The sequence below is a fragment of the Salmo salar genome, chromosome 17 (genome assembly GCF_965601325.2).
Source record: "Salmo salar chromosome 17, fSalSal1, whole genome shotgun sequence".
NCBI classification, from domain to species: Eukaryota; Metazoa; Chordata; class Actinopteri; order Salmoniformes; family Salmonidae; genus Salmo; species Salmo salar.
In genome coordinates, this window is record NC_138307.1 from 73,941,805 (window position 1) to 74,013,893 (window position 72,089).

At 41.4% G+C, this 72,089-nt stretch overlaps 1 pseudogene across 1 annotated transcript; it reads right to left on the reverse strand.

The window, feature by feature from the left end:
* Positions 1-9,853: 9,853 nt before the first annotated feature.
* On the reverse strand, positions 9,854-29,299 carry LOC123728264 (N-acylneuraminate cytidylyltransferase-like; annotated as a pseudogene). Its single transcript, XR_014381227.1, has 8 exons — positions 28,716-29,299; positions 23,412-23,554; positions 20,945-21,099; positions 18,449-18,579; positions 16,230-16,324; positions 15,196-15,367; positions 13,522-13,687; positions 9,854-11,579 (listed from the first exon to the last, which is right to left on the reverse strand). The product of XR_014381227.1 is annotated as an N-acylneuraminate cytidylyltransferase-like (transcript).
* Between the last annotated feature and the right edge of the window lie 42,790 nt (positions 29,300-72,089).

Consider the following 72,089-nt stretch of genomic DNA (forward strand, 5'->3'; position numbering starts at 1 on the left):
CCATCAGATATGAAGGTGCTTAAGGTTTGACTCCCAAGTTTACCACCATGGGTAAAGAGCACAATCATGAACTTGAAGACCTCTGGTCCAAAGAGCCTCTCCAGATCGTCCACAGTATTCTGATCCTCCTCTCTACATATCGTTGCCTCCACCACCAGCACGAAGACATGAGGACCAGGGGCTGAGTCTTGAAGACACCTCACTATCTTGCTTTCGATATGTTCTGGAGTCTTCCCAGTGTCTAACAGTCCTGGTGTGTCCACCACATATATCCATCTGTTATCATGAACTCTTTCTTTAACACAACTCTCAGTCACCGATTTAGTGTCTTCCATAGATGTAAACATTTTTTTCCCAGAATGGCGTTTCCAGTGGCACTTTTTTTTCACTCCAATCAACACAATTCTAATGTCACGGACTGCAAAAAATAGTACATTGTTAATGATCAAATCACTCAAAACCAGTAAACACATTTTCAGTTTTGAAAAACATCCTCAACTTATAAGTAACAGAAATCAGTCAACTCTCACCTGCAGGCATAGAATTACCCATATTGTCTTGATAATGTTAAAAAGTAAATGTGGAGAAACAGTGCTGTCTTACTATTTATTCAGCTCTCTTAGAACCTCCCACTTGCTTCTTTTCTCTACAATAGAGTATATATAAGGAAGATGCAAAACGGTTCCTTTCAGATTTGCACAGACCATATGTTGGAGACCTTCCTGTGGATCACCATGATTGTTTGAAATCCTGGCAAGCGTCGTAGGAAATGGATGTGCTGGATGTAAGACTAAAGAAAAAGTGCTGAAACTTTCAATGAACAGACACCGTTATTAATAAAACTACCAAGGGAAAAAGCCAGACTACTTGTAGTTACATGTTTAAAATAAAAATCTAATCAAATGTATTTATATAGCCCTTCTTACATCAGCTGATATCTCAAAGTGCTGTACAGAAACCCAGCCTAAAACCCCAAACAGCAAGCAATGCAGGTGTAGAAGCACTGCTAACTGAAACCTCAGTCAGCCCTTTCTTATTTACAGGCTTTCTGCAAAGGTGAACGAAGAGGAGGAACATGTCACAATGCAAGTATAACTTTTTGTATGATTAAACCCTATACAATGTAATCTCAGTTTATTTCCATATTTATCTAAAAAAAATACATGGCAGGTTAATGCCTTTTACAGATATCACATAAAGTTACTAAGTACTGTCTTCAAATGCCCATTTCTATCCAAGTGCATTGAACCTCTTACTGTTTTCTCAGGTCAAAGTCAACAGGATAGTGAGGTGCCAGGTATTGGAGCAGTAGGAGAACCAGGATCAGAGAACTGTAAAAGCAGCCCGGCAACATTTTGAACATTGTCTTACTTGGACAGGCAGGCACTGGAAAGAGCGCTAGTGGCAACACAATCCTGGGGAAAGACACGTTTAAATCAATTCGAAGCTCTATACCAGTCACCAAAGAGTTCCAGGAAGAAAGAATGCAGTTTTCAAGAACAGAGGTTCGGGTCATTGATACCCCTGACTTCTTTGATGAAAATGTTCAAAAAGATGAACAGCTTACGTGTTGCAGTAATTACTGTGAGACTGGGATTTGTGTGTACTTGTTGGTGATTAAAATTGGCCGAATCACAGAGGGCAAGAGAGGAATATTCAATGAATTGGAAGAAGCCTTTAAGATTAAAGGCAACAATAAAACTATTGTCCTCTTTACTCATGGAGAGGACCTGAAAAACATGAACATAGAGATGTTTATCCAGTCAGACCGTCACCTTAAAGAGATAGTTGAGCTTTGTGGGAACAGGTACCATGTGTTCAGAAACACTGACCCAGACCGTCATCAGGTGATGGGGCTGATGGAGAAGATCTCAGAAACAGAGAAAAAGGCCATCAGCAGGTTGTGAAACTGATGGAGAAGATCTCCAAATTGCCGGGCATTGATCAAATATTCCCTGATTTAAAAGCTCCATGACAGTGCGCACTCACTTAAGTTTGAGGAAAAATATGAAAGTGCCAGTAATGAATGTTTTAGGTTACTGGATTATTATCCTAAAAAGATTGTATGAACAATCAATCTAAAATGTTATAAATTGATTTATTGTGTAAAATGATTGTAAATTGATTTATCTTCTTTCATAAAACTTGTGCTTTTGGATGCTAACGTTCATGGTAAATATGGAGTTTAATGGTAGTGAGCCTGAGGAAGCAGTGACACTGTCCAGAAATCTCTTATGTCCCTTAAATAAAAAACATAATTTAACTTTTTTTCCAACAATTTTTGGAACACTTCACGTGATCATGTTTTCACATGGGTAGTTTCATGTTATCACATGTTGCTTTACATGTTGTTACATGTTATCAAATTAACTTCAAACAAGATCACATGAAAACATGTTTTATTTTTTTACTTCATGTATTTTTTACATTAAGGGGTGTGAAGCAGACATGCAAATAATGTGCATGACACTTGATCATATTAAAGTCTTTGATAGCAATGTATTCAGTCAGTGGAGTCTTTGTTTCAATATTGAACATTGATACAAATAAAATGTTGTTTAAAAAATACTTTTGAAATGGATGTCCTGACGATTTATGACATGAGAATGTATAGCAGCATCAAATAAAGCTAATAGGCAATATTTCCACTATGAAAATGAAGTGCACATTGGTAACTTTACAGGGCAGGGAAAGCAAACATGAAGAATGTAAACTCAGCAAAGAAAAATGTAAACTCTGTTTATTTAAAGCAAATTTAACGTGTAAATATTTGTATTAACATAAGATTCTACAACTGAGACATAAACTGAACAAGTTCCACAGACATGTGACTAACAGAAATGGAATAATGTGTCCCTGAACAAATGGGGGGTCAAAATTAAAAGTAACAGTCAGTATCTGGTGTGGCCACCAGCTGCATTAAGTACTGCAGTGCATCTCCTCCTCATGGACTGCACCAGATTTGCCAGTTCTTGCTGTGAGATGTTACCCCACTCTTCCACCAAGGCACCTGCAAGTTCCCGGACATTTCTGGGGGGAATGGCCCTAGCCCTCACCCTCCGATCCAACAGGTCCCAGACGTGCTCAATGGGATTGAGATCCGGGCTCTTCGCTGGCCATGGCAGAACACTGACATTCCTGTCTTGCAGGAAATCATGCACAGAACAAGCAGTATGGCTGGTGGCATTGTCATGCTGGAGGGTCATGTCAGGATGAGCCTGCAGGAAGGGTACCACACGAGGGAGGAGGATGTCTTCCCTGTAACGCACAGCGTTGAGATTGCCTGCAATGACAACAAGCTCAGTGCGATGATGCTGTGACACACCACCCCAGACCAGGCCGGCCCTTCCACCGCCAAATCAATCCCGCTCCAGAGTACAGGCCTTGGTTTAATGCTCATTCCTTCGACGATAAACGCGAATCCGACCATCACCCCTGGTGAGACAAAACCGTGACTCATCAGTGAAGAGCACTTTTTTGCCAGTCCTGGCTGGTCCAGCGACGGTGGGTTTGTGCCCATAGGCGACGTTGTTGCCGGTGATGACTGGTGAGGACCTGCCTTACAACAGGCCTACAAGCCCTCAGTCCAGCCTCTCTCAGCCTATTGCGGACAGTCTGAGCACTGATGGAGGGATTGTGCGTTCCTGGTGTAACTCGGGCAGTTGTTGTTGCCACCCTGTACCTGTCCCACAGGTGTGATGTTCAGATGTACCGATCCTGTGCAGGTGTTGTTACACGTGGTCTGCCACTGCGAGGACGATCAGCTGTCCGTCCTGTCTCCCTGTGGCACTGTCTTAGGCGTCTCACAGTACGGACATTGCACCTCTTTAGTGTCCTAAGTTTTCATAACTGTGACTTAAATTGCCTACCGTCTGTAAGCTGTTAACGACTGTTCCACGGGAGCATGTTCATTAATTGTTTATGGTTCATTGAACAAGCATTGGAAACAACCCTTTACAATGAAGCTCTGTGAAGTTATTTGGATTTTTACAAATTATCTTTGAAAGACAGGGTCCTGAAAAAGGGACGTTTCTTTTTTTGCTGAGTTTATATTCCAGGCGATGTCAGAGAAAGGCCCAAAAATTTGTCAAGGACTCCAGCCACCCAAGTCATAGACTGTTCTCTCTGCTACCGCATGACAAGCGGTACCGGAGCTCCAAGTCTAGGTCCAAAAGGCTCCTTAACAGCTTCTACCCCCAAGCCATAAGCCTGCTGAACAATTAATCAAATGGACACCTGGACTGTTTACATTGACACCCCCCCCCCTTTGTTTTTACACTGCTGAAACTCACTGTTTATCATCTATGCATAGTCACTTTACCCCTACCTACATGTACAAATTACCTCGACTAACCTGTACCCCCGCACATTTACTCGGTACCTGGCCCCCTGTATATAGCATCGTTATTGTTATGTAATTCTACTTTTTAATTTTTACTTTATTTTATTTAGTAAATATTTTCTTAACTCCATTTCTTGAACTGCACTGTTGGTTAAGGGCTTGTAGGTAAGCATTTCACGGTAAGGTCTACACCTGTGTCACAAAAAGAGCCGTGTTGAATAGACCAAACTGCAGCGGGAATATGGATGCTCATGTTTTAATTCAAAAAAGGAGTAACGCATCCACTGGAAAACAATATACACGACAGGAACAGTTTTGCAGGCACACAACACGCAGTGCAAAAACAACTACCCACGAAAACCAAACAAACACCTACTTATGGGACTCCCAATCAGAGGCAACTAGAAACACCTGCCTCCAATTGAGAGTCCAGCACCCAAAACTACACATAGAAAAACAAACCTAGAACCTATACCAAACTAATACACCCCACTACACCACACACAAAACCCCATAATACAAAACAAATATACCTCTGCCACGTCCTGACCAAATATAATAGAAATAATACCTAAATATTGGTCAGGACGTGACAACCTGTTTAAATCGTCACATGTGACACATTACATTTGATTTGAGATTATCTTAGAATTCCATGGTATTACTTTATAATATGAAGAATACAATTGAACATAGCGGGAAAAAATTGAAAGGGGGGAATGCGCACATGCGGCTATTCATTGTTGAGCGGTTAACAAAAAAACAGGTCCTCCTATGCTTACAGTTATGTAACTTTAGTTGTGATACAAATGTTGGCCTAATATGTTTTGATTTTTAATACATCCTAAGGCTTCATGATTTGACTCTAATGATGATTTGAAAAAAGTCGCTTGAAAGGCATGAGCTCTGCTTTGTTTTTTGGGCAGGCTGTACACACTTTATCAGTCTCTCATTCACAATTTGATATGCACTTGATAATGCCTCAAATTTCCCGGCTTCATCCCCTTTGTGTGGCCGTAAAGCCAATAATAAATCCAAATAAATCCATGCCTTTTGCGGCCAGTGGCAATTGTGCCCTTGGGCTGAATATAATAATTATAATTCCCTCCTCCCGGCTGTGTGCCTCAGCACACAGCCGGGAGGTCTAACGCAAAAGCACTAGCCTATGTCAATCTACTATCCCCCATTGTACAAAAATTGACCTATTCTGTGCGAGAAATAAATATTTAAACATAGTCCAGGACAGTTGTAGGATGTGATAGATCCCAAATTATTACAACCACTAGCATACAAAAAAACTGTTTTAAGCAATGAGCCTGACACAACAGAGGAGAACGTTTAGCTTAAATTGTTAACTATTAGGCGATTTCTTCATTATAAGCGCAGTAATGCACACACGTCAGTTGGCTATAAGCGCGAATGTTCCATTAGCACGAAAACACCATTATCAAAAGTGACCACAAATGCGATTATGCATGTAATGCTTTTATTATAAAGGTGCATTTTTATGGTGAAAATTATCTTCCCCAAACTTGAAAGTCATGCGCTGCGTATGAATGCCAGTTAAGCTCTACACCCGTTGTAAACTGGATTAATGTGTCAAGTTATTTGGCCACTTTAGTTGTGATACAAACCTTATCAAAACATATAGGCCTATGGGCTAGGCTACATGTGACTTGAAATGGTCACAAGAAAAGCATGCGCTGTTTGCCTGAAGCTGGGCATCAATCCCAAGTGATCAGTGGTGGATAAAGTACCCAATTATCATACTTGAGTAAAATGAAATATACCTTAATAGAAAATTACTCAAGTAAAAGTGAAAGTCATACAGTAAAATACTACTAGAGTAAAAGTCTAAAAGTATTTGGTTTTAAATTTACTTAAGTATCAAAAGTAAATGTAATTGCTAAAATATACCTATATCAAATTTCTTACATAAAGCAAACCAAACTGCACAATTTTCTTGTTTTTCAGCCAGGGGCACACTCCAACAAACAAAGCATGTGTGTTTAGTGTGTCCACCAGATCAGAGGCAGTAGGGATGACCAGGGATGTTCTCTTGATAAGTGCGTGAATTGAACCATTTAACTGTCCTGTTAAGCATTCAAAATGTAACAAGTACTTTTGGGTGTCAGTGAAAATTGTCATGTGCCAGTGTGCAGCGGATAGGACGGAGTCAGGCGCAGGACACAGAACTGAGTAAAAACGTACTTTCCTCGAATCAATCACAAAATAACTCCACGCAGGGAAAATACTCCAGCTCACAGAAAATAGCGAACACTTAACAACGAACAAACACGCACAAAACCATGTGGGAACCAGCGGGTTAAATAGGGAATAAATAATAATGTAATAGAAACCAGGTGTGTACAATCAAGACAAAACAAATGGACAATGAAACAGATCGGTGGTGGCTAGAAAGCCGGTGATGTCGACCTCCGAACGCCGCCCGAACAAGGAGAGGCACCAACTTCGGCGGAAGTCGTGACAAAAATGTATGGAGTAAAAAGTACATTATTTTCTTTAGGAATGTAGTGAAGTAAAAGTTAAATATAAATAGTAATGTAAATACAGATCCTCCAAAAAATGACTTAGGTAGTACTTTAAAGTATTTTTACTTAAATACCTTACACCACTGCAAGTGATAATATATCATTCACAAGTGATATTCTAATACCCATCACACTATTCTTGATTTAATCTTGTCTTTACATATTGTAACGTAGGGAGTCAGGATGCAGGTAGTGAGTTTAATGACATCGAACATGGCCCGATACAAAACAAGAGCAGCTTCTGACATGGAAACATAAACGACTACCTGACAACTGACAACAAAACAGTGGTATATAAAGGGTAGGTAATCAAGGGAATAATGAAGTCCAGGTGTGACTGAAGATGAGACACAGGTGTGCGTAATGATGATTGGCAGGTGTGGGTAAAGATGGGTGGGCAGGACCGGTGGTTAGTAGACCGGTGACATCGAGCGCTGGAGCGGGGAGTGGATGTGATACATATGCTAAATAATATGTGTGATTTAGAATGGAACCATTATCATACACCTTTATCGAAACAGGGACAGCGGAAAAATATACTATTCACTTAGTTCAGTCACCAGTTTAAGTTGAGAGTGGGGGTATCCATGGCATTTTCCAATTATGTCCCTATTTTACAAGTCAAAAAAATTGAGAACCTTTCATTTGACTGCAGTCATGACTGTGTGGCGGTAATACGGTCACCCTAACAGCCCAAAGCATACTTATCATTCCTGGTCTTCTGTGTTGGGGTTGTGTGCTGGTGAATATTAAATTCGGGGTTGGGTGGAGTAAAAGGGGGTTCACACTAAACTGTGACATACTGTACATGCATAAAATATATATTCTACTATGAACTTGAAGTATGACTGTTAGTAAGTTAAGTAAGGTCTTGTACAAATTAACACAATTTTTCTTTAGGCATGACAAATTGTTTATCTACCCCTGTTCCTTTCTCTGATGTTTATTTTATTAACTTTGATTTAATCAGGGGAGCCCAATTGAGACCAGGACCTCATTTCCAATGGTGCCCTGAGGACATGAAATACCAAATAAAACTACAAGATACAATAACAGGTACATTACATTAGAACATCACAGCCATCATAAACAAGTTATTAAAGTCAATCAAAACAATTGCACACCTCAGTGAACTCATTCATCATCAGGGTTTTAAAATGCCCTAGTGGCACCAGGAAATCCAAATGTAATGAATTTTGTAAGCGATTCCAAAAATGTGGAGCTTGATAACTAAAAGCGTAATTATCTAATTCCGTTCAGAACTGAGGAATTTGAAGAACGGGTTTGGTATCTCATTTATTTTATACGTTTGCAAAAAATGTAAGTAAGTTGGAAGCTTGTGTAGTATGGCTTTGTAAACAAAGGGAGTAATGAATAAAACATATTATGGGTATTAACTTAATAGGCCTTGTATGTAATATTAGCTTGAGATGGTCTTCATAGAACATCAAATATAAAGCGACTTCAGGGGGATTCCTGGTGAATTTGGCCTTAAAATTATTATATAGGTGTATTTTTTGGAGAGGGTTTTCCTGAAATAAAATCCATAGAAAGGATCTTTGGGAGAAGGATTTCTGGAATATATGCTATTTGAAATCTGTTTACGAGATAATTATATGCTGTTACAACTGATTCTACAATAACATTCCTTCAACAAAACATGTCATAAACGTTTCACACACAGTGCTTTGCTATGATGGTGTGGTTGATGGACCCCATCGTGAACTGGCAGCACTTATTTAAAACCCCTATATGGCTTATCAGTGCAACATCTACAGCTAGTAGTTTGTTGTATTGTATCGTAATGTGGTGTGCACATGTTATATTCAGGGTAAACATACCTTGTTTAAGGATTTTGTTTTGAGTAACCAATCATCACTGACATATAGGCTATTGTCAAAAAATGCATGTAGACTGAAATACATGAATATTAGTGATGTGCAGGTTGACTCATATTCTGCAGTCACTGCGGTTATATCCACGGGGCATTCGGGTTTAGAGTCAATAAATGCGGTGTAGATGAAGGGCGGATGGGTTAACTAAAGAGAGAAGAATGCATCAAAACATACATGTATATACATATACAATAATTTTTGTGCAATTTATATCTATAGACATAATAGGGTGCTGAGGGTGTTGCAGCTACTTTTATCCATAGCCCCATGGGCCCATACTGTGGATATTTAATTATAACAGTTCTGACTTAAACTCACTAATGACCAGGGGCATTTTGTCATCCCTGAGAAGATCTCAACTGCATACTCCTTCTCAAAACCCATTGGAGGAGAAGGTTAGAGGGGGTGGAACTTCTGTCTTTCTCATCCAATGGGTTTTGGCAAGAAGAGAGGAAGCGAGGAGTATGCAATTGAAATCCCTGTCTGTCCTTCAACTGAGGTGTTAGGCTGTCCAATGGGTTTCCTTCAACTGAGACATTAGGCTGTCCAATGGGTTTCCTTCAACTGAGGCGTTAGGCTGTCCAATGGGTTTCCTTCAACTGAGACATTAGGCTGTCCAATGGGTTTCCTTCAACTGAGGCGTTAGGCTGTCCAATGGGTTTCCTTCAACTGAGACGTTAGGCTGTCCAATGGTTTCCTTCAACTGAGGCGTTAGGCTGTCCAATGGGTTTCCTTCAACTGAGGCGTTAGGCTGTCCAATGGGTTTCCTTCAACTGAGACATTAGGCTGTCCAATGGGTTTCCTTCAACTGAGGCGTTAGGCTGTCCAATGGGTTTCCTTCAACTGAGACATTAGGCTGTCCAATGGGTTTCCTTCAACTGAGAAGTTAGGCTGTCCAATGGGTTTCCTTCAACTGAGACGTTAGGCTGTCCAATGGGTTTCCTTCAACTGAGACATTAGGCTGTCCAATGGGTTTCCTTCAACTGAGGCTTTAGGCTACCCTCTGATGGTGAAAAGGTGTATGTCAACTGTCCCATCAGATAATGACTCCATGACACAATATATTTATCTAGTTTTGTTTTCATTTATGAGAACATCATATAACATTTAACAAATAAACTGCAGGAAAATACAGTACAATAGTAAACCATAAAACAAGAATGTCAAAGCAACTCAAACCAATGTCCTACTACATTCTAACACATATAAAGAACATACATTAAAAAACAATCAATCTGATTAAAGGCCTCATATATATATATACACATTCACTGAGTGTATAAAACATTAATAACACCTTCCTAATATAGAGATATTACCACCCCCCACCCCCAATTCATCAGGACATGGACTCTACACGGAGTCAAAGGCGTTCTACAGGGATTCTGGCCCATTTTGACTCCAATGCTTCCCACAGTTGTGTTCATGGACCATTCTTGATACACACAGGAAACGGTTCAGTGTGAAAAACCCAGCAGCGTTGCAGTTCTCAGTACAAACCGGTCCTCCTGGCACCTACTACCAGAGCCTGTTCAAGGGCACTTAAATATTTTATCTTACCCATTCACCCTCTGAAAGGCACACACACACACAATCCATGTCTCAAGGCTTAAAAACGTTTTTACCTGTTTCCTCCCCTTCATCTACACTGATGGATTTATCAAGTGACATCAATAAGGGATCATAGCTTTCACCTGGTCAGTCTGTCAAAAAGAGAGCAGGTGTTCATAATGTTTTATACACTCAGTGTATATGCTTCATTTCATTAAAACAAAGACAATTAAAGTACATACTGTATTTGTCAACACAACATGTAGTGATTATAAAACCCAAACTACACTGACCTGACAACCTGGAAAAAACATTTCAGCCTGAGCTAAGAACATGAAAGTGAGTAAATATACTTATTTCTAGAACTCCAGAGAAAGTAGAGAGATGACAATAAGCTTTGTCACTTTGTCTGATTGATAGAATGTAGTTTAGAATACAATATCCTGAGTGTTAGCCTGTTACTGCTTTCTTGTCAACTCCTTTTTTACATGACAATGAATGACAAGGGGATGTTCTCAATTGCATTTTCCCCGAGTCCTCTCTCCTCATCTCCTTCTCAAAAATCATTGGAGAATGTCAGAGGGAAGAGAAGGAGACAGGGAGAGTGGGTGCGAGGAGTATGCAATTGAGAATGCAACTCTTCCAGTTTACATGTGAAGTTTAGAATAAGAATGTTTTTTTGCCGGGAAATTATTATTCTGGGTAAAAAAAACACTTCTCGTCATGAAGGTCTAAAACGAGATAGAAAGTATCTAGAAATTATAATGGACCTATATATTTTAAAATAACTGCCCCTTTTCTGGCCCAGAAATTGATTTCGACAAACAAATCGGTCCCCAAAAAATCTGTTTGGCCCTCAAGCCAAAAAGTTTGCCCATGACCGCTTTATATCACATTCTAGAGTTTAGAAAGTATTTCTGTGACTTTAGAACACATTCTAGAGTTTAGAATGGATCTCTGTGACTTTAGAACACAGTCTAGAGTTTAGAATGGATCTCTGTGACTTTAGAACACATTCTAGCATTTAGAATGTATTTCTGTGGATGCGGTCCTGTTCCATCTGAGACTTGGCCTTCTTCTTGAGCAGCAGGATGTGTTCAGAAAACTCCCTCACAGCCCCCAGGCCTGCAGCACTGTGGCAGGAGTATTTAGCAGCGTTGATCGCCACCACTGGGGCGTCCCGGGGTACTGCACTCAGCCCAGCCAGGTTCAGACAGTCAACATCTGGTGCATCATTACCTGTAGGAAGGAGAGATGGAGGGATGAAATGGAGGTGTGAGATATGTTTTAATTTTATTTTAAATCTATTTAAGTGTCCATAAGGTGGTTATGGAAGTATTCTAAGAATGAGCTGCTCGTGGACTACAGGAAAAGGCGGCCAAACAGGCCCCCATTAACATCGACGGGGCTGTAATAGAGCGGGTCGAGAGTATCAAGTTCCTTGGTGTCCACATCACCAACTAACTATCATGGTCCAAACACACCAAGACAGTCGTGAAGAGGGCACGACAACACCTTTACCCCCTCAGCAGACTGAAAAGATTTGGCATGGGTCCCCAGATCCTCAAAAAGTTCTACAGCTGCACCATCGAGAGCACCATGACCGGTTGCATCACCGCCTGGTATGGCAACTGCTCGGCATCTGAACTTAAAGTGCTACAGAGGGTAGTGCGAACGGCCCAGTACATCACTGGAGCCAAGCTTCCTGCCATCCAGGACCTATATAATAGAGGAAAGAGGAAAGGCCAAAAAATTGTCAATGACTCCAGTCACCCAAGTTATAGACTGTTCTCTCTGCTACCACACGGCAAGCGGTACCGGAGCACCAAATCTAGGACCAAAAGGATCCTTAACAGCTTCCACCTCCAAGCCATAAGACTGCTGAACAATTAATAAAATGGCAACCAGATTATTTACGTTGACACCCCCCTCCATTTGTTTTGTACACTGCTGTTACTCGCTGTTTATCATCTATGCATAGTCACTTCACCCCTACCTACATGTACAAATTACTTCGACTAACCTGTACCCCTGCACATTGACTCCTGTACCCCCTGTATATAGCCTCGTTATTGTTATTTTGTTAATTTTAAACTTTAGTTTATTTGGTAAATATTTTCTTAACTCTTTCTTGAACTGCATTGTTGAGTAGGGGACATCCACCGCTTACAGGATAAGGTGTATAAAGTTGTTGCTTCGACTAGTGGAGCCTCTAAGTCCAAAGACGCGGTTATTTTGATTAAAAAGAATATAACTTTAGTTATCGAAAAGACTAGCAAGGATACTTCAGGCTACTTAGCTTACATTTACACGTCTATATATGGAAAGAAATTAGCATTTGTGTCTATCTATGCACCCGCTGTTTTTGAGGACAGCTTTTTCGCTGGGCTTACCAAAGAATTGATATCACTTTCAGAGTACGAATTGGTCATAGGGGCAGATATGAATGCAGCTTTCGATCTCAACCTTGATAGATCAACACAAATGTTTTCACATGCCCAACAATCCGCATCATTAGTGTTGAATGGAATGGCGGGAACATCTCAATCTCTGTGTGGCGAGTTCAGAATCCGGGCATCAAAGATTACCACCAGTCTTTCCAGTTACGCCCACTCATCCATATATTTATATGTACATATTCATCCCTTTACATTTGTGTGTATAAGGTAGTCTTATTCATTAGGTATTTTAATTTTTTTTAACCTGCATTGTTGGTTAGGGCTTGTAAGTAATCATTGTGAGTAAACACTGTGAGGTTACACCTGTTGTATTCGGCGCATGTGACAAATAACATTTTATTTGATTTCCATCTCAGAAGGGCTCCAAATAAAACGATCTTCAAACGTTTTGATTGACATGAATGCACAAGTATTACTCAGAATAGAAGGTTAAGAACCTTGAGATTCCACTATATTTCAAACTGTGCTATATAACTAACTAGTAGTAGAAGTAGTAGCAGTAGTCGCAGTAGTAGCAGTAGTAGTAGTAGTAGTAGTAGCAGTAGTAGTAGCAGTAGTAGTTGTAGTAGTAGCAGTAGTAGTCGTAGCAGTAATAGTAGTAGTAGTAGTCGTCGTAGTAGCAGTAGTAGTAGCAGTAGTAGCAGTAGTAGTAGCAGTAGTAGTCGTAGCAGTAATAGTAGTAGTAGTAGTAAATTGTTTATTGAAAAGAACAGTGAGTTTACCCATATAGGCAACCTCCTTCCAGTCCAGATCCTTGTCGTCCATCATGGCTTTGAACTCACACTGGATGTCCTTGCCCAGCTGCCTGACCTCGCAGCCTGTCCTCTGGGACAGCTTGTCAGCCAGGGCCTTGGTCACAGGGTCCTCACTGGATGAGATCAAGATCACCTGGAGGAGACAGAATAAAACAAATGTTTATGCTCTGTGTTTTGTATGGGAGCTCTGTTTTGTATGGGAGCTCTGTTTTCTATGTGAGCTCTGTTTTCTATGTGAGCTCTGTTTTATATGGGAGCTCTGTTTTCTATGTGAGCTCTGTTTTGTATGGGAGCTCTGTTTTCTATGTGAGCTCTGTTTTGTATGGGAGCTCTGTTTTGTATGGGAGCTCTGTTTTCTATGTGAGCTCTGTTTTCTATGTGAGCTCTGTTTTGTATGGGAGCTCTGTTTTCTATGTGAGCTCTGTTTTGTATGGGAGCTCTGTTTTCTATGTGAGCTCTGTTTTGTAGTGTATTTTCTATGTATTGTACAGACTGAGTGTAATGGGGAAATATAAGTTCATATTCAGTTCAGAGGGATTAACACAATGTTTAACATACAGTATTTAGAGTTCTGTAATACAAATCATTCCCAGTGTTCTGTTTGTAACATTCAAGGTGCAGGTTGATGGTCACTAGACTTGATAGTGAATGTTATGGATTATTGTCTTATCTGTTGATAGTGATTAACACCAGACTGGAGGTACCAGGTCTGAGGACACTGATTATTCACTGTTGTATTGTATTGACATTGTGTGAACTCGGTTGATTCTGTAGCAGCTGGACAAGTCACTGCCTTTTGTTTTGTCTTCCCACAAGCCTCTGAGCTGGTGTTTACAGAACATGTGGTGCTGTCTGATTAGGATAGAAAGGGTCTGTCTCCCAAGATACATTTTCTCTGCTTATGGGCTTGAGGTGTCTGTCTCCCTGTTGCAACTTTAATAAACCAGAATGATTTTTGATTGACTTTACCAATGACTGCTCTCCTTTTTGTTCACCTGTAAATTCCTATTACAACATAGACATTACAACATAGACCATACAACATAAACGATACAACATAGACATTACAACACAGACAATACATTAATTTGTGGTAGCAGTCGTAAAAAAATTAAGTAACACCTGTCTGTCACTGTTTTCCGCTCCCAATGTGATCTTTTAAAATACAATGAATGAATCACCAGTATTCATCACATTATCTTTGTATCTCTACTCCCTCTCTCTGCAGTGTGTTTGTTCTATACATTCTGTATGTACAGTATCTGTACCTCCACTCCCTCTCTCTGCAGTGTGTTTGTTCTGTATGTACAGTATCTGTACCTCCACTCCCTCTCTCTGCAGTGTGTTTGTTCTGTATGTACAGTATCTGTACCTCCACTCCCTCTCTCTGCAGTGTGTTTGTTCTGTATGTACATTATCTGTACCTCCACTCCCTCTCTCTGCAGTGTGTTTGTTCTGTATGTACAGTATCTGTACCTCCACCCCCTCTCTCTGCAGTGTGTTTGTTCTATACATTCTGTATGTACAGTATCTGTACCTCCACCCCTTCTCTCTGCAGTGTGTTTGTTCTGTATGTACAGTATCTGTACCTCCACTCCCTCTCTCTGCAGTGTGTTTGTTCTGTATGTACAGTATCTGTACCTCCACCCCCTCTCTCTGCAGCATGCGGATACCCATAGTATCTCTGGTGTTGACTGAGACCATCTCCTCTCCAGAGACAGAGATGAGGACGCGGCCGTCAGTCAGACAGCCTGAGACTTTACACAGCAGCAGACGCACCACCTCAGGCTTGTCCAGACCAAAGTAACCAAACCTGGAGAGAAACAACACACAGAGAAATACAACTCAGGCTTGTCCAGACCAAAGTAACCAAACCTGGAGAGAAACAACACACACAGGGAAATACACCTCAGGCTTGTCCAGACCAAAGTAACCAAACCTGGAGAGGTACAACACACACAGGGAAATACATCTCAGGCTTGTCCAGACCAAAGTAACCAAACCTGGAGAGAAACAACACACACAGGGAAATACACCTCAGGCTTGTCCAGACCAAAGTAACCAAACCTGGAGAGAAACAACACACACAGGGAAATACATCTCAGGCTTGTCCAGACCAAAGTAACCAAACCTGGAGAGAAACAACACACACAGGGAAATACATCTCAGGCTTGTCCAGACCAAAGTAACCAAACCTGGAGAGGTACAACACACACAGGGAAATACACCTCAGGCTTGTCCAGACCAAAGTAACCAAACCTGGAGAGAAACAACACACACAGGGAAATACATCTCAGGCTTGTCCAGACCAAAGTAACCAAACCTGGAGAGGAACAACACACAGGGAAATACATCTCAGGCTTGTCCAGACCAAAGTAACCAAACCTGGCGAGGTACAACACACACAGGGAAATACATTTGGACAACCACTCCTCTGTGTTACAGCATTGTTCATTGTGTTGCTTTACCACAAAATCTAATTATATTTCAAGTGCATGCAAATAAACAGACAGACAGACAGACAGACAGACAGACAGACAGACAGACAGACAGACAGACAGACAGACAGACAGACAGACAGACAGACAGACAGACAGACAGAGACAGACAGAGACAGACAGAGACAGACAGACAGAGAGAGAGATTGAAACTCCAGGTCAGTGATTTCAGACTACTACAGTACTCTCTGTTCTGCCACGGGCCAGTCGATATCCACATCAATATCCACACTGTACTCTGGCAGCATCTCATAGTAAGCCCACTTCCCCCCCTGAGAAGGACAACAACACAAAGGGCATTTCTATTAGCAGTCACAACACCAGTTGACAATAGAATATCTAGTAGTATCACAGATCAGTCCATCTCTCAGTGTGTATGTTGTTTCTAGTCAGGCTCAGATCCACTGAATGAATACACTTTATTGATCCCGAGGGGAATAGGGTTCACCACCAGCAACAGACATACACATGTAACGGGCGTCGTATAAAGGGGACCAAGGCGCAGCGGGTTGAGTGCTCATCTTTACTTTTAATGAAAACACTTAAACAAAGAAAACAAAACAACAGCCAACAGTTCTGTCAGGTCCTTAAACAAAACAGAAAACAACTACCCACGAAAACAAAGGGAAAAACAGGCTGCCTAAGTATGACTTCCAATCAGAGAAAACGATAGACAGCTGCCTCTGATTAGAAACCATACCTGGCCAAAACATAGAAAAACAAAACATAGAATGCCCACCCACCTATCACACCCTGACCTAACTAAACAGAGAAAACACAGCTCTCCTAGGTCAGAGCGTGACAGTACCCCCTCCTCAAAGGTGCGGACTCCCGGCCGCAAACCTGAACCTATAGGGGAGGGCCCGGGTGGGCATCTATAATTAGCGGCGGCTCCGGTTCAGGGCGTAGCACCCCCACCGCCCGCTTATCCCCCCGCTTCTGTGTGTCCGGAGGAACCAGACCGTGGATCATCGCCGGAGGCTTTGGAACGCCAACTGAATCGTCGCTGAAGACTCCGGGCTGCGGACTGCCGCTGAAGACTCCGGGCTGCGGACCGCCGCTGAAGACTCCAGGCTCCGGACCTGGGGAGCGTCGCTGGAGGCTCCGGACCTGGGGAGCGTCGCTGGAGGCTCCGGACCTGGGGAGCGTCGCTGGAGGCTCCGGAGCTGGGGAGCGTCGCTGAAGGCTCCGGACCTGGGGAGCGTCGCTGAAGGCTCCGGACTGGGGAGAGTCGCTGGAGGCTCCGGACTGAGGAGCGTCGCTGGAGGCTCCGGACTGAGAAGCGTCGCAGGAGGCTCCGGACTGGAGAGCGTCGTTGTAGGTTCCGGACTAGGGACCGTTGCTGCAGGCTCCATGCCATGGATCATCAATACAGGTTCCGTGCCATGGATCATCACTGGAGGCTTCGTACCATGGATCATCTCTACAGGCTCCGGGCCATGGATTATCCCTACAGGCTTCTTACCATGGATTATCCCTACAGGCTCCGGACCATGGATAATCCCTACAGGCTTCCTGCCATGGATTATCCCTACAGGCTCCGGGCCATGGATTACCTCTGGAGGCTTCGTGCCATGGATCATCTCTACAGGCTTCGGACCATAGATTATCACTGGAGGCTTCGTGCCATGGATCATCTCTACAGGCTTCGGACCATAGATTATCACTGGAGGCTTTACTCATGGAGCTGGAACAGGTCTCACCGGACTGGAGAGACGCACTGAGGACCGGGTGCTCAGAGCAGGCACCGGCCGTACTGGGCTATGGAGGCGCACTGGAGGGAGAGTGCGAGGAGCAAGCACAGGACGTGGAGCAAGCACAGGCTATGGAGGCGCACTGGAGGGCAGGAATGCTGAGCAGGCATATTCCTTGCTGGCTGAGTGCCAACCTTAGCACGACAACGGTGAGGAGCTTGCACCGAGCGCACCGGGCTGTGAGTGCGCATCACCGCATAACACGGTGCTTGTTCAGTCACTCGCTCCCCACGGCAAGCACTGGGAGTTGGCTCAGGTCTTAAACCCGCCTTAGCCAATCTACCCGTGTGCCCCCCCAAAGAATGTTTTGCCGCTGCCTCTCGGGCTCCTGTTGCTTTCTTGCCCGTTCCTCCCAGTATCGCCGTTCCGCCCTCGCTGCCTCTATCTCCTCCTGCGGGCGGCGATACTCCCCCGGCCTTGTCCAAGGTCCTGCCCCATCCAGGATCTCTTCCCAGGTCCAGTCCTCTGATCCACACTGTTTAGTCCAGTCTTGATGGGTAGTTCTGTAACAGCGTCGTATAAAGGGGACCAAGGCGCAGCGTGTTGAGTGCTCATTGAAAAGGGAAAACTGATCCTAGACCAGTACTCCTATCCTGAAACGCTTTGTGACTATGGGCCCTGATGGGGTATTGTGCCAGTTACCTGCAGGCCTCTCTCTGTCGTCGCTCTGGTATAAATGTAGAAAGATCCGTTCTCACACAGCTCTCCATCCCAGTCCTGTCTCCGGGGCCTGTTAGACGGGTCTAAGTTCAGAGGCTGGGTGGCTACACTACCTGAACAGGAGAGAGAACACATAATCAATGTTATAGGTCATAACTAGAAACCAGACTACTTCCTGGTCAGGAGAAAAACTAATTTGTCTAAACACCCCTCATCTCTCTATTGTGATACACAGTGATTAGAGGTGGATGGAGTTACTTCCATGTAATGTGCTTGTGAAAGGTACTATATTTACAGTTGAAGTCAGAAGTTTACATACACCTTAGCCAAATACATTTAAACTCAGTTTTTCACAATTCCTGACATTTAATCCAGGTAAAAATTCCATGTTTTAGCTCAGTTAGGATCACCACTTTATTTTAAGAATGTGAAATGTCAGAATAATAGTAGAGAGAATGATTTATTTCAGCTTTTATTTATTTCATCACATTCCCAATGGGTCAGAAGTTTACATACACTCAATTAGTATCTGGTAGCATTGCCTTTAAATTGTTTAACTTGGGTCAAACGTTTCAGGTAGCCTTCCACAAGTTGGGTGAATTTCGGCCTATTCCTCCTGACAGAACTGGTGTAACTGAGTCAGGTTTATAGGCCTCCTTGCTTGCACACGCCTTTTCAGTTCTGCCTACAAATTTTCTATGGGATTGAGATCAGGGCTTTGTGATGGCCACTCCAATACCTTGACTTTGTTGTCCTTAAGCCATTTTGACACAACTTTGGAAGTATGCTTGGGGTCATTGTCCATTTGGAAGACCCCTTTACGACCAAGCTTTAACTTCCTGACTGATGTCTTGAGGTGTTGCTTCAATATATCCACATAATTTTCCTGCCTCGTGATACCATCTATTTTGTGAAGTGCACCAGTCCCTTCTGCAGCAAAGCACCCCCACAACTTGATGCTGCCACCCCTGTGCTTCACGGTTGGGATGGTATTCTTCGGCTTGCAAGCCTCCCCCTTTTTCCTCCAAACATAACGATGGTCATTATGGCCAAACAGTTCTATTTTTGTTTCATCAGACCAGAAGACATTTCTCCAAAAAGTACAATCTTTGTCCCCATGTGCAGTTGCAAACCATAGTTTGTCTTTTTTATGGCAGTTTTGGAGCAGTGACTTCTTCCTTGCTGAGCGGCCTTTCAGGTTATGTCGATATAGGACTCGTTTTACTGTGAATATAGATACTTTTGTACCTGTTTCCTCCAGCATCTTCACAAGGTCCTTTGCTGTTGTTCTGGGATTTATTTGCACTTTTCGCACCAAAGTACGTTCATCTCTAGGAGACAGAACGCGTCTCCTTCCTGAGCGGTATGACGGCTGCATGGTCCGATGGTGTTTATACTTGCGTACTATAGTTTGTACAGAAGAACGTGGTACCTTCAGGCATTTGGAAATTCCTCCCAAGGATGAACCAGACTTGTGGAGGTCTACCATTTTTTTTCTGAGGTCTTGGCTGATTTCTTTTGATTTTCCCATGACGTCAAGCAAAGAGGCACTGAGTTTGAAGGTAGGCCTTGAAATACATCCACAGGTACACCTCCAATTGACTCAAATTATGTCCATTAGCCTATCAGAAGTTTCTAAAGCCATGACATAATTTTCTGGAATTTTCCAAGCTGTTTAAAGGCAGTCAACTTAGTGTATGTAAACTTCTGACTCACTGGAATTGTGAATTATAAGTGAAATAATCTGTCTGTAAACAATTGTTGGAAAAATTACTTGTGTCATGCACAAAGTAGATGTCCTAACCGACTTGCCAAAACTATAGTTTGTTAACAAGAAATTTGTGGAGTGGTTGAAAAATTTGTTTTAATGACTCCAACCTAAGTGTATGTAAACTTCCTACTTCAACTGTACATGTTAGTCATTTAGCAGACGCTCTTATAAACACAATCCTTTATCATTGAACATTAGCATCTTACATCAAGATATGATGGGTAGGTGATTTCAAACACAAAACATCTAGGGCACTAGAGTTTTCCTGCCTCTGGTCACATGGTCAGGCCAAACTCCTGACCCTACTTATAAAGTGAGGGACAGTTTTTCCTCAGGCAGTGTAGTGGAAAATGTTATATGCTGTACACATTGTGTTCTTTCTCAAGGTTGGCATGTTCTGTAAACTGTCTGACAATGAGAATTGTTGTTTTGTGTTATTAAGTTGCGATGTGCTTATGGTTTGTTCACAGGGTGCGGGTCAAGCAGAAGAGGAACTAGATACACTCTCCCACCCTGATACTAATTCCTTGTATCTGTGTCTGCTTAGTCATGCTTAGGAAACTTGTGCAGCAGTTTAAAGGACAAGTGAAGGGACTGACCCTTCAGATCTCCTGACAGACCTGTACATTAAGTTTGTTGGAACCTCTCCAGTTAACTAACTGATAATAAGTGTATGGTCCTAAACATAACACATGGCTATACCGTACCTCCTTTCTTCACCTCCTGCCAGCGGAAGTGGTGTTGTCGGACCACAGAGAAGACGGACGTGAAGCCCTGCTTGGTGATCATCTCCAGGCCTCCTTCAGGTGGAAGGGGTGCAGGCAGGGAGACGTGGCCTGGATGTGACAGATCACATCCACCTCTGGAGGAGGACAACACAAAATATATTTGATTTATCCATTATTTAATCAGGTAGCCACATATAATATGACATGAATAAATCTACATGGTTACTGTTGACATCTGTATTTATGGAGTAGGTCCCACTTCATTTGGATAGCCCCCTATTCATGGATTGTCTATAGCCGCTCTCACTCTATCAATCTACCACCTGAAACTCTGTTAATACCAGACGTGCTTCTACATCTGCATTGCTTACTCTTTTGGGTTTTAGCCTGGGTTTCTGGATAAGCACTTTGTGTCTTCTGCTGACGTAAAAAGGGGCTTTATAAAGAAATGTGATTGACTGATTGATATGCAACACTTTCCTAGGGTTGGGATTAGGGTTATGGTATTAGAAATTGAATTAACCTGTTAGGGCTAGGGGGCAGTATTGACACGGCCGGATAAAAAACGTACCCGATTTAATCTGGTTACTACTCCTGCCCAGTAACTAGAATATGCATATAATTATTGGCTTTGGATAGAAAACACCCTAAAGTTTCTAAAACTGTTTGAATGGTGTCTGTGAGTATAATAGAACTCATATGGCAGGCAAAAACCTGAGAAGATTCTGAACAGGAAGTGGCCTGTTGTTGTTCATCTTGGCTCTTTTTATTGAAGACTGAGGATCTTTGCTGTAACGTGACACTTCCTACGGCTCCCATAGGCTCTCAGAGCCCGGGAAAAAGCTGAATGATATCGAGGCAGCCCCAGGCTGAAACACATTATCGCGTTTGGATAGTGGCCGGTCAGAGTACTCTGAGACTCAGGCTCGTGCACGAGGGCACGAGATGTTTTTATTTTCTCTCTCTTTGTACGTATACACGCTTTCCCGGTCGGAATATTATCGCTTTTTTACGAGAAAAATGGCATAAAAATTGATTTTAAACAGCGGTTGACATCCTTCGAAGTACGGTAATGGAATATTTAGAATTTTTTTGTCACGAAATGCGCCATGCTCGTCACCCTTATTTACCCTTTCGGATAGTGTCTTGAACGCACGAACAAAACGCCACTATTTGGATATAACAATGGATTATTTTGGACCAAACCAACATTTGTTATTGAAGTAGAAGTCCTGGGAGTGCATTCTGACGAAGAACAGCAAAGGTAATAACATTTTTCTTATAGTAAATCTGACTTTGGTGAGTGCTAAACTTGCTGGGTGTCTAAATAGCTAGCCCTGTGATGCCGGGCTATCTACTTAGAATATTGCAAAATGTGCTTTCACCGAAAAGCTATTTTAAAATCGGACATATCGAGTGCATAAAGGAGTTCTGTATCTATAATTCTTAAAATAATTGTTATGTTTTTTGTGAACGTTTATCGTGAGTAATTTAGTCAATACACCGGCAGTGTTCGGTGGGAATGCTAGTCACATGCTAGTCACATGCTAATGTAAAAAGCTGGTTTTTGATATAAATATGAACTTGATTGAACAAAACATGCATGTATTGTATAACATAATGTCCTAGGGTTGTCATCTGATGAAGATCATCAAAGGTTAGTGCTGCATTTAGCTGTGGTTTGGGTTTATGTGACATTATATGCTAGCTTGAAAAATGGGTGTCTGATTATTTCTGGCTGGGTACTCTGCTGACATAATCTAATGTTTTGCTTTCGTTGTAAAGCCTTTTTGAAATCGGACAGTGTGGTTAGATTAACGAGAGTCTTGTCTTTAAAATGGTGTAAAATAGTCATATGTTTGAAAAATTGAATTCTTTGCATTTTTGAGGTATTTGAATATCGCGCCACGGGATTACACTGGCTGTTGAGTAGGTGGGACGCTAGCCCATAGAGGTTACAAGAAAATAGCATGTGAGAATTATCATGTGAGCAAGATCAGTGGTGCACAACTGTGCAGGGGGCACAATAACTGTCACTGATTGGCTGGAGAGTGGTGAGTCAGACCACACACCTGGTTTCCCAGACTGGTGTCCTCAGGTTCTGATTAAAAAGGAGGAAGGAAAAACAGCAGCATGCTCTGCGGCCCTGGAGGTCGTATGGTTCACGTGTCTCGGAGTTGGAGTGCTGATTTAGCTCATAGATCACAACAAATAAGACTACATGGACAGGGGGGACCTGATCCCAGATCAGTATTCCTACTCTGAGATGCTTGATACATACTGTCCCAGAGCCTTAGCCAAGCTAGCTTGATTCCTCACGCCTCCCTCCTCGGCTCCTTCTCAAAGGTTCCTCCACTCAGATCTCCTCCTCTAATGCATTTTGAGAAGGAGGCAAGGAGAGAGGACATGAGGAATCAAGGAAATACACTTGACGTTCACCCCCTACCTGGGTTTAATCGGACGAATTCCTGGATGGTGTCGAGAGAGCTGGAGGAGTCTTTGGACACCTCTGGGCTCCTGCGGTGAACCTGAGCTCCCCATGCCTTCGCTACCTTCTCAATGTCATCATGGTCAGTTGATACCCACACACTGGGAGAAAGAACGGAAGAAGTTGATTCCTCAGGCTTTGTAACAAGTAGGCTACATCAGTGCAATCCAGTCTTGTGTGGCCAAGCCCAAACCAGGGGTTCATTCAGAGACAGTACACTAACTTTCAGACAAACTCTCTCAATGAGAATCTGACATGGGTATACATATTTACACAACAAACAGTTAATAATGTATAGTTATGACCAGGAGTTAAAGTAGATGTCATTTCTTCCCCGTTTGGAACCTCCTATGTGTGAACATGCGTGTACTAAAACAATGTATGGGCCTAACAGGACCGGCTCTGGACGTTCTGCTGCCCTAGGCAAGACAAAAAATTGCCGTCCCCCTCCTTTCCCCCTAAACTAGAATAGTGTAATGGAGGGGTTGGCAATAGGTTTGGCCTTAGGCCAGTTTTTTTCTCAGCTAATAGTCGGGAGAACAGAACATAATAGTGGCCCCATTCATTATTATTATGTTCCGGAACTCCAATTTGAGCAGCAGCAGCTGAAAAATGAGCTCCTACAAATATTGAAATTTACATGGTTTTTAGAGTGAAGTACATCGGAAAAAAGCAAAAGAAAACTGCAAGACTGAATAGGAGAAAAAACAAGCAACAAACAAAGAAGATAGGCTTTTGAAAAATAACTATTTTTCATAAAATTGTAGTTATCTTAGCAAGCTGAATTGTTTACCAGTTGCTAAGCAGTTGCTAGGGACTCTTTTGGAAGAAGCTAGCTAGCTAACGAAGAACAACAAAGAATATCTAGTTAACAGAAGAAAAGAAAGAGAAAATCAGGACAGAAGAAAAAGGATATCAAAGTGAAACAGTTCTCTAAAGACACAGGAGACAATAATACAAGAAACAACACTTCTGTAGCTTGTCAACTATGTGTCTGTCTATCCCTGTTCTCTCCTCTCTGCACAGGCCATACAAACGCTTCACACCGCGTGGCCGCTGCCACTCTAACCTGGTGGTCCCAGCGCGCACGACCCACGTGGAGTTCCAGGTCTCCGGCAGCCTCTGGAACTGCCGGTCTGCAGCCAACAAGGCTGAGTTCATCTCAGCCTATGCTACCCTCCAGTCCCTAGACTTCCTGGCGCTGACGGAAACATGGATTACCACAGATAACACTGCTACTCCTACTGCTCTCTCTTCGTCTGCCCACGTGTTCTCGCATACCCCTAGAGCATCGAGCCGGCGGGGTGGTGGCACTGGAATCCTCATCTCTCCCAAGTGGACATTCTCGCTTTCTCCCCTGACCCATCTGTCTATCTCCTCATTTGAATTCCATGCTGTCACAGTTACCAGCCCTTTCAAGCTTAACATCCTTATCATTTATCGCCCTCCAGGTTCCCTTGGAGAGTTCATCAATGAGCTTGACGCCTTGATAAGTTCCTTTCCTGAGGATGGCTCACCTCTCACAGTTCTGGGTGACTTTAACCTCCCCACGTCTACCTTTGACTCATTCCTCTCTGCCTCCTTCTTTCCACTCCTCTCCTCTTTTGACCTCACCCTCTCACCTTCCCCCCCTACTCACAAGGCAGGCAATACGCTTGACCTCATCTTTACTAGATGCTGTTCTTCCACTAATCTCATTGCAACTCCCCTCCAAATCTCCGACCACTACCTTGTATCCTTTTCCCTCTTGCTCTCATCCAACACTTCTCACTCTGCCCCTACTCGGATGGTATTGCGCCGTCCCAACCTTCGCTCTCTCTCTCCCGCTACTCTCTCCTCTTCCATCCTATCATCTCTTCCCTCTGCTCAAACCTTCTCCAACCTATCTCCTGATTCTGCCTCCTCAACCCTCCTCTCCTCCCTTTCTGCATCCTTTGATTTTCTCTGTCCCCTATCCTCCAGGCCGGCTCGGTCCTCCCCTCCTGCTCCGTGGCTCGACGACTCACTACGAGCTCACAGAACAAGGCTCCGGGCAGCCGAGCGGAAATGGAGGAAAACTCGCCTCCCTGCGGACCTGGCATCCTTTCACTCACTCCTCTCTACATTCTCCTCTTCTGTCTCTGCTGCTAAAGCCACTTTCTACCACTCTAAATTCCAGGCATCTGCCTCTAACCCTAGGAAGCTCTTTGCTACCTTCTCCTCCCTCCTGAATCCTCCTCCCCCTCCCCCCCCCCCCCTCCTCCCTCTCTGCGGATGACTTCGTCAACCATTTTGAAAAGAAGGTTGACGATATCCGATCCTCGTTTGCTAAGTCAAACGACACCGCTGGTCCTGCTCACACTGCCCTACCCTGTGCTTTGACCTCTTTCTCCCCTCTCTCTCCAGATGAAATCTCGCGTCTTGTGACGGCCGGCCGCCCAACAACCTGCCCACTTGACCCTATCCCCTCCTCTCTTCTCCAGACCATTTCCGGAGACCTTCTCCCCTTCCTCACCTCGCTCATCAACTCATCCTTGACCGCTGGCTACGTCCCTTCCGTCTTCAAGAGAGCGAGAGTTGCACCCCTTCTGAAAAAACCTACACTCGATCCCTCCGATGTCAACAACTACAGACCAGTATCCCTTCTTTCTTTTCTCTCCAAAACTCTTGAACGTGCCGTCCTTGGCCAGCTCTCCTGCTATCTCTCTCAGAATGACCTTCTTGATCCTAATCAGTCAGGTTTCAAGACTGGGCATTCAACTGAGACTGCTCTTCTCTGTGTCACGGAGGCTCTCCGCACTGCTAAAGCTAACTCTCTCTCCTCTGCTCTCATCCTTCTAGACCTATCTGCTGCCTTTGATACTGTGAACCATCAGATCCTCCTCTCCACCCTCTCCGAGTTGGGCATCTCCGGCGCGGCCCACGCTTGGATTGCGTCCTACCTGACAGGTCGCTCCTACCAGGTGGCGTGGCGAGAATCTGTCTCCGCACCATGCGCTCTCACCACTGGTGTCCCCCAGGGCTCTGTTCTAGGCCCTCTCCTATTCTCGCTATACACCAAGTCACTTGGCTCTGTCATATCCTCACATGGTCTCTCCTATCATTGCTATGCAGACGACACACAATTAATCTTCTCCTTTCCCCCTTCTGATAACCAGGCGGCGAATCGCATCTCTGCATGTCTGTCAGACATATCAGTGTGGATGACGGATCACCAGCTCAAGCTGAACCTCGGCAAGACGGAGCTGCTCTTCCTCCTGGGGAAGGACTGCCCGTTCCATGATCTCGCCATCACGGTTGACAACTCCCTTGTGTCCTCCTCCCAGAGTGCTAAGAACCTTGGCGTGATCCTGGACAACACCCTGTCGTTCTCCACTAACATCAAGGCGGTGACCCGATCCTGTAGGTTCATGCTCTACAACATTCGCAGAGTACGACCCTGCCTCACACAGGAAGCGGCGCAGGTCCTAATCCAGGCACTTGTCATCTCCCGTCTGGATTACTGCAACTCGCTGTTGGCTGGGCTCCCTGCCTGTGCCATTAAACCCCTACAACTCATCCAGAACGCCGCAGCCCGTCTGGTGTTCAACCTTCCCAAGTTCTCTCACGTCACCCCGCTCCTCCGCTCTCTCCACTGGCTTCCAGTTGAAGCTCGCATCCGCTACAAGACCATGGTGATTGCCTACGGAGCTGTGAAGGGAACGGCACCTCCATACCTTCAGGCTCTGATCAGGCCCTACACCCAAACAAGGGCACTGCGTTCATCCACCACTGGCCTGCTGGCCCCCCTACCTCTGAGGAAGCACAGTTCCCGCTCAGCCCAGTCAAAACTGTTCGCTGCTCTGGCACCCCAATGGTGGAACAAGCTCCCTCACGACGCCAGGACAGCGGAGTCAATCACCACCTTCCGGAGACACCTGAAACCCCACCTCTTTAAGGAATACCTAGGATAGGATAAAGTAATCCTTCTAACCCCCCCCCCCCCCTTAAAAGATTTAGATGCACTATTGTAAAGTGGTTGTTCCACTGGATATCATAAGGTGAATACACCATTTTGTAAGTCGCTCTGGATAAGAGCGTCTGCTAAATGACTTAAATGTAAATGTAAAAATTATTACACTACAAATTAAACTCATTTTAACACATCTGGTTACTAGGCTATATAATGTCAATAACATATCCTAATATTTTCAATCTGATTACACTGATAAAATCAGTAATGTCTCTATTAAATTATTTTGTTATTTTTCTTTGTGCGTTGATTGGGGTAAAACAGCTTGCAATCAAGACAAAATGTCACTGAAAAAGTTTCAAAAGAAAGGTGGAAATGCAAATAGAAGTTTCCAGGAAGAATGGACAGAGGAATAGGTATTCTTACCAAATTTCTTCAATATCAAACCAGAGTGTCTTGTTTGCAACGAAACGGTTAATGTTTGCAAATCATTAAATATTAGACGCCTTGTGAATCTAAGCATGGCAGTTTCAAAAGTTACCTTTCCATCCAGACAGAGGCTCGACGAAGAAGAAAAATGTTAGCTTTAACAGCCGGCAACTCATCCGTTGCTTAACTCAACAACATAATTGCTTCCCTAAAAGCTGGCTGAGTTTAATCATATTCTCTTTTCAGAAAGTGAAAAGCTCAATTAAATGTGATAGAATAGCAAAGTACCATTGTTTTGGAGCAGAATAATGTGAGGTGTTATGTGTTGTTGTGGGTGCGTCTTGGTCAGTTTTGCTCGGGAAATGCCGCCCTAGTCAAACTTCCGCTCTAGATGTGCCGGCCGTGGGTCCTAATCATATAATTATATTTAGAATCTCTATTCATTCAATAGCATCTCTGTGGGCCTAGTCATAAAGATTTGTCATTTGACTTTTAAAATGTATCACCTTTTATTGTGGCATAAACACAACCAGCCATGATGTTTGCATCTGATTGTCAAACAATCATATGCAAAGGAGTCCTTTACAATCCCATCCACACGCAACATATTTCCAACCTCCAAACAGTGGTGAATGGAAAGAGAGACATCTGTTACACAAAACACCAACAAGTGTATTGACGTTTGGCAAGTCTTACTGTACTTTCTCCCCTGGTTATGACAGATGCATCATCATATGCAACGTTGACTATCACTATCACAAAAATATCAGTGTACCCAAAACAAGAATGTAACATGCATTTGGTGCAGCTAACTAACGTTACTATTAACAAAAGCGTCAGAGCAAGTCCATATACCGTAGCTAGATTAGAAATACATTTGACCAAAGATTGAACTGAATTACCTGTCAAACTGTTTGGAGTCCACTGCAGCTCTCAGAACCCATCCAATGAGGGGGACACCGGCGAGAACTTTGATATTCTTCAGGGGGATCCCCTTACTGCCTCCCCTCGCGAGGATCAGGGCTGCGATGTGTCTCTTCTCACCGCTGTCTTTGATAACCTTTGCTTTTCTGTCTCTCACATCTTCGATGCCCGATATAGTACGTTTTTTAGCAGCAGCCATTGAAAGGATCATTAGGCAGACAAGAGTCTTGTCAAGACGTGGCGGTAGTCTCAATGTAGCTAATAGCGGTAGCGATGGATAGCAGTCGTTTGAAGTATCTAGCAACTTCTTGCGTTCTAACTCACTTTAACTAGCTAGCTACGTACTTAGTTTACATGACCTACTACGGCTTACACTGTGTGAAGGAAATCCTACAAATGTTACATGTACATAGTTAAAAAAAAGAGGCGTAGACCTGCTATCTTTACTCTGAGGTAATTTCAATAACGCTTCCTTTTGTTGCCATAGTAACCATTTCAATTGAACTATTTACTGAATTTACTCTGGCAACGGCTTAAGTGACAATGTCAAGAAAACGATGATCGCGCTTCAATGAGGGGATTCGATAATCTGACCCGGGTTTCCCAGGTCGGAGGAGTTTACTTGAGTAAAACGTGATTGCATTCATTTTGGAACCGGGCTGCCTCCCGGGTGTGAGCCAGGTTCAAATGCCATGTTCATGTGCCAGTCGGAACAAGGAAACTCTGAAATGTCCGATTTGTTAAACGGTTGAACGTGACAGGTGTATAACTACAACCAGGTAGCAAATCGGAAATGTCAGAGTTAACTAGTTCCGATTAGTATATGAACGCGGCAAAATCCGCTCAAAACGAGTGACGTAGCCTAGACTAGATAAAGCACGTGGGGGAATGAGAAGGATTATGTTTTCACATGCAAAAGTCATTGCTTTTTGATAAAAAAAAAAAAAAAACCCGCTTAATCTGCCTTCCCAATGAAAATTGGTTCGGGAATTCGAACATATATTTTATGGAAAAGAGATGTATGTTTCTGCACGATACACCATGCTGCCTTGTTGACATACCGTTAAATCCCAAACCATACCCTCACCCCTACAAACTCTGAGGGCACTCCACTGTCACGTGTTGCTGACTAAACTCCCAGAGAGAAACTAGGGTATCAATAGAGTACCACAGCATGAGTCATGTCCCGTGTGGCTCAGTTGGTAGAGCATGGTGTTTGGAACGCCAGGGTTGTGGGTTTGAGAAAAAAAATATGAAATGTATGCATTCACTACTGTAAGTTGCTCTGGATAAGAGCGTCTGCTAAATTACTAAACTGTAAAGATGTCATAAAACCTAGCGGTTAAACAAGGAAACGGTTCCAATCATTTTCCCCGTTCATCTTTCCCATAGTGGATTTTAGAAACACTTAAAATAAGGGCTGTGTTTCATGTAGGCTTACCCTGGCATGACATTTTAATAACCGTGTAAATCTCTCTAGGACAATGTGACTTTGATCAATATTGTCGCCTGTATTTACCTCCCAAAAATGAAATGCTAACGCTAGCTGGTAATGTGGCTATCATAAAGAACTACAAATGCCATGATGATCTGGACGAGACTGCCGAATCGACAATTCTGTGAACCATGGACATCACCAGGACGCCCAGAATGATTTTGGGTCATTCCCAAATCTTTTGCTCTGCTGCTGAAATTGTGTAAAAGAAATTGTACCACTTAGTTCCTCGAGCTTTGATTAGGTGAAGCTTCCAATATCATCCAATCGTTATAATCAGGGGTGCTGGTGCAGTGCTATGTCTCACAAGATCACTTAAAGATTAATTAGTATTTTACATAACAAACCGAATATAATAGCATGATAATGTCAGGCTACTGTTATAAAAAAATACCATGTCATTCCTTATGACAATGTAGGATGATTGTGCTGAAATGTTTTTCTCTTCTCATGCTGTGGTTGTGTTTAACTCCATCTGCTCTAAAATTCAATTAGTTAGCCCAGTTAGCCACCCTTACATCATTCAAGAAGATCAAAATGCATATCCCCATGAAACTGATTGGGATTAAATGGTTGGCTGCATGCAGCATGGACATTTAACCTGTAAAACGTGAATAATTATCATTCACGATTGACACTGATGATGGCCTAATTTATGATAAGGCCTAATGGCCTAATTTGGTGTTTTAGGATTAAAAAATATATAAAATGTTCCTTTCGCCACTTACAGTATGTGTAGGCATAGGCAATCATGCAATTTGGATGATGCATTGTATGTATATTCTAATTAACCAATAGGCTTCATGCCGGTACAAACTTTCATTCAGAAAGGATGGCTTAATAGGGCTCCTAACAGAATACCATTACACCACTGGTTATAATACACGTCAAGCCTGTGGTCAACTGATAACTCCAGCACCGTTTTGATTGGGTCAGTCATTTCGCTGCTTTGAGACAAGCATGGAAACTCATCTTGATAAATCAATCAATGTCAGATTTTAGTTTTCACTGAATCTCCTTTTGGATATGTGGTTATAATTAGGCTTGGAAATGTTAGCTAAGTTGATGTGAGTGCTCATGATCATTAGTCTCGCAATTTAAAGCAATGCAGATCTTCTCTACACACACATTAGGCCTATAGCCTACCTGATAAGCTTCCCTGATGTTTTCCTGAACTTTCCAATACTTTTCTGATGCATTTCAGTCACTTAGGCTACTGATGCGAATACACATTTGTACACTTTTACCATAGGCTATTCAAGTCATTTGACATATGTTTTTATTGTTTTAAAAGCTCATACGGCCTACATCGTTTCAATAACAATATAGCTGAAACCACTATTGGCTTCATTGATTTACTGAATTTATTCTCGTAATTGTAGGCTACTTGTTGATAGATTATTATTTTAAATATTATTTTAACAGTAGGTCTAACTACACAATAACATTTACATTTACATTTACATTTAAGTCATTTAGCAGACGCTCTTATCCAGAGCGACTTACAAAATGGTGCATTCACCTTATGATATCCAGTGGAACAACCACTTTACAATAGTGCATCTAAATCTTTTAAGGGGGGGGGGGGGGGGGGGGGTTAGAAGGATTACTTTATCCTATCCTAGGTATTCCTTAAAGAGGTGGGGTTTCAGGTGTCTCCGGAAGGTGGTGATTGACTCCGCTGTCCTGGCGTCGTGAGGGAGCTTGTTCCACCATTGGGGTGCCAGAGCAGTGAACAGTTTTGACTGGGCTGAGCGGGAACTGTGCTTCCTCAGAGGTAGGGTGCCAGCAGGCCAGTGGTGGATGAACGCAGTGCCCTTGTTTGGGTGTAGGGCCTGATCAGAGCCTGAAGGTATGGAGGTGCCGTTCCCTTCACAGCTCCGTAGGCAATCACCATGGTCTTGTAGCGGATGCGAGCTTCAACTGGAAGCCAGTGGAGAGAGCGGAGGAGCGGGGTGACGTGAGAGAACTTGGGAAGGTTGAACACCAGACGGGCTGCGGCATTCTGGATGAGTTGTAGGGGTTTAATGGCACAGGCAGGGAGCCCAGCCAACAGCGAGTTGCAGTAATCCAGACGGGAGATGACAAGTGCCTGGATTAGGACCTGCGCCGCTTCCTGTGTGAGGCAGGGTCGTACTCTGCGAATGTTGTAGAGCATGAACCTACAGGATCGGGTCACCGCCTTGATGTTAGTGGAGAACGACAGGGTGTTGTCCAGGATCACGCCAAGGTTCTTAGCACTCTGGGAGGAGGACACAAGGGAGTTGTCAACCGTGATGGTGAGATCATGGAAGGGGCAGTCCTTCCCCGGGAGGAAGAGCAGCTCCGTCTTGCCGAGGTTCAGCTTGAGCTGGTGATCCGTCATCCACACTGATATGTCTGACAGACATGCAGAGATGCGATTCGCCGCCTGGTTATCAGAAGGGGGAAAGGAGAAGATTAATTGTGTGTCGTCTGCATAGCAATGATAGGAGAGACCATGTGAGGATATGACAGAGCCAAGTGACTTGGTGTATAGCGAGAATAGGAGAGGGCCTAGAACAGAGCCCTGGGGGACACCAGTGGTGAGAGCGCATGGTGCGGAGACAGATTCTCGCCACGCCACCTGGTAGGAGCGACCTGTCAGGTAGGATGCAATCCAAGCGTGGGCCGCGCCGGAGATGCCCAACTCGGAGAGGGTGGAGAGGAGGATCTGATGGTTCACAGTATCAAAGGCAGCAGATAGGTCTAGAAGGATGAGAGCAGAGGAGAGAGAGTTAGCTTTAGCAGTGCGGAGAGCCTCCGTGACACAGAGAAGAGCAGTCTCAGTTGAATGCCCAGTCTTGAAACCTGACTGATTAGGATCAAGAAGGTCATTCTGAGAGAGATAGCAGGAGAGCTGGCCAAGGACGGCACGTTCAAGAGTTTTGGAGAGAAAAGAAAGAAGGGATACTGGTCTGTAGTTGTTGACATCGGAGGGATCGAGTGTAGGTTTTTTCAGAAGGGGTGCAACTCTCGCTCTCTTGAAGACGGAAGGGACGTAGCCAGCGGTCAAGGATGAGTTGATGAGCGAGGTGAGGAAGGGGAGAAGGTCTCCGGAAATGGTCTGGAGAAGAGAGGAGGGGATAGGGTCAAGTGGGCAGGTTGTTGGGCGGCCGGCCGTCACAAGACGCGAGATTTCATCTGGAGAGAGAGGGGAGAAAGAGGTCAAAGCACAGGGTAGGGCAGTGTGAGCAGGACCAGCGGTGTCGTTTGACTTAGCAAACGAGGATCGGATATCGTCAACCTTCTTTTCAAAATGGTTGACGAAGTCATCCGCAGAGAGGGAGGAGGGGGGGGGGGGGAGGGGGAGGAGGATTCAGGAGGGAGGAGAAGGTAGCAAAGAGCTTCCTAGGGTTAGAGGCAGATGCTTGGAATTTAGAGTGGTAGAAAGTGGCTTTAGCAGCAGAGACAGAAGAGGAGAATGTAGAGAGGAGTGAGTGAAAGGATGCCAGGTCCGCAGGGAGGCGAGTTTTCCTCCATTTCCGCTCGGCTGCCCGGAGCCTTGTTCTGTGAGCTCGTAGTGAGTCGTCGAGCCACGGAGCAGGAGGGGAGGACCGAGCCGGCCTGGAGGATAGGGGACAGAGAAAATCAAAGGATGCAGAAAGGGAGGAGAGGAGGGTTGAGGAGGCAGAATCAGGAGATAGGTTGGAGAAGGTTTGAGCAGAGGGAAGAGATGATAGGATGGAAGAGGAGAGAGTAGCGGGAGAGAGAGAGCGAAGGTTGGGACGGCGCAATACCATCCGAGTAGGGGCAGAGTGAGAAGTGTTGGATGAGAGCAAGAGGGAAAAGGATACAAGGTAGTGGTCGGAGATTTGGAGGGGAGTTGCAATGAGATTAGTGGAAGAACAGCATCTAGTAAAGATGAGGTCAAGCGTATTGCCTGCCTTGTGAGTAGGGGGGGAAGGTGAGAGGGTGAGGTCAAAAGAGGAGAGGAGTGGAAAGAAGGAGGCAGAGAGGAATGAGTCAAAGGTAGACGTGGGGAGGTTAAAGTCACCCAGAACTGTGAGAGGTGAGCCATCCTCAGGAAAGGAACTTATCAAGGCGTCAAGCTCATTGATGAACTCTCCAAGGGAACCTGGAGGGCGATAAATGATAAGGATGTTAAGCTTGAAAGGGCTGGTAACTGTGACAGCATGGAATTCAAATGAGGAGATAGACAGATGGGTCAGGGGAGAAAGCGAGAATGTCCACTTGGGAGAGATGAGGATTCCAGTGCCACCACCCCGCTGGCTCGATGCTCTAGGGGTATGCGAGAACACGTGGGCAGACGAAGAGAGAGCAGTAGGAGTAGCAGTGTTATCTGTGGTAATCCATGTTTCCGTCAGCGCCAGGAAGTCTAGGGACTGGAGGGTAGCATAGGCTGAGATGAACTCAGCCTTGTTGGCTGCAGACCGGCAGTTCCAGAGGCTGCCGGAGACCTGGAACTCCACGTGGGTCGTGCGCGCTGGGACCACCAGGTTAGAGTGGCAACGGCCACGCGGTGTGAAGCGTTTGTATGGCCTGTGCAGAGAGGAGAGAACAGGGATAGACAGACACATATTTGACAAGCTACAGAAGTGTTGTTTCTTGTATTATTGTCTCCTGTGTCTTTAGAGAACTGTTTCACTTTGATATCCTTTTTCTTCTGTCCTGATTTTCTCTTTCTTTTCTTCTGTTAACTAGATATTCTTTGTTGTTCTTCGTTAACCTCATAACCTCATATGGGGTTACTGACCACAATCGGTTGAATGAATAATAATAAGTATTTAATTTATTTGGCCCTGGAAGAAAACATATCGCTGCAGGAAGGGATGCTGGAAGTGCTGGAGATACATTTAAATACATTTGCCAAATTAAATAATTACTCCTCTATAAATAAATTAAATAATTGCAAATACTACACCAGCATAATTTAGCCACAGAGGATCAAAAGCTTTTTGCTTTAGATTGTGTTTTGTTTGTCACATTATGAGCACATAGGCCGAGTCTACAGTCAGGAATCCTGCAATTGGGCATCTCGCACAGCAAATATAAAACAGATGATTGTTGAGTTGTGGCTGTCAATGAACAACATGCAGCAGCTAGAAGGTATTTCACAATATTTCAAATTACAATTGCGGGAAAAATCTGTTTGAATAGGTGAGTGCCACTGGAAAGTTGGTGGACAATAATTTTCTACTCATTGTATGTGTAAAATCTGTCTATCTACTCTTTTCAATGGCCTATGCTATTGGTTGCATTTAAGACATGGGTCGTTCGTTTTGTTGATCTCAGTCTGTAAATGTCAGAGTAGTTTGTCATTTCGATCATTTGTGTGGTATAAAGAAATATTATTGTAATGTCTCCAGTCATGTAGAATTGCAGGAAAGGATTTTTAGAAAAGGCTAGTTTTTTCTCGGACCCACAAACCCCTCAGCCCCGAATTTTATGAAACTCTGGTGACGGTCCTGCAGTGAACTGTCTTGTGCAAGTTTTAAAGTGACACAATACATGTTAGCAAAGGTGTCAGCTAGAGACGACGTGCAGGAGCCTGCAGGGATTTGTAGTCTTGCATGATGTCTACTTTGATGCTAATTGGCATTTTTGAATCTGAGAGTAAAACGATACAAATATATTGATAAAAGTCTCCTTGACCGAGAGAGATTTGCATGGTTATCAAAACTTCACGCCAGGGTAAGCCTACACGAAACAGCCCTTATTTTAAGTGTTTCAAAAATGCTCTATGAGAAAAATGTCCCTGTTTGACCACTAGGTTTTATGGGTGTATGAATTTTATTTAACTAGGCAAGTCAGCTAAGAACAAATTCTTATTTTCAATGATGGCCTAGGAACAGTGGGTTAACTGCCTTGTTGGGCAGAACTACAGATTTTTACCTTGTCAGCTCAGGGATTCAATCTAGCAACCTTTCGGTTACTGGCCCAACGCTCTAACCACTAGGCTACCTGCCGCCCCACTGTGGGGCTCTATAAACCCATCAACTTTGGGACACAATCCTTACTTGAATGAGTCAATTCATGTTCCAATTTGAAATAATAAAACAAGCATGAAATTCAAATGAACAAATCCCCCCTGTCGTTTTACAAGATATAATCCTCATCTTTTACATGTGTCAAGTCTCGGAATCCGACAAACAAATCCAAGGGGCATTTTATTAGGCACGCCTCTCCATTCTTTTGTGTGAAATTGTGCACACAAAAAAAAAATAACACATTGGATTCCACTTCGCTTTGAAGCTGGCAGCATTGCTGGATCGGTGGAAGTGGTGATCGGAGGGTCTAATCAAAGATTTGTATAACTAACCCAAGATAGACCACAGCCTGTCCTTTCTTAATGGGAACACATGAGTCATAGTGGGCAAAACAGGTAAGGAGGGGGGCTGAGTCAAGCACGAGCTAGCGAGAGCCTATTGGCGCATTCTAGCAAACATTTGCATATTTCCTTTAGAGAACAAATACTCTGTGAGGTGTGCAATAACTCAATTCACCCATGCACTATTTCTAAACAACCCAATGTTGTAAAACTTTGGCAAAGGGTAAAATCTACAAAACTTAGTCCACTCTGTTCATAACATATGTTTGTTTTGGGAACAGGAAACTATATTGGGATCAAACGTTTATACATCCAGTGAAATATCTGGCTCATTGTTCTGAATGTGGTCTAATTAGCCCCTACACCCTCCATAATTTCACTCCCTCAGCTTTGGGACACTTATGCATATAGTGAAAGCGCAAATGGAGGGCCGAGGTGAAGGGTGTGATTTGTGATTCAGGAAACATGACCGACTGGAGCAGATCTATTACTGTTGGGTTTGAGAAGCACGCTCCTCCCACACCGCTTTTGCCCTTCACGGCCACGGGCCATAGAACGGTGCACCGCGGCTCAAGTTAATAGAACTCCCTCAATGGGGCAGAAGGCCAGGTGTTGTTGTGATTCAGGATGACCAGATAGTTCACAACCATGACAAGAAACTGTCATGTGGGGAATCGTAGGTGGCTCGTTTTATCTTGTTCTTGATACCATGTCTTCTTTTGAGGTGTTTTGACTGATGTCACATTATGCTAATATGGCGGTGGTGGTCCTGGATGGTTGCCCGCGAGATCCTCCCAGTCAGGGCCGTTATGCACTCCCAGGGCATGGCAAAGACACCCGCGTGCCCCCGACCAGGCTGCGGCCAAGATGAGTCAGTGAGGCACTTGCTCTGGGAGTGCAGAGCCGCCAGGGACCTGTGGAAGGAAGCAGGCCTCCTGATCCCCCCCCATGTCTGCCAGCAGGGGAGGACTTAACGCCCCAACTCGTGCTGTATGGGGTGGGCCGGAGGCCTATTCCACCAAAGGCCTTCACCAAGCTCTGGCCCACCCTCACATGTCTGAAGGATGCACTGTGGTCCTCCCGCAACCTGCTGGTAGCAAAACGAGTAGAGGCAACCCCTCAGGCAGTGGCCAAGGTAGCCACGGAAGCCCTGGGGTGGTACAGAAGAAAGGGGGCCTCGACCCCAGGCGAAGGGTCCCCCACAACACCCAAGGTCCCGGCGGCCACGGCTTGACAGCGCTGCGGCGCCTTGGGCGATGTACCTAGGGGAGGGATCTCCTCTGGGCCCCGAAAGACAGGATGGTTATTGATTCGGAAGAGCAGGAGGAGGCGAGTTTGATAAGGACTCACCCCGTTCCTGTACAAAGGACCGAAGACAGCTTTTTAACAAAGTGACTTTTTGAACATGTTTTCATGTCTTAGAAATGTTTTACTTTTGTTAAATCATTTGTACACATTTTAAATGGCTTTTACAGATTGGATGTTTTACATGAAAAAGTACTTTTATTCATGGTTCTTTCTATTGTTTTTAACAATATGTCGTTTTTAACTAATTTAAATGTAATATTCAAATGCTGTGTTTTATGCTTTTATACCGTTCTTGTGTTTATAACATGTGTCACGTCCTGACCAGTATAAGGGTTATTTGTTATTGTAGTTTGGTCAGGACGTGGCAGAGGGTATTTTGTTTATGTGGTTCGGGGTGGTGTTTTATGTAGTAGGGTGTTTGATTTATTATTTCCGGGGTTTTGGGGTTATGTTCTAGGTTTGTATTTCTATGTGGTCTCTAGTCTTTTGTATTTCTTTGTCTAGTTTATTGGGGTTGGACTCTCAATTGGAGGCAGGTGTTTTCTAGTTGCCTCTGATTGAGAGTCCTATATATGGGTATGTGTTTGGTTAAGGGTTTGTGGGAGCCTGTTTCTTGTTTTGCCTGTGTGAGTGTGACAAGACTGTTTTGTTGTTTGTGTGTTCTCTTAATTTAAAATAAATACAAGATGAGCATCCACATTCCTGCTGCGTTTTGGTCCTCTATTCCTGACGACAACCGTTACAACATGATGTACAAAAATATATATGAGCTGTTTTTAAAGGAAATCCAATAATAAAAACTTTTCCAAAAGAAAAAAAAAAACATGCTAATATGGCTCAAATTCACTAGCTAGCTAACCAACCAACAACTGTAATTTGAGAGACAAGTCCTCGTTTTGCAAATGTATTTATGTTTTCAATAAACATTCGAGACTAAATATAGTTTACATGTTGTCAACAATCTAAATGTACCTGTCTGTTTTGCTCCATAATTGCACACACATTGGTTTTGTTGCTAAACAACCATCACAACTAAAAACTCTGAGTTGATATTCCCCTTCATAAGAAGTGGATGATTTTCAGATGAGGAAGGGGAGGACCATCCTACTCAGTGAATTTCAGATAAATAATAAAAATCAAACAAAAAAGTTAGCATTTTTAGATAAAACTGTACTTAAATGTATTCAAATGTCACCAAATACCTGATTAAAACGCAGTGTTTTGCAATTAAGGTCTACATTAGTCTCAACAGAACCCACTAGGATAGCACCACGGTGTAGCCAGGAGACAGTTATTTTGCGTCCTCCTCTGGCTACATTGACTTCAATACAAAATCTAGTAGGCTCGTGCTCCTCACCCCTTCCATAGATCTACATGGTAATTATGACAACTTCCAGAGGATGTCCTCCAACCAATCAAAGCTTTTGCAGCATACTGACATGTTGTCCATCCAATCAAAAGATTAGAGAATGAACCTAGTACTATGCATGATTCACTTGTCATCTACAAGTCTCTGCTAAATAAAGCCCCGCCTTATCTCAGCTCACTGGTCACCATAGCAGCACCCACCCGTAGCACGCGCTCCAGCAGGTATATCTCACTGGTCACCCCCAAAACCAATTCTTCCTTTGGCCGCCTTTTCTTGCAGTTCTCTGCTGCCAATGACTGGAACGAACTGCAAAATCACTGAAGCTGGAGACTCATATCTCCCTCACTAGCTTTAAGCACCAGCTGTCAGAGCAGCTCATAGATCACTGCTCCTGTAAATAGCCCATCCAACTACCTCATCCCCATACTGTATTTATTTATTTATCCTGCTCCTTTGCACCCCAGTATCTCTACCTGCACATTCATCTTCTGCACATCTACCATTCGTGTTTAATTGCTATATTGTAATTATTTTGCCACCATGGCCTTTGCCTTACCTCCCTTATCCTACCTCATTTGCACACACTGTATATAGACTTTTTCTACTGTATTATTGACTGCATGTTTGTTTATTCCATGTGTAACTCTGTGTTGTTGTATGTGTCGAACTGCTTTGCTTTATCTTGGCCAGGTCGCAGTTGTAAATGAGAACTTGTTCTCAACTTGCCTACCTGGTTAAATAAAAGTGAAATAAAAATAAAATAAAAACGTAGAAGCCTGGTGCGTTGGTGACATTGTTGGATAGATTGTGAATAGTGATAGCGCATATTATTCAATTCAAATGTGTTTTTTCAAACTACAGGACACAGAGGTCGATTATATATTGTTTACTTGGTTTTATAAAATTATTTTTCCGTTGAGTTAGTGCCATTTATTGAAATTTGCCCTGTTTACTTTAGAAGCAAGTAGCTAGCTAGCTACCTATAATACCAGCAAATATTCTTCATAACTAAACTAAGATAAACCACAGCCTGTCGTTTCCAATGGGAACAGATTAGTCATAGTGGGCAGAACAGGCAAGGAGGTGGGCAGAGCCAAGCATGAGCTAGCGAGTTCCTATTGGCCCGTCCTAACCACATCTGCATATTTCCGTTAGGGACCGCCTACTCTGTGAAATGCGCGTGTGCAATAACACAATTCGACTTTGCTCTTCTTCTAAACAAAGCGATTTTTAAAAACTTTGGCAAAGGCTAAAGTCTACAAAACTTAGTCCATTCTGTTCGTAACAGATTCTAGTTTTGGGAACATAAAACTGTATTGAGAAAATGTTTAATCGATGAGACATTTTTCAGAATGTAGGCCAAAATCCACCTCGTTCCATCTTCTCCCACTGCCCACCAGTGGGTTTCTTCTCACTACCATATTTGGTAGTGAGTTTAAACGCCAAGCTTTATATTTATACATCCAGTGAGCTTCATTGAGCTAGCAGAGGTAATTGCACTGTACGATGCTTTACTTGCTGAGCCATATGGACGTTTCTGTCTCCTCTGGGATGTCAATATCATTTCAGAATAATTTGATACGCTTCCATCGCATCAACCATTAAAATAGGTTAATACTCCACATTGTTTTGCATGGAAAATGGCTGAAACCACAAACTGTCACTCGCAGTTGTTAGATATCGTCAGGTATGTCGATGATCAGGACTTTATTCAGGAATGTTTCTTGGCCTACTTTGATGCGTCAAGTGGGCGAGACGCGCAGCCCGTGTTTCACGTTGTGAATTCTGAGATGTCCGAGTTTAACTTCATGGAGAAACTTGTTTCCCAAACCTATGATGGAGCTGCTGTAATGGAATGTATCTGCTATTTGTATTTACAGCCAAGTCCCCTCCTGTTCCCTGATTAAGAGGGGATGACCACTCCACTACCAGGGTCAACTCTTCTGATGAACTGAAGCCATGTTTCATATGCCCTCTCATCCACTTGGATGTTTCCTCTCCAAGCACTGAGTAGCCCTGTCAATTTTCTCACTAATGTATGTAACCAAATCAATAGTTCTGGGACAAATGCCAGCTCGCCACACATTTGCTGGCTGTCCTGATCTCTGCAACATGGATAGATGGAAATCGCCACACAATGCTATAAATGAAGATATCTTATACTGTATGATCACGTGTGTTGTTTTACCAGTATTTGGTTGGATCTTGCTACAACTGAGTGAACGCCTGAACAGGAAAGCATGTGAGACTTCTTGATGGGTGTATGAGGTTAATGTTGTCATCTCGTTCTTTCCTCCAACTGAGGTTTGATGAGGCGCTAGACTGTCATCTGGTGGCAAGATGTATGTGAACCCCCCATCAGCTATAACTCCATACCACAATCTTGAAGGTGTAAGGCTAAAGTCATTTCTAGAATAGTTCAGATTAAAGCAGGGGAATAAGAAAGTGTTTCTTACGTTTATGATCATATATAATTTGACAAACAAATTGCAGGCATAATACAAAAGTAAACACCCAAACCAACAAGAATCTCAGTGCAACTCCAAGTCAATGTCCTAATACTTTCCCCCCAAAATGCAGACAGAACATTAAAAAGTGGAGAGAAAAACAATCAATCTCAAGTAAATTAAAGGCCTCCTGTATTCTACTTCATTTAAAGTAAAGACATAGATTTTTGTCAACACAACCTGTAGCGATAAAACCCAAACTACCTTGATCTGACAACCTGAAAAACTAGCAATGGGCAGTTATTCAAACAGACATTAGTATTCAAATACTTGTTAGAGTATTAATTCAAATAAATCACAGGCCTATTTTAACAATGACAAGGCTTCATCTTATTGAATAAAATTATCTATGTGACATTTCTACACTCATGATATTTGGAATTTTTAATTTAATAAAACGTCACATAAATGTGAATATAGTTTAAAAAACACAACAGTATTAGCCTACACAGGTTTCACTTAACTTGCTGTTGTTGACACTACAGTCAGAGGCTCCATGTGTAGCAACGTGAAGTGGGAGATCTCTAATCAATGAATTAAAAGTTGAATTAAAATGACAGAATTAAGTAAACTAAATGAGGAATAGGCTACAATGACAACCTTCAGTATAGGCTGTTTAATCTGAACAGGGTTGTTGTAGATCAGGACAGGCAGCGAGCAAAATAGCCTCAACTAGCTAGCTAACATTTGGCTGTCTTAGCTAGCATCTTGGCATTGATTTGATGCAGTAAAGACATGCACTGCCATATTGGATGATAGATAACCTAGAGCATTTACAGGTGTCTAACTAGCGCGAGTCAGTGGCTACTTTTTCTCTCCCTCCTTTGTCACACACCCCTGGTCCCTGTCCCCACAGTATCTCCCGAGCCATGCAGGCTGCGCAGCAAAAAAGTGTCCACGTTTAAAACTATCTGGATATCCGAAAAAATGTCATGATATTATTTCTAATGCCCATCCCTACTTTAGAACACATTCTAGAGTTTAGAATGGATCTCTGTGACTTTAGAACACATTCTAGAGTTTAGAATGTATTTCTGTGACTTTAGAACACAGTGTAGAGTTTAGAATGGATCTCTGTGACTTTAGAACACATTCTAGAGTTTAGAATGTATTTCTGTGACTTTAGAACACATTCTAGAGTTTAGAATGGATCTCTGTGACTTTAGAACACATTCTAGAGTTTAGAATGTATTTCTGTGACTTTAGAACACAGTCTAGAGTTTAGAATGGATCTCTGTGACTTTAGAACACATTCTAGAGTTTAGAATGTATTTCTGTGACTTTAGAACACATTCTAGAGTTTAGAATGGATCTCTGTGACTTTAGAACACATTCTAGAGTTTAGAATGGATCTCTGTGACTTTAGAACACTGTCTAGAGTTTAGAATGGATCTCTGTGACTTTAGAACACATTCTAGAGTTTAGAATGTATTTCTGTGACTTTAGAACACATTCTAGAGTTTAGAATGGATCTCTGTGACTTTAGAACACATTCTAGACTTTAGAATGTATTTCTGTGGATGCGGTCCTGTTCCATCTGAGACTTGGCCTTCTTCTTGAGCAGCAGGATGTGTTCAGAAAACTCCCTCACAGCCCCCAGGCCTGCAGCACTGTGGCAGGAGTATTTAGCAGCGTTGATCGCAACCACTGGGGCGTCCCGAGGTACTGCACTCAGCCCAGCCAGGTTCAGACAGTCAACATCTGGTGCATCATGACCTGTAGGAGGGAGAGATGGAAGGATGACATTTTTCTATTAAAGTGTCCATAAGGTGGTTCTTGAAGTATTCTTAGGATGATTAATTAGTATGTTGCAAAAACATAACAAAAACATGCAAAAACAATAATAATATTTATTTTTATATAGTTTCTGATTTTGGGCTTAGGGAAATCATAGAATTTGAATTACAGAAATCAACAACATTTTATTCAATTGAAATTGAATCCCAAGTTCTCCAGGTTTGACTGCTGGCACCTACTTTCTCACCTTAACCATAAATATTCAGTAACTGGCAGTGGCATGCATATTAACTCCGAACAATGTCAGTAGTTTTCTGCAGTGGTAGTCTAGTATACACGCAGAGGGGAAATACAAATGATCACTTAACCAAAACTGGACTCTGAATAAAATATACAAAATAGTTCCCCCCCCCGTTTCCCCTTAGTAATAGTAATAGAGGAGCTATTTAATCAGACAGTTTCCCCCTGTCTCTCCTTACTAATAGATACTCTATTTAATCAGACAGTTTCTCCCTGTCTCTCCTTACTAATAGATACTCTATTTAATCAGACAGTTTCTCCCTGTCTCTCCTTACTAATAGATACTCTATTTAATCAGACAGTTTCTCCCTGTCTCTCCTTACTAATAGATACTCTATTTAATCAGACAGTTTCCCCCTGTCTCTCCTTACTAATAGATACTCTATTTAATCAGACAGTTTCTCCCTGTCTCTCCTTACTAATAGATACTCTATTTAATCAGACAGTTTCCCCCTGTCTCTCCTTACTAATAGATACTCTATTTAATCAGACAGTTTCTCCCTGTCTCTCCTTACTAATAGATACTCTATTTAATCAGACAGTTTCTCCCTGTCTCTCCTTACTAATAGATACTCTATTTAATCAGACAGTTTCCCCCTGTCTCTCCTTACTAATAGATACTCTATATAATCAGACAGTTTCTCCCTGTCTCTCCTTACTAATAGATACTCTATTTAATCAGACAGTTTCTCTCTGTCTCTCCTTACTAATAGATACTCTATTTAATCAGACAGTTTCTCCCTGTCTCTCCTTACTAATAGATACTCTATTTAATCAGACAGTTTCCCCCTGTCTCTCCTTACTAATAGATACTCTATATAATCAGACAGTTTCTCCCTGTCTCTCCTTACTAATAGATACTCTATTTAATCAGACAGTTTCTCCCTGTCTCTCCTTACTAATAGATACTCTATTTAATCAGACAGTTTCTCCCTGTCTCTCCTTACTAATAGATACTCTATTTAATCAGACAGTTTCCCCCTGTCTCTCCTTACTAATAGATACTCTATTTAATCAGACAGTTTCTCTCTGTCTCTCCTTACTAATAGATACTCTATTTAATCAGACAGTTTCTCCCTGTCTCTCCTTACTAATAGATACTCTATTTAATCAGACAGTTTCTCCCTGTCTCTCCTTACTAATAGATACTCTATTTAATCAGACAGTTTCTCCCTGTCTCTCCTTACTAATAGATACTCTATTTAATCAGACAGTTTCCCCCTGTCTCTCCTTACTAATAGATACTCTATTTAATCAGACAGTTTCTCCCTGTCTCTCCTTACTAATAGATACTCTATTTAATCAGACAGTTTCCCCCTGTCTCTCCTTACTAATAGATACTCTATTTAATCAGACAGTTTCTCCCTGTCTCTCCTTACTAATAGATACTCTATTTAATCAGACAGTTTCTCCCTGTCTCTCCTTACTAATAGATACTCTATTTAATCAGACAGTTTCCCCCTGTCTCTCCTTACTAATAGATACTCTATTTAATCAGACAGTTTCCCCCTGTCTCTCCTTACTAATAGATACTCTATTTAATCAGACAGTTTCTCCCTGTCTCTCCTTACTAATAGAGGAGCTATTTAATCAGACAGTTTCTCCCTGTCTCTCCTTACTAATAGATACTCTATTTAATCAGACAGTTTCCCCCTGTCTCTCCTTACTAATAGATACTCTATTTAATCAGACAGTTTCCCCCTGTCTCTCCTTACTAATAGAGGAGCTATTTAATCAGACAGTTTCTCTCTGTCTCTCCTTACTAATAGATACTCTATTTAATCAGACAGTTTCCCCCTGTCTCTCCTTACTAATAGATACTCTATTTAATCAGACAGTTTCTCCCTGTCTCTCCTTACTAATAGATACTCTATTTAATCAGAAAGTTTCTCCCTGTCTCTCCTTACTAATAGAGGAGCTATTTAATCAGACAGTTTCTCCCTGTCTCTCCTTACTAATAGATACTCTATTTAATCAGACAGTTTCTCCCTGTCTCTCCTTACTAATAGATACTCTATTTAATCAGACAGTTTCCCCCTGTCTCTCCTTACTAATAGATACTCTATTTAATCAGACAGTTTCTCCCTGTCTCTCCTTACTAATAGATACTCTATTTAATCAGACAGTTTCTCCCTGTCTCTCCTTACTAATAGATACTCTATTTAATCAGACAGATTCTCCCTGTCTCTCCTTACTAATAGATACTCTATTTAATCAGACAGTTTCCCCCTGTCTCTCCTTACTAATAGATACTCTATTTAATCAGACAGTTTCCCCCTGTCTCTCCTTACTAATAGATACTCTATTTAATCAGACAGATTCTCCCTGTCTCTCCTTACTAATAGATACTCTATTTAATCAGACAGATTCTCCCTGTCTCTCCTTACTAATAGATACTCTATTTAATCAGACAGTTTCCCCCTGTCTCTCCTTACTAATAGATACTCTATTTAATCAGACAGTTTCCCCTGTCTCTCCTTACTAATAGAGGAGCTATTTAATCAGACAGTTTCTCCCTGTCTCTCCTTACTAATAGATACTCTATTTAATCAGACAGTTTCTCCCTGTCTCTCCTTACTAATAGAGGAGCTATTTAATCACAGTTTCTCCCTGTCTCTCCTTACTAATAGATACTCTATTTAATCAGACAGTTTCTCCCTGTCTCTCCTTACTAATAGATACTCTATTTAATCAGACAGTTTCTCCCTGTCTCTCCTTACTAATAGATACTCTATTTAATCAGACAGTTTCCCCCTGTCTCTCCTTACTAATAGATACTCTATTTAATCAGACAGTTTCTCCCTGTCTCTCCTTACTAATAGATACTCTATTTAATCAGACAGTTTCTCCCTGTCTCTCCTTACTAATAGATACTCTATTTAATCAGACAGTTTCCCCCTGTCTCTCCTTACTAATAGATACTCTATTTAATCAGACAGTTTCCCCCTGTCTCTCCTTACTAATAGATACTCTATTTAATCAGACAGTTTCTCCCTGTCTCTCCTTACTAATAGATACTCTATTTAATCAGACAGTTTCTCCCTGTCTCTCCTTACTAATAGATACTCTATTTAATCAGACAGTTTCTCCCTGTCTCTCCTTACTAATAGAGGAGCTATTTAATCAGACAGTTTCTCCCTGTCTCTCCTTACTAATAGATACTCTATTTAATCAGACAGTTTCTCCCTGTCTCTCCTTACTAATAGATACTCTATTTAATCAGACAGTTTCTCCCTGTCTCTCCTTACTAATAGATACTCTATTTAATCAGACAGTTTCTCCCTGTCTCTCCTTACTAATAGATACTCTATTTAATCAGACAGTTTCTCCCTGTCTCTCCTTACTAATAGATACTCTATTTAATCAGACAGTTTCTCCCTGTCTCTCCTTACTAATAGATACTCTATTTAATCAGACAGTTTCTCCCTGTCTCTCCTTACTAATAGATACTCTATTTAATCAGACAGTTTCTCCCTGTCTCTCCTTACTAATAGAGGAGCTATTTAATCAGACAGTTTCTCCCTGTCTCTCCTTACTAATAGATACTCTATTTAATCAGACAGTTTCTCCCTGTCTCTCCTTACTAATAGATACTCTATTTAATCAGACAGTTTCTCCCTGTCTCTCCTTACTAATAGATACTCTATTTAATCAGACAGTTTCCCCCTGTCTCTCCTTACTAATAGATACTCTATTTAATCAGACAGTTTCTCCCTGTCTCTCCTTACTAATAGATACTCTATTTAATCAGACAGTTTCTCCCTGTCTCTCCTTACTAATAGAGACTCTATTTAATCAGACAGTTTCTCCCTGTCTCTCCATACTAATAGATACTCTATTTAATCAGACAGTTTCTCCCTGTCTCTCCTTACTAATAGATACTCTATTTAATCAGACAGTTTCCCCCTGTCTCTCCTTACTAATAGATACTCTATTTAATCAGACAGTTTCTCTCTGTCTCTCCTTACTAATAGATACTCTATTTAATCAGACAGTTTCCCCCTGTCTCTCCTTACTAATAGATACTCTATTTAATCAGACAGTTTCCCCCTGTCTCTCCTTACTAATAGATACTCTATTTAATCAGACAGTTTCTCCCTGTCTCTCCTTACTAATAGATACTCTATTTAATCAGACAGTTTCCCCCTGTCTCTCCTTACTAATAGATACTCTATTTAATCAGACAGTTTCTCCCTGTCTCTTCTTACTAATAGATACTCTATTTAATCAGACAGTTTCTCCCTGTCTCTCCTTACTAATAGATACTCTATTTAATCAGACAGTTTCTCCCTGTCTCTCCTTACTAATAGATACTCTATTTAATCAGACAGTTTCACCCTGTCTCTCCTTACTAATAGATACTCTATTTAATCAGACAGTTTCCCCCTGTCTCTCCTTACTAATAGATACTCTATTTAATCAGACAGTTTCCCCCTGTCTCTCCTTACTAATAGATACTCTATTTAATCAGACAGTTTCTCCCTGTCTCTCCTTACTAATAGAGGAGCTATTTAATCAGACAGTTTCTCTCTGTCTCTCCTTACTAATAGATACTCTATTTAATCAGACAGTTTCCCCCTGTCTCCTATTACTAATAGATACTCTATTTAATCAGACAGTTTCTCCCTGTCTCTCCTTACTAATAGATACTATATTTAATCAGACCGTTTCTCCCTGTCTCTCCTTACTAATAGATACTCTATTTAATCAGACAGTTTCCCCCTGTCTCTCCTTACTAATAGATACTCTATTTAATCAGACAGTTTCCCCCTGTCTCTCCTTACTAATAGATACTCTATTTAATCAGACAGTTTCCCCCTGTCTCTCCTTACTAATAGATACTCTATTTAATCAGACAGTTTCTCCCTGTCTCTCCTTACTAATAGATACTCTATTTAATCAGACAGTTTCCCCCTGTCTCTCCTTACTAATAGATACTCTATTTAATCAGACAGTTTCTCCCTGTCTCTCCTTACTAATAGATACTCTATTTAATCAGACAGTTTCCCCCTGTCTCTCCTTACTAATAGATACTCTATTTAATCAGACAGTTTCTCCCTGTCTCTCCTTACTAATAGAGACTCTATTTAATCAGACAGTTTCCCCCTGTCTCTCCTTACTAATAGATACTCTATTTAATCAGACAGTTTATCCCTGTCTCTCCTTACTAATAGATACTCTATTTAATCAGACAGTTTCCCCCTGTCTCTCCTTACTAATAGATACTCTATTTAATCAGACAGTTTCTCCCTGTCTCTCCTTACTAATAGATACTCTATTTAATCAGACAGTTTCTCCCTGTCTCTCCTTACTAATAGATACTCTATTTAATCAGACAGTTTCCCCCTGTCTCTCCTTACTAATAGATACTCTATTTAATCAGACAGTTTCTCCCTGTCTCTCCTTACTAATAGATACTCTATTTAATCAGACAGTTTCTCCCTGTCTCTCCTTACTAATAGATACTCTATTTAATCAGACAGTTTCTCCCTGTCTCTCCTTACTAATAGATACTCTATTTAATCAGACAGTTTCTCTCTGTCTCTCCTTACTAATAGATACTCTATTTAATCAGACAGTTTCTCCCTGTCTCTCCTTACTAATAGATACTCTATTTAATCAGACAGTTTCCCCCTGTCTCTCCTTACTAATAGATACTCTATTTAATCAGACAGTTTCTCCCTGTCTCTCCTTACTAATAGATACTCTATTTAATCAGACAGTTTCTCCCTGTCTCTCCTTACTAATAGATACTCTATTTAATCAGACCGTTTCTACCTGTCTCCTATTACTAATAGATACTCTATTTAATCAGACAGTTTCCCCCTGTCTCTCCTTACTAATAGATACTCTATTTAATCAGACAGTTTCTCCCTGTCTCTCCTTACTAATAGATACTCTATTTAATCAGACAGTTTCCCCCTGTCTCTCCTTACTAATAGATACTCTATTTAATCAGACAGTTTCTCCCTGTCTCTCCTTACTAATAGATACTCTATTTAATCAGATAGTTTCCCCCTGTCTCTCCTTACTAATAGATACTCTATTTAATCAGACAGTTTCTCCCTGTCTCTCCTTACTAATAGATACTCTATTTAATCAGACAGTTTCTCCCTGTCTCTCCTTACTAATAGATACTCTATTTAATCAGACAGTTTCTCCCTGTCTCTCCTTACTAATAGATACTCTATTTAATCAGACAGTTTCCTCCTGTCTCTCCTTACTAATAGATACTCTATTTAATCAGACAGTTTCTCCCTGTCTCTCCTTACTAATAGATACTCTATTTAATCAGACAGTTTCTCCCTGTCTCTCCTTACTAATAGATACTCTATTTAATCAGACAGTTTCTCCCTGTCTCTCCTTACTAATAGATACTCTATTTAATCAGACAGTTTCTCTCTGTCTCTCCTTACTAATAGAGGAGCTATTTAATCAGACAGTTTCTCCCTGTCTCTCCTTACTAATAGAGGAGCTATTTAATCAGACAGTTTCTCCCTGTCTCTCCTTACTATTAGAGGAGCTATTTAATCAGACAGTTTCTCCCTGTCTCTCCTTACTAATAGATACTCTATTTAATCAGACAGTTTCTCCCTGTCTCTCCTTACTAATAGATACTCTATTTAATCAGACAGTTTCTCCCTGTCTCTCCTTACTAATAGATACTCTATATAATCAGACAGTTTCTCCCTGTCTCTCCTTACTAATAGATACTCTATATAATCAGACAGTTTCTCCCTGTCTCTCCTTACTAATAGAGGAGCTATTTAATCAGACAGTTTCTCCCTGTCTCTCCTTACTAATAGATACTCTATTTAATCAGACAGTTTCCCCCTGTCTCTCCTTACTAATAGATACTCTATTTAATCAGACAGTTTCCCCCTGTCTCTCCTTACTAATAGATACTCTATTTAATCAGATAGTTTCTCCCTGTCTCTCCTTACTAATAGATACTCTATTTAATCAGACAGTTTCTCATTGTCTCCCCTTACTAATAGATACTCTATTTAATCAGACAGTTTCTCCTTGTCTTTCCTTACTAATAGATACTCTTTTTAATCAGACAGTTTCCCCCTGTCTCTCCTTACTAATAGATACTCTATTTAATCAGACAGTTTCCCCCTGTCTCTCCTTACTAATAGATACTCTATTTAATCAGACAGTTTCTCCCTGTCTCTCCTTACTAATAGATACTCTATTTAATCAGACAGTTTCTCCCTGTCTCTCCTTACTAATAGATACTCTATTTAATCAGACAGTTTCCCCCTGTCTCTCCTTACTAATAGATACTCTATTTAATCAGACAGTTTCTCCCTGTCTCTCCTTACTAATAGATACTCTATTTAATCAGACAGTTTCCCCCTGTCTCTCCTTACTAATAGATACTCTATTTAATCAGACAGTTTCTCCCTGTCTCTCCTTACTAATAGATACTCTATTTAATCAGACAGTTTCTCCCTGTCTCTCCTTACTAATAGATACTATATTTAATCAGACAGTTTCCCCCTGTCTCTCCTTACTAATAGATACTCTATATAATCAGACAGTTTCTCCCTGTCTCTCCTTACTAATAGATACTCTATTTAATCAGACAGTTTCTCCCTGTCTCTCCTTACTAATAGATACTCTATTTAATCAGACAGTTTCCCCCTGTCTCTCCTTACTAATAGATACTCTATTTAATCAGACAGTTTCCCCCTGTCTCTCCTTACTAATAGATACTCTATTTAATCAGACAGTTTCTCCCTGTCTCTCCTTACTAATAGATACTCTATTTAATCAGACAGTTTCTCCCTGTCTCTCCTTACTAATAGATACTCTATTTAATCAGACAGTTTCTCCCTGTCTCTCCTTACTAATAGAGGAGCTATTTAATCAGACAGTTTCTCCCTGTCTCTCCTTACTAATAGATACTCTATTTAATCAGACAGTTTCCCCCTGTCTCTCCTTACTAATAGATACTCTATTTAATCAGACAGTTTCTCTCTGTCTCTCCTTACTAATAGATACTCTATTTAATCAGACAGTTTCTCCCTGTGTCTCCTTACTAATAGATACTCTATTTAATCAGACAGTTTCTCCCTGTCTCTCCTTACTAATAGATACTCTATTTAATCAGACAGTTTCCCCCTGTCTCTCCTTACTAATAGATACTCTATTTAATCAGACAGTTTCTCTCTGTCTCTCCTTACTAATAGATACTCTATTTAATCAGACAGTTTCCCCCTGTCTCTCCTTACTAATAGATACTCTATTTAATCAGACAGTTTCTCCCTGTGTCTCCTTACTAATAGATACTCTATTTAATCAGACAGTTTCTCCCTGTCTCTCCTTACTAATAGATACTCTATTTAATCAGACAGTTTCTCCCTGTCTCTCCTTACTAATAGAGGAGCTATTTAATCAGACAGTTTCTCCCTGTCTCTCCTTACTAATAGAGGAGCTATTTAATCAGACAGTTTCCCCCTGTCTCTCCTTACTAATAGATACTCTATTTAATCAGAAAGTTTCTCCCTGTCTCTCCTTACTAATAGATACTCTATTTAATCAGACAGTTTCCCCCTGTCTCTCCTTACTAATAGATACTCTATTTAATCAGACAGTTTCTCCCTGTCTCTCCTTACTAATAGATACTCTATTTAATCAGAAAGTTTCTCCCTGTCTCTCCTTACTAATAGAGGAGCTATTTAATCAGACAGTTTCTCCCTGTCTCTCCTTACTAATAGATACTCTATTTAATCAGACAGTTTCCCCCTGTCTCTCCTTACTAATAGATACTCTATATAATCAGACAGTTTCTCCCTGTCTCTCCTTACTAATAGATACTCTATTTAATCAGACAGTTTCCCCCTGTCTCTCCTTACTAATAGATACTCTATATAATCAGAAAGTTTCTCCCTGTCTCTCCTTACTAATAGAGGAGCTATTTAATCAGACAGTTTCCCCCTGTCTCTCCTTACTAATAGATACTCTATTTAATCAGACAGTTTCCCCCTGTCTCTCCTTACTAATAGATACTCTATATAATCAGACAGTTTCTCCCTGTCTCTCCTTACTAATAGATACTCTATATAATCAGACAGTTTCTCCCTGTCTCTCCTTACTAATAGAGGAGCTATTTAATCAGACAGTTTCTCCCTGTCTCTCCTTACTAATAGATACTCTATTTAATCAGACAGTTTATCCCTGTCTCTCCTTACTAATAGATACTCTATTTAATCAGACAGTTTCTCCCTGTCTCTCCTTACTAATAGATACTCTATTTAATCAGACAGTTTCCCCCTGTCTCTCCTTACTAATAGATACTCTATTTAATCAGACAGTTTCTCTCTGTCTCTCCTTACTAATAGATACTCTATATAATCAGACAGTTTCTCCCTGTCTCTCCTTACTAATAGATACTCTATTTAATCAGACAGTTTCCCCCTGTCTCTCCTTACTAATAGATACTCTATTTAATCAGACAGTTTCCCCCTGTCTCTCCTTACTAATAGATACTCTATTTAATCAGACAGTTTCTCCCTGTCTCTCCTTACTAATAGATACTCTATTTAATCAGACAGTTTCCCCCTGTCTCTCCTTACTAATAGATACTCTATTTAATCAGACAGTTTCCCCCTGTCTCTCCTTACTAATAGATACTCTATTTAATCAGACAGTTTCCCCCTGTCTCTCCTTACTAATAGATACTCTATTTAATCAGACAGTTTCCCCCTGTCTCTCCTTACTAATAGATACTCTATTTAATCAGACAGTTTCCCCCTGTCTCTCCTTACTAATAGATACTCTATTTAATCAGACAGTTTCTCCCTGTCTCTCCTTACTAATAGATACTCTATTTAATCAGACAGTTTCTCCCTGTCTCTCCTTACTAATAGATACTCTATTTAATCAGACAGTTTCCCCCTGTCTCTCCTTACTAATAGATACTCTATTTAATCAGACAGTTTCTCCCTGTCTCTCTTTACTAATAGATACTCTATTTAATCAGACCGTTTCTCCCTGTCTCTCCTTACTAATAGATACTCTATTTAATCAGACAGTTTCTCCCTGTCTCTCCTTACTAATAGATACTCTATTTAATCAGACCGTTTCTACCTGTCTCCTATTACTAATAGATACTCTATTTAATCAGACAGTTTCCCCCTGTCTCTCCTTACTAATAGATACTCTATTTAATCAGAAAGTTTCCCCCTGTCTCTCCTTACTAATAGATACTCTATTTAATCAGACAGTTTCTCCCTGTCTCTCCTTACTAATAGATACTCTATTTAATCAGACAGTTTCTCCCTGTCTCTCCTTACTAATAGATACTCTATTTAATCAGACAGTTTCTCCCTGTCTCTCCTTACTAATAGATACTCTATTTAATCAGACAGTTTCTCCCTGTCTCTCCTTACTAATAGATACTCTATTTAATCAGACAGTTTCCTCCCTGTCTCTCCTTACTAATAGATACTCTATTTAATCAGACAGTTTCCCCCTGTCTCTCCTTACTAATAGATACTCTATATAATCAGACAGTTTCTCCCTGTCTCTCCTTACTAATAGATACTCTATTTAATCAGACAGTTTCTCCCTGTCTCTCCTTACTAATAGATACTCTATATAATCAGACAGTTTCTCCCTGTCTCTCCTTACTAATAGAGGAGCTATTTAATCAGACAGTTTCTCCCTGTCTCTCCTTACTAATAGATACTCTATTTAATCAGACAGTTTCCCCCTGTCTCTCCTTACTAATAGATACTCTATTTAATCAGACAGTTTCTCCCTGTCTCTCCTTACTAATAGATACTCTATTTAATCAGACAGTTTCCCCCTGTCTCTCCTTACTAATAGATACTCTATTTAATCAGACAGTTTCCACCTGTCTCTCCTTACTAATAGAGGAGCTATTTAATCAGACAGTTTCCCCCTGTCTCTCCTTACTAATAGATACTCTATATAATCAGACAGTTTCTCCCTGTCTCTCCTTACTAATAGATACTCTATTTAATCAGACAGTTTCCCCCTGTCTCTCCTTACTAATAGATACTCTATTTAATCAGACAGTTTCCCCCTGTCTCTCCTTACTAATAGAGGAGCTATTTAATCAGACAGTTTCTCCCTGTCTCTCCTTACTAATAGATACTCTATTTAATCAGACAGTTTCTCCCTGTCTCTCCTTACTAATAGATACTCTATTTAATCAGACAGTTTCCCCCTGTCTCTCCTTACTAATAGATACTCTATTTAATCAGACAGTTTCCCCCTGTCTCTCCTTACTAATAGATACTCTATATAATCAGACAGTTTCTCCCTGTCTCTCCTTACTAATAGATACTCTATTTAATCAGACAGTTTCTCCCTGTCTCTCCTTACTAATAGATACTCTATTTAATCAGACAGTTTCCCCCTGTCTCTCCTTACTAATAGATACTCTATTTAATCAGACAGTTTCTCTCTGTCTCTCCTTACTAATAGATACTCTATTTAATCAGACAGTTTCCCCCTGTCTCTCCTTACTAATAGAGGAGCTATTTAATCAGACAGTTTCCCCCTGTCTCTCCTTACTAATAGATACTCTATTTAATCAGACAGTTTCCCCCTGTCTCTCCTTACTAATAGATACTCTATTTAATCAGACAGTTTCCCCCTGTCTCTCCTTACTAATAGATACTCTATATAATCAGACAGTTTCTCCCTGTCTCTCCTTACTAATAGATACTCTATTTAATCAGACAGTTTCTCCCTGTCTCTCCTTACTAATAGATACTCTATTTAATCAGACAGTTTCCCCCTGTCTCTCCTTACTAATAGATACTCTATTTAATCAGACAGTTTCTCTCTGTCTCTCCTTACTAATAGATACTCTATTTAATCAGACAGTTTCCCCCTGTCTCTCCTTACTAATAGAGGAGCTATTTAATCAGACAGTTTCCCCCTGTCTCTCCTTACTAATAGATACTCTATTTAATCAGACAGTTTCTCCCTGTCTCTCCTTACTAATAGATACTCTATTTAATCAGACAGTTTCCCCCTGTCTCTCCTTACTAATAGATACTCTATTTAATCAGACAGTTTCCCCCTGTCTCTCCTTACTAATAGATACTCTATTTAATCAGACAGTTTCCCCCTGTCTCTCCTTACTAATAGAGGAGCTATTTAATCAGACAGTTTCCCCCTGTCTCTCCTTACTAATAGATACTCTATTTAATCAGACAGTTTCTCCCTGTCTCTCCTTACTAATAGATACTCTATTTAATCAGACAGTTTCTCCCTGTCTCTCCTTACTAATAGAGGAGATATTTAATCAGACAGTTTCCCCCTGTCTCTCCTTACTAATAGATACTCTATTTAATCAGACAGTTTCTCCCTGTCTCTCCTTACTAATAGATACTCTATTTAATCAGACAGTTTCCCCCTGTCTCTCCTTACTAATAGATACTCTATTTAATCAGACAGTTTCTCCCTGTCTCTCCTTACTAATAGAGGAGCTATTTAATCAGACAGTTTCCCCCTGTCTCTCCTTACTAATAGATACTCTATTTAATCAGACAGTTTCTCCCTGTCTCTCCTTACTAATAGATACTCTATTTAATCAGACAGTTTCCCCCTGTCTCTCCTTACTAATAGATACTCTATTTAATCAGACAGTTTCTCCCTGTCTCTCCTTACTAATAGATACTCTATTTAATCAGACAGTTTCCCCCTGTCTCTCCTTACTAATAGATACTCTATTTAATCAGACAGTTTCCCCCTGTCTCTCCTTACTAATAGATACTCTATATAATCAGACAGTTTCTCCCTGTCTCTCCTTACTAATAGATACTCTATTTAATCAGACAGTTTCTCCCTGTCTCTCCTTACTAATAGATACTCTATTTAATCAGACAGTTTCCCCCTGTCTCTCCTTACTAATAGATACTCTATTTAATCAGACAGTTTCTCTCTGTCTCTCCTTACTAATAGATACTCTATTTAATCAGACAGTTTCCCCCTGTCTCTCCTTACTAATAGAGGAGCTATTTAATCAGACAGTTTCCCCCTGTCTCTCCTTACTAATAGATACTCTATTTAATCAGACAGTTTCTCCCTGTCTCTCCTTACTAATAGATACTCTATTTAATCAGACAGTTTCCCCCTGTCTCTCCTTACTAATAGAGGAGCTATTTAATCAGACAGTTTCCCCCTGTCTCTCCTTACTAATAGATACTCTATTTAATCAGACAGTTTCCCCCTGTCTCTCCTTACTAATAGATACTCTATTTAATCAGACAGTTTCCCCCTGTCTCTCCTTACTAATAGATACTCTATATAATCAGACAGTTTCTCCCTGTCTCTCCTTACTAATAGATACTCTATTTAATCAGACAGTTTCTCCCTGTCTCTCCTTACTAATAGATACTCTATTTAATCAGACAGTTTCCCCCTGTCTCTCCTTACTAATAGATACTCTATTTAATCAGACAGTTTCTCTCTGTCTCTCCTTACTAATAGATACTCTATTTAATCAGACAGTTTCCCCCTGTCTCTCCTTACTAATAGAGGAGCTATTTAATCAGACAGTTTCCCCCTGTCTCTCCTTACTAATAGATACTCTATTTAATCAGACAGTTTCTCCCTGTCTCTCCTTACTAATAGATACTCTATTTAATCAGACAGTTTCCCCCTGTCTCTCCTTACTAATAGATACTCTATTTAATCAGACAGTTTCCCCCTGTCTCTCCTTACTAATAGATACTCTATTTAATCAGACAGTTTCCACCTGTCTCTCCTTACTAATAGAGGAGCTATTTAATCAGACAGTTTCCCCCTGTCTCTCCTTACTAATAGATACTCTATATAATCAGACAGTTTCTCCCTGTCTCTCCTTACTAATAGATACTCTATTTAATCAGACAGTTTCCCCCTGTCTCTCCTTACTAATAGATACTCTATTTAATCAGACAGTTTCCCCCTGTCTCTCCTTACTAATAGATACTCTATTTAATCAGACAGTTTCTCCCTGTGTCTCCTTACTAATAGATACTCTATTTAATCAGACAGTTTCTCCCTGTCTCTCCTTACTAATAGATACTCTATTTAATCAGACAGTTTCCCCCTGTCTCTCCTTACTAATAGATACTCTATTTAATCAGACAGTTTCCCCCTGTCTCTCCTTACTAATAGATACTCTATTTAATCAGACAGTTTCCACCTGTCTCTCCTTACTAATAGAGGAGCTATTTAATCAGACAGTTTCCCCCTGTCTCTCCTTACTAATAGATACTCTATATAATCAGACAGTTTCTCCCTGTCTCTCCTTACTAATAGATACTCTATTTAATCAGACAGTTTCTCCCTGTCTCTCCTTACTAATAGATACTCTATTTAATCAGACAGTTTCTCCCTGTCTCTCCTTACTAATAGATACTCTATTTAATCAGACAGTTTCTCCCTGTCTCTCCTTACTAATAGATACTCTATTTAATCAGACAGTTTCCCCCTGTCTCTCCTTACTAATAGATACTCTATTTAATCAGACAGTTTCTCTCTGTCTCTCCTTACTAATAGATACTCTATTTAATCAGACAGTTTCCCCCTGTCTCTCCTTACTAATAGAGGAGCTATTTAATCAGACAGTTTCTCCCTGTCTCTCCTTACTAATAGATACTCTATTTAATCAGACAGTTTCCCCTGTCTCTCCTTACTAATAGATACTCTATTTAATCAGACAGTTTCCCCCTGTCTCTCCTTACTAATAGATACTCTATTTAATCAGACAGTTTCTCCCTGTCTCTCCTTACTAATAGATACTCTATTTAATCAGACAGTTTCCCCCTGTCTCTCCTTACTAATAGAGGAGCTATTTAATCAGACAGTTTCCCCCTGTCTCTCCTTACTAATAGAGAAGCTATTTAATCAGACAGTTTCTCCCTGTCTCTCCTTACTAATAGATACTCTATTTAATCAGACAGTTTCTCCCTGTCTCTCCTTACTAATAGATACTCTATTTAATCAGACAGTTTCCCCCTGTCTCTCCTTACTAATAGATACTCTATTTAATCAGACAGTTTCTCCCTGTCTCTCCTTACTAATAGATACTCTATTTAATCAGACAGTTTCTCCCTGTCTCTCCTTACTAATAGATACTCTATTTAATCAGACAGTTTCTCCCTGTCTCTCCTTACTAATAGATACTCTATTTAATCAGACAGTTTCCCCCTGTCTCTCCTTACTAATAGATACTCTATTTAATCAGACAGTTTCTCCCTGTCTCTCCTTACTAATAGATACTCTATTTAATCAGACAGTTTCTCCCTGTCTCTCCTTACTAATAGAGGAGCTATTTAATCAGACAGTTTCCCCCTGTCTCTCCTTACTAATAGATACTCTATTTAATCAGACAGTTTCTCCCTGTCTCTCCTTACTAATAGATACTCTATTTAATCAGACAGTTTCCCCCTGTCTCTCCTTACTAATAGAGGAGCTATTTAATCAGACAGTTTCTCCCTGTCTCTCCTTACTAATAGATGAGCTATTTAATCAGACAGTTTCCCCCTGTCTCTCCTTACTAATAGATACTCTATTTAATCAGACAGTTTCTCCCTGTCTCTCCTTACTAATAGATACTCTATTTAATCAGACAGTTTCTCCCTGTCTCTCCTTACTAATAGATACTCTATTTAATCAGACAGTTTCTCCCTGTCTCTCCTTACTAATAGATACTCTATTTAATCAGACAGTTTCTCCCTGTCTCTCCTTACTAATAGATACTCTATATAATCAGACAGTTTCTCCCTGTCTCTCCTTACTAATAGATACTCTATTTAATCAGACAGTTTCTCCCTGTCTCTCCTTACTAATAGATACTCTATTTAATCAGACAGTTTCTCCCTGTCTCTCCTTACTAATAGATACTCTATATAATCAGACAGTTTCTCCCTGTCTCTCCTTACTAATAGATACTCTATTTAATCAGACAGTTTCCCCCTGTCTCTCCTTACTAATAGATACTCTATTTAATCAGACAGTTTCTCCCTGTCTCTCCTTACTAATAGATACTCTATTTAATCAGACAGTTTCCCCCTGTCTCTCCTTACTAATAGAGGAGCTATTTAATCAGACAGTTTCTCCCTGTCTCTCCTTACTAATAGAGGAGCTATTTAAGCAGACAGTTTCCCCCTGTCTCTCCTTACTAATAGATACTCTATTTAATCAGACAGTTTCTCCCTGTCTCTCCTTACTAATAGAGGAGCTATTTAATCAGACAGTTTCCCCCTGTCTCTCCTTACTAATAGAGGAGCTATTTAATCAGACAGTTTCTCCCTGTCTCTCCTTACTAATAGATACTCTATTTAATCAGACAGTTTCCCCCTGTCTCTCCTTACTAATAGATACTCTATTTAATCAGACAGTTTCTCCCTGTCTCTCCTTACTAATAGATACTCTATTTAATCAGACAGTTTCTCCCTGTCTCTCCTTACTAATAGATACTCTATTTAATCAGACAGTTTCCCCCTGTCTCTCCTTACTAATAGATACTCTATTTAATCAGACAGTTTCTCCCTGTCTCTCCTTACTAATAGATACTCTATTTAATCAGACAGTTTCCCCCTGTCTCTCCTTACTAATAGATACTCTATTTAATCAGACAGTTTCTCCCTGTCTCTCCTTACTAATAGAGGAGCTATTTAATCAGACAGTTTCCCCCTGTCTCTCCTTACTAATAGAGGAGCTATTTAATCAGACAGTTTCCCCCTGTCTCTCCTTACTAATAGATACTCTATTTAATCAGACAGTTTCCCCCTGTCTCTCCTTACTAATAGAGGAGCTATTTAATCAGACAGTTTCCCCCTGTCTCTCCTTACTAATAGATACTCTATTTAATCAGACAGTTTCCCCCTGTCTCTCCTTACTAATAGATACTCTATTTAATCAGACAGTTTCCCCCTGTCTCTCCTTACTAATAGATACTCTATATAATCAGACAGTTTCTCCCTGTCTCTCCTTACTAATAGATACTCTATTTAATCAGACAGTTTCTCTCTGTCTCTCCTTACTAATAGATACTCTATTTAATCAGACAGTTTCTCCCTGTCTCTCCTTACTAATAGATACTCTATTTAATCAGACAGTTTCCCCCTGTCTCTCCTTACTAATAGATACTCTATATAATCAGACAGTTTCTCCCTGTCTCTCCTTACTAATAGATACTCTATTTAATCAGACAGTTTCTCCCTGTCTCTCCTTACTAATAGATACTCTATTTAATCAGACAGTTTCTCCCTGTCTCTCCTTACTAATAGATACTCTATTTAATCAGACAGTTTCCCCCTGTCTCTCCTTACTAATAGATACTCTATTTAATCAGACAGTTTCTCCCTGTCTCTCCTTACTAATAGATACTCTATTTAATCAGACAGTTTCTCCCTGTCTCTCCTTACTAATAGATACTCTATTTAATCAGACAGTTTCCCCCTGTCTCTCCTTACTAATAGATACTCTATTTAATCAGACAGTTTCTCCCTGTCTCTCCTTACTAATAGATACTCTATTTAATCAGACAGTTTCCCCCTGTCTCTCCTTACTAATAGATACTCTATTTAATCAGACAGTTTCTCCCTGTCTCTCCTTACTAATAGAGGAGCTATTTAATCAGACAGTTTCCCCCTGTCTCTCCTTACTAATAGAGGAGCTATTTAATCAGACAGTTTCCCCCTGTCTCTCCTTACTAATAGATACTCTATTTAATCAGACAGTTTCCCCCTGTCTCTCCTTACTAATAGAGGAGCTATTTAATCAGACAGTTTCCCCCTGTCTCTCCTTACTAATAGAGGAGCTATTTAATCAGACAGTTTCCCCCTGTCTCTCCTTACTAATAGATACTCTATTTAATCAGACAGTTTCCCCCTGTCTCTCCTTACTAATAGAGGAGCTATTTAATCAGACAGTTTCTCCCTGTCTCTCCTTACTAATAGATACTCTATTTAATCAGACAGTTTCCCCCTGTCTCTCCTTACTAATAGATACTCTATTTAATCAGACACTTTCTCTCTGTCTCTCCTTACTAATAGATACTCTATTTAATCAGACAGTTTCCCCCTGTCTCTCCTTACTAATAGATACTCTATTTAATCAGACAGTTTCTCTCTTTCTCTCCTTACTAATAGATAGTCTATTTAATCAGACAGTTTCCCCCTGTCTCTCCTTACTAATAGATACTCTATATAATCAGACAGTTTCTCCCTGTCTCTCCTTACTAATAGATACTCTATATAATCAGACAGTTTCCCCCTGTCTCTCCTTACTAATAGATACTCTATTTAATCAGACAGTTTCCCCCTGTCTCTCCTTACTAATAGATACTCTATTTAATCAGACAGTTTCTCCCTGTCTCTCCTTACTAATAGATACTCTATTTAATCAGACAGTTTCCCCTGTCTCTCCTTACTAATAGATACTCTATTTAATCAGACAGTTTCCCCTGACTCTCCTTACTAATAGATACTCTATTTAATCAGACAGTTTCTCCCTGTCTCTCCTTACTAATAGATACTCTATTTAATCAGACAGTTTCTCCCTGTCTCTCCTTACTAATAGAGGAGCTATTTAATCAGACAGTTTCCCCCTGTCTCTCCTTACTAATAGATACTCTATTTAATCAGACAGTTTCTCCTTGTCTCTCCTTACTAATAGATACTCTATTTAATCAGACAGTTTCTCCCTGTCTCTCCTTACTAATAGATACTCTATTTAATCAGACAGTTTCTCCCTGTCTCTCCTTACTAATAGATACTCTATTTAATCAGACAGTTTCCCCCTGTCTCTCCTTACTAATAGAGGAGCTATTTAATCAGACAGTTTCTCCCTGTCTCTCCTTACTAATAGATACTCTATTTAATCAGACAGTTTCCCCCTGTCTCTCCTTACTAATAGATACTCTATTTAATCAGACAGTTTCCCCCTGTCTCTCCTTACTAATAGATACTCTATTTAATCAGACAGTTTCTCCCTGTCTCTCCTTACTAATAGAGGAGCTATTTAATCAGACAGTTTCCCCCTGTCTCTCCTTACTAATAGATACTCTATTTAATTAGACAGTTTCTCCCTGTCTCTCCTTACTAATAGATACTCTATTTAATCAGACAGTTTCTCTCTGTCTCTCCTTACTAATAGATACTCTATTTAATCAGACAGTTTCTCCCTGTCTCTCCTTACTAATAGATACTCTATTTAATCAGACAGTTTCCCCCTGTCTCTCCTTACTAATAGACACTCTATTTAATCAGACAGTTTCTCCCTGTCTCTCCTTACTAATAGATACTCTATTTAATCAGACAGTTTCCCCCTGTCTCTCCTTACTAATAGATACTCTATTTAATCAGACAGTTTCTCCCTGTCTCTCCTTACTAATAGAGGAGCTATTTAATCAGACAGTTTCCCCCTGTCTCTCCTTACTAATAGATACTCTATTTAATCAGACAGTTTCCCCCTGTCTCTCCTTACTAATAGATACTCTATTTAATCAGACAGTTTCCCCCTGTCTCTCCTTACTAATAGATACTCTATTTAATCAGACAGTTTCCCCCTGTCTCTCCTTACTAAAAGATACTCTATTTAATCAGACAGTTTCTCCCTGTCTCTCCTTACTAATAGATACTCTATTTAATCAGACAGTTTCTCCCTGTCTCTCCTTACTAATAGATACTCTATTTAATCAGACAGTTTCCCCCTGTCTCTCCTTACTAATAGATACTCTATTTAATCAGACAGTTTCTCCCTGTCTCTCCTTACTAATAGATACTCTATTTAATCAGACAGTTTCTCCCTGTCTCTCCTTACTAATAGAGGAGCTATTTAATCAGACAGTTTCCCCCTGTCTCTCCTTACTAATAGATACTCTATTTAATCAGACAGTTTCTCCCTGTCTCTCCTTACTAATAGATACTCTATTTAATCAGACAGTTTCCCCCTGTCTCTCCTTACTAATAGATACTCTATTTAATCAGACAGTTTCCCCCTGTCTCTCCTTACTAATAGAGGAGCTATTTAATCAGACAGTTTCCCCCTGTCTCTCCTTACTAATAGATACTCTATTTAATCAGACAGTTTCCCCCTGTCTCTCCTTACTAATAGATACTCTATTTAATCAGACAGTTTCTCCCTGTCTCTCCTTACTAATAGATACTCTATTTAATCAGACAGTTTCTCCCTGTCTCTCCTTACTAATAGATACTCTATTTAATCAGACAGTTTCTCCCTGTCTCTCCTTACTAATAGATACTCTATTTAATCAGACAGTTTCTCCCTGTCTCTCCTTACTAATAGATACTCTATTTAATCAGACAGTTTCTCCCTGTCTCTCCTTACTAATAGATACTCTATTTAATCAGACAGTTTCCCCCTGTCTCTCCTTACTAATAGATACTCTATTTAATCAGACAGTTTCTCCCTGTCTCTCCTTACTAATAGATACTCTATTTAATCAGACAGTTTCTCCCTGTCTCTCCTTACTAATAGAGGAGCTATTTAATCAGACAGTTTCTCCCTGTCTCTCCTTACTAATAGATACTCTATTTAATCAGACAGTTTCCCTCCCTCTCTCCTTACTAATAGATACTCTATTTAATCAGACAGTTTCCCCCTGTCTCTCCTTACTAATAGATACTCTATTTAATCAGACAGTTTCTCCCTGTCTCTCCTTACTAATAGAGGAGCTATTTAATCAGACAGTTTCTCCCTGTCTCTCCTTACTAATAGATACTCTATTTAATCAGACAGTTTCCCCCTGTCTCTCCTTACTAATAGAGGAGCTATTTAATCAGACAGTTTCTCCCTGTCTCTACTTACTAATAGATACTCTATTTAATCAGACCGTTTCTCCCTGTCTCTCCTTACTAATAGATTCTCTATATAATCAGACAAGTTTCCCCCTGTCTCTCCTTACTAATAGATACTCTATTTAATCAGACAGTTTCCCCCTGTCTCTCCTTACTAATAGAGGAGCTATTTAATCAGACAGTTTCTCACTGTCTCTCCTTACTAATAGATACTTAATTTAATCAGACAGTTTCTCCCTGTCTCTCCTTACTAATAGATACTCTATTTAATCAGACAGTTTCTCCCTGTCTCTCCTTACTAATAGAGGAGCTATTTAATCAGACAGTTTCTCCCTGTCTCTCCTTACTAATAGATACTCTATTTAATCAGACAGTTTCCCCCTGTCTCTCCTTACTAATAGATACTCTATTTAATCAGACAGTTTCCCCCTGTCTCTCCTTACTAATAGATACTCTATTTAATCAGACAGTTTCCCCCTGTCTCTCCTTACTAATAGATACTCTATTTAATCAGACAGTTTCTCCCTGTCTCTCCTTACTAATAGAGGAGCTATTTAATCAGACAGTTTCTCCCTGTCTCTCCTTACTAATAGAGGAGCTATTTAATCAGACAGTTTCTCCCTGTCTCTCCTTACTAATAGATACTCTATTTAATCAGACAGTTTCCCCCTGTCTCTCCTTACTAATAGATACTCTATTTAATCAGACAGTTTCCCCCTGTCTCTCCTTACTAATAGAGGAGCTATTTAATCAGACAGTTTCCCCCTGTCTCCCCTTACTAATAGGGGGAAACTGTCTGATTAAATAGCTCCTCTGTCTCCCCTTTCTAATAGATGAGCTATTCAATCAGGCAAATTATTTAATCAGTGAAGAACGTACAATCACTTCCTGGCATGAGAGAGATGGAGTGATGAGAGGAGATAGATGGAGGGGTGGTTGGAGAGAAAGATGAACGTTTGAGAGAAGAATTCCATAACAGGTCATAGTGTGGTCACCATGCCAATCACAATCAGGTTCAAACTGCAATTTCAACTTGTTCAAAGATCAATGTTGACATTTACTGTCTGATAGTTTCATTGATAGGTTGTTATCAAACACCCCTGCAGCGGTCACATTCCTGAGAGATATCTATTCTATTCTACCTTTTCATCTCAGAAGAGGTGAAAATAAATATCTTCCTATGTTTTGATTGACATGAGCACACAAGTATTGCTCAAAACAGTTAATGTTAAGAACCTTGAGATTCCACTATGTTTCAATCAATCAATCAAAGCCCTTCTTACATCAGATGATGTCACAAAGTGCTGTACAGAAACCCAGCCTAAAACCCCAAACAGCAAGCAATGCAGGTGTAGAAGAACGGTGGCTAGGAAACTCCCTAGAAAGTCTACAACCTAGGAAGAAGCCTAGAGAGGAACCAGGCTATGAGGGGTGGCCAGTCCTCTTCTGGCTGTGTCGGGTGGAGATTATAACAGAACATGGCCAAGATGTTCAATGTTCATAGATGACCAGCAGGGTCAAATAATAATAATCACAGTGGTTGTCGAGGGTGTAGGCCAGCACCTCAGGAGTAAATGTCAGTTGGCTTTTCATAGCCAATCATTCAGAGTATCTCTACCACTCCTGCTGTCTCTAGAGAGTTGAAAACAGCAGGTCTGGGACAGGTAGCACGTCCGTTGAACAGGTCAGGGTTCCATAGCCGCAGGCAGAACAGTTGAAACTGGAGCAGCAGCAGGGCCAGGTGGACTGGGGACAGCAAGGAGTCATCAGGCCAGGTAGTCCTGAGGCATGTTCCTAGGGTGCAGGTCCTCAGAGAAAGAGAGAGAGAAAAACAGAGAAAGATAATTAGAGGGAACATACTTAAATTCACAAAGGACACCGGATAAGACAGGAGAAATACTCCAGATATAACAGACTGACCCTAGCCCCCCGACACATAAACTAATGCAGCATAAATACTGGAGGTTGAGACAGGAGGGTTTGGTAGACACTGTGTCCTCATCCGACGATACCCCCGGACAGGGCAAAACAGGTAGGATTTAACCCCACCCACTTTGCCAAGCACAGCCCCCACACCACTAGAGGGATATCTTCAACCACCAACTTACCATCCTGACACAAGGTCAAGTATAGCCCACAAAGATCTCCACCACGGCACAGCCCAAGGGGGGCGCCAACCCGGACAGGAAGATCACGCCAGTGACTCAACCCACTCAAATGACGCACCCCTTCTAGGGACGGCATGGAAGAGCACCAGTAATAAGGTTAGAGGCAGAGAATCCCAGTGGAGAGAGGGGAACTGGCCAGGCAGAGACAGCAAGGGTGGTTCGTTGCTCCAGTGCCTTTCCGTTCACCTTCACACTCCTGGGCCAGACTACACTCAATCATAGGACCTACTGAAGAGATGAGTCTTCATTAAAAACTTAAAGATTGAGACCGAGTCTGCGTCCCTCACATAGATAGGCAGACCATTCCATAAAAATTGTGCTCTATAGAAGAAAGCCCTGCCTCCAGCTCCTTGCTTAGAAATTCTAGGGACAGTAAGGAGGCCTGCGTCTTGTGACCATAGCGTATGGGTAGGTATATACGGCAGGACCAAATCGGAAAGATAGGTAGGAGCAAGCCCATATAATGCTTTGTAGGTTAGCAGTAAAACCTTGAAATCAGCCCTAGCCTTAACAGGAAGCCAGTGTAGAAAGGCTAGCACTGGAGTAATATGATCACATTTTTTGGTTCTAGTCAAGATTCTAGCAGCCGTGTTTAGCACTAACTGAATTTTATTTAGTGCTTTCTCCGGGTAGCCTGAAAGTAGACCGTTGCAGTAGTCTAACCTAGAAGTGACAAAAGCATGGATACATTTTTCTGCATAATTTTTTAACAGAAAGTTTCAGATTTTTTGCAATGTTTCATAGATGGAAAAAAGCTGTCCTTGAAACAGTCTTGATATGTTCATCAAAAGAGAGATCAGGGTCCAGAGTAACGCAGAGGTCCTTCATGGTTTTATTTGAGATGACTGTACAACCATCAAGATTAACTGTCAGATCCAACAGAAGATCTCTCTGTTTCTTGGGACCTAGAACAAGCATCTCTGTTTTGTCCGAGTTTAAAAGTAGAACATTTGCCGCCATCCACTTCCTTATGTCTGAAACACAGGCTTCCAGTGAGGGCAATTTTGGGGCTTCACCATGTTTCATCGAAATGTACAGCTGTGTGTCATCCGCATAGCAGTGAAAGTTAACATTATGTTTTCAATTGACATCACCAAGATGTAAAATATATATAGTTAAAATAATAGTGGTCCTAAAACGGAGCCTTGTGGAACACCAAAATTTACATTTGAATTGTCAGAGGACAAACCATCCACAGAGACAAACTGATATCTTTCCGACAGATCAGATCTACACCAGGCCAGAACTTGTCCGTGTTGACCAATTTGGGTTTCCAATCTCTCCAAAAGAATGTGGTGATCGATGGTATCAAAAGCAGCACTGACGTCTAGGAGTATGAGGACAGATGCAAAGCCTCGGTCTGACGCCATTAAAAGGTCAATTTACCACCTTCACAAGTGCAGTCTCAGTTCTGTGATGGGGTATAAAACCAGACTGAAGCATTTCGTATACATTCTTTGTCTTCAGGAAGGCACTGAGTTGCTGCGCAACAGCTTTTTCTAAACATTTTGAGAGGAATGGGAGATTCGATATAGGCCGATTAGGTTTTTTATATTTTCTGTGTCAAGGTTTGGCTTTTTCAAGAGAGGCTTTATTACTGCCACTTTTAGTGAGTTTGGTACACATCCAGTGGATAGAGAGCCATTTATGTTCAACATAGCAGGGCCTTGCACAGGAAGCAGCTCTTTCAGTAGTTTAGTTGGAATAGGTTCCAGTATGCAACTTGAAGGTTTAGAGGCCATGATTCTTTTCATTAATGTGTCAAGAGATATAGTACTAAAAAACTTGAGTGTCTCCCTTGATCCTAGGTCCTGGCAGAGTTGTGCAGACTCAGGACAACTGAGCTTTGGAGGAATATGCAGATTTAAAGAGGAGTCCGTAATTTGCTTTCTAATGATCATGATCTTTTCCTCAAAGAAGTTCATGAATTCATCACTGCTGAAGTGAAAGCCATCCTCTCATGGGCAATGCTGCTTTTTAGTTAGCTTTGCGACAGTATCAAAAATATATTTTGGATTGTTGGAAAAATAGAATGATCGAGCAGCAGTGAGGGTTCTTCGATACTGCGCTGTCCTGTCTTTCCAAGCTAGTCGTAAGACTTCCAGTTGAGTGTAGCGCCATTTCCGTTCCAATTTTCTGGAAGCTTGCTTCAGAGCTCTGGTATTTTCTGTATACCAGGGAGCTAGTTTCTTATGACAATTGTTTTTTGTTTTTAGTGGTGCGACTGCATCTAGGGTATTCCACAAGGTTAAATTGAGTTCCTCAGTTAGGTGGGTAACTGATTTTTGTACTCTGACGTCCTTGGGTAGGCGGAGGGAGTCTGGAAAGGCATTTCGGAATCTTTGGGTTGGGAATATGGTCACTAGTGTAACCAGGAGGTGACGCCTCATTTAACACAGTAAATTCATCAGGCTTAAGCCATGTTTCACATGTTTCAGTCAGTCCAATCACATCAAGATTATCATCAGTGATTAGTTCATTGACTATAACTGCCTTGGAAGTGAGGGATCTAACATTAAGTAGTCACATTTTGAGATGTGAGGTATCACAATCTCTTTCAATAATGGCAGGAATGGAGGAGGTCTTTATTCCAGTGAGATTGCTAAGGCAAACACCGCCATACTTAGTTTTGCCCAACCTAGGTCAAGGCACAGACACGGTCTCAATGGGGATAGCTGAGCTGTCTACACTTACTGTGCTAGTGGAAGACTCCACTAAGCTGGCAGGCTGGCTAACAGCCTGCTGCTTGGCCTGCACCCTAACTCATTGTGGAGCTAGAGGAGTTAGAGCCTTGTCTATGTTCGTAGATAAGGTGAGAGCACCCCTCCAGCTAAGATGGAATCCGTCACTCCTCAACAGACCAGGCTTGGTCCTGTTTGTGGGTGAGTCCCAGAAAGAGGGCTAATTATGTACAAATTCTATCATTTGGGAGGGGCAGAAAACAGTTTTCAACCAGCGTTTGAGTTGTGAGACTCTGCTGTAGAGCTCATCACTCCCCCTAACTGGGAGGAGGCCAGAGACTCTGCTGTAGAGCTCATCACTCCCCCTAACTGGGAGGAGGCCAGAGACTCTCTGCTGTAGAGCTCATCCCTCCCCCTAACTGGGAGGGGGCCAGAAACTGATGCCGACACATCTTTCTAGCTGATTTACACGCTGAAGCTATATTGCGCTTGCTGACCTCTGACTGTTTCCTCCTAATATCGTTGGTGCCGACGTGGATAACAATATCTCTATAATCTCTACACTCGCCAGTTTTAGCTTTAGCCAGCACCGTCTTCAGATTAGCCTTAACGTCGGTAGCCCTACCCCCTGGTAAACAGTGTATGATCACTGGATGATTTGTTTTAAGTCTAATACTGTGGGTAATGGAGTCGCCAATGACTAGGGTTTTCAATTTGTCAGAGCTAATGGTGGGAGGCTTCGACGTCTCAGACCCTGTAACGGGAGGAGTAGAGACCGGAGAAGGCTCGGCCTCTGACTCCGACTCGCTGCTTAATGGGGAGGACCGGTTGAAAGTTTCTGTCGGCTGAATGAGCGACACCGGTTGAGCATTCCTACAGCATTTCCCTCCAGAAGCCATGAGAAAATTGTCCGGCTACGGGGACTGTGCGAGGGGATTCATACTACTATCTGTACTTACTGGTGACACAGACGCTGTTTCATGCTTTCCTACACTTAAATGACCCTTGCCTAACGATCGCGTCTGAAGCTGGGCTTGCAGCACAGCTATCCTCGCCGTAAGGCGATCGTTCTCCTGTATATTATGAGTACAGCAACTGCAATTAGAAGGCATCATGTTAATGTTACTAATTAGCTTAGGCTGGTGGAGGTCCTGACAAACCACATCCAGATAAAGCGTCCGGAGTGAAAAAGTTGAATGAAATAAGTTGAGCAACGGAAAAACAACAAAAATATATAAGCGGTAATTAAAAAATTAAAACCGTAGAGTTGGCAGGTAGCAAAGTAAGGTTAGCAACAAAACGCACAGCAGGATGTAAACAAATCTACAAGTTGTGACTGGAAATGATGGTAGTCTCCAAAAACCGTGCTATATAACTAAAATGCATTAGTATTGGTAGTAGGGGAAAGGGGGATACCTAGTAGAACTGAATGCCTTCAACTAAAGTGTGTCTTCTGCATTTAACTCTCTGAATCAGAGAGGTGCAGGGGGCTAACTTAATCGACTTCCACATTTTTGGCACCCGGGGAACAGTGGGTTAACTGCCTTGCTCAGGGGCAGAATGACAGATTTTTACCTTGTCAGCTCGGGGATTCCATCCAGCAACCTTTCGGTTATTGGCCCAACGCTCTAACCACTAGGCTACGTACAGTAGTAGCAGTAGTAGTACATCATTGTTAAATGAAAAAACAGTAGGCAATCTCCTTCTAGTCCATATCCCTGTATTTGAATAACGTGCCACGGGATTCAACTGGCTGTTGAGTAGGTGGGACGCAAGCGTCCCACCTAGCCCAGAGAGGTTAATGTTGTTATAGAATGGTTGTTTCGTCGGTCTTCGCGTTCAATTATATAATTTACTTAGCTGCAGACTAATAATTAATATCAAAGACTTGTTCTTATTCTGTCGGTATCAGTAGTCTAAAAGTTAACTTTCAGTAGAGGAATTGGATGGTCAAACCTATTGGCCAACTCGTCATGGAGTGGAGGCCTGGTCTGAAGAAAGTGACCCTGGGTGGGGTTTTTTTCCGGAATGACAGAAAAAGGCTGTCTCATGACGCCTGGTCCTGTCTGTGTCCCTGGAGGGCGTGCCGATGACTGATTTAAGCTTTGAACAGAAATACATTCTATCACATTAACATCAGTACATAGGATCTCAACGTATTACAAATAGCTTTATCCTTATTAATACATTTTATACAACCATTTAGATGCAAGTCCCATAGCTGAGGCTATTATATAAACAGTATTATGGTAATATGGCTATATTGTCTCTTCTGAGTATCACAAAATTGTACCAAGCGGACCAGTTCGTAGCTGGATTCTTCACCAATCTTTTATACCTTCTCCAGAACATAAATGTCGTTCGGTTCCCCAATTCTGTGAGTTGGAAGAATTTCCTTGGTCTCTCTATGAAACCCCTCTGTGTCTCAACTGGGCCAGGCGGCAGGACATTTCCTTTGGAATTTACGACCGCCTTCACCGGGCCTGGGTAGGGAGAGGTAGGTAGGGGGATGGTGCAAGGGGGAGGGGGTCAACTGTGCTCCCTGTACTCAAAGAGAGGGCAACGTCATGACAATATTAAGGGCCTGTCTCCAAGAGGCCATTTAGACATTTTCTCTGATTCTGGGCTAGAGGTGTCCCCCTGTTGCAACTTATAATGAACCAGATAGATTTA